The sequence below is a fragment of the Bos indicus genome, chromosome 15 (assembly GCF_029378745.1).
Source record: "Bos indicus isolate NIAB-ARS_2022 breed Sahiwal x Tharparkar chromosome 15, NIAB-ARS_B.indTharparkar_mat_pri_1.0, whole genome shotgun sequence".
NCBI lineage: Eukaryota > Metazoa > Chordata > Mammalia > Artiodactyla > Bovidae > Bos > Bos indicus.
In genome coordinates this window covers 65,503,215-65,575,303 of record NC_091774.1, presented here as the reverse complement: position 1 = coordinate 65,575,303, position 72,089 = coordinate 65,503,215, and the positions used below count along the sequence as shown (strand labels likewise).

Here is a 72,089-nt window from a genome sequence, read left to right as displayed (position 1 = left end):
TTCCACACTCAAGCCCGACAGACCTTGGTTCAAAGTCCAGCTTCAACACTTAACTCCGTGACATTGGGAATGTTGCTTAACTTCTCTGAGCTTCTGAATCCTCGCTTCCAAAATAGGTATGAAAATCCGTAAGACCTCCCTTGCAAATTATTCCTGGGAACTAAATAATGCACAAATGTACCCAAAGAGGGTTTGCACAGTGCCTAGCACATAGCTGGTGCCAGCAAAAATTGGTTCCTTTTCCCTTGTTCCCTGTAGAAAACTACAGCTTCTGGCTTAAATGGCATGGCTATGAATACAACCCCCAAAGTAATTTTTCTAAAAAAGCCTTCCCTATCTCCAGGTCATCTTTTCTCTCCTCTCATCTGAATTACTAAGCAACATCTGGTAAAACAGCTAACCCACTATTGGTGGCTTACCGTCTAGCTTCTTTGATAGCTGTGTGACATGGGACACGTTTTTTCATTTCTCTGGGCTTTGCTATCCTCATTATAAACTAGAGATAAAAATCTACAACAGCTAGTGTGCTGATTTAATTCTATTTGGGTTCAATTACATATCACGTATAAAAGGGCCTTAACTTTTGCACAGAGAGGTGAAGTCCAGCACTTGGCACATCTGTGCAGGTACCCCACATTTTACATCCGTTATGTCATTTCATCCTCAAAATAATCCTATATCCCTAGTATTTCAGCCTGAAACTAAGGCTCAGAGAGGTTATGCCACTAACCCAAAGTCACACAGCTAGCTACCTTTAAATGGTGGTCGTCTTCAGACTCGGGCTTTTAGTCAGCCACATAGAGGGAAGGGCTTGGCTGTCCCCTGTGGAGAGCAACTCCAGGAGACGCCAATGCAGGCTGGGAAGCTTGCTCACAGCTCTCTCCCTGCCATTGAGAGGGTGGTCCCTTGGTCTCAGGGAGCCCCACACAAGGAGGGGTCCCTGTTTCTCCAGCAGTCAGTGAACATGGCTCATGTTCAGAAGCCAGGTGCCTGCCAGTTTCACAAGGAGATTGCTGGCAGGCCCCACGGTCTCTGTTACTAGAGACTGAATTGCTGGTGAAAGAAGCCCATTGTGTGTCCTCTGAATGAAGAATACCCCATTTAGAGAAAGAATTCAACTGGTTTTTCACAGAGAAAGCAGACAGACAGGCCTGGTGAACAGAGAGAACAATGTCCATCATTCACCAGATTTTTGCTTCACATCAAAGCCGGGTGACCAACCAGGTGAAAGGCCACCCAGGGCCGCACAGCATGGAGCCCACTGAGGCCACTTTGGTGTATGAGGAGAAAGATCAGTGGTCGAGAAGAACGAACACAGAGGCCCAGGCCCGGCTCCCTCACCGTGCACCCTGGCCAGCTTAACTCCTGGCCCCTCCTAGATGATTCATGGGGAGAGTGCTGGCCCCGAGCTCTGCCACGTTGGTCCAGTGGTAAGATCGCAGTGCCCTGGATGGTCTATATGTCACTGGTTCTCAAATGCGACCGCGCGGTGAAATCACCTGGAGAGGTTTTAAAACTGCTGATACTTGGTCCTGCTGCCAAGAGATTCTGATTGTATTAGTATGGGGCATTGCCCAGGTACTGGGAATTTTTCAAAGCTCCCCAGGGTGGTTTTAAAGTACAGCCAAAATTGAGAACCAGTGAGCCCCAGGGGCAGAAACTGTTTTGTCCACAGTTGTATCCGGAGCTGAGCACAGGGCCTGCTGTACACTTGGTGCCCAATAAATATTTGTGGGATGAATGAGCGCGTGGACTGCTCCAAGACACTTGAAAGAAGCCATCCAGGCCCAGCTTCAGTGATGGTAGCTCTGTGTTTATCACTCTATCATCTACTGGGATTTGGCACAAGTTTTCTTTAACAAAGAAAGAAAAAGTTTGCTGAAAAAAAAAAAGCCCACTGGACCATAAAATCGCTGAGATTCTTTCCAACTCCAAAGCACACTGATTCCAAGACCATAAATCCCTTCTTGCCCTTTGAGAGCAGTCATGTTTTTCAGATAAATTATCGGGGCAAGCAAGTCCTGGGCAGGGTCCCTCTGAAGGCTGGTCTGCTGAAGCCAAAGACTTTTGTCTCCCATGCTGACCCCTTCCTCAGTGGGCCCCCCGGGGGTCCATGTGCCCCAGCATTCCATTCTCATTCTTCTCTCATTTTAAGTTCCTTCTCTGAGTGAGCTCAGCCACCCCCAAAGCTTTAACTCTCATTTGTAAATTGGTGACTCCAAATCAGTACCTGGAGCCCTGCCCTGTCATCCTGAGCTCCAGACTCGGCCATCCAAGTGGCTACTGAGTATCACCACCTCGATTCCCTTAGGCACTTCAATTTCAAGCTGTCCCAGAAGTGAACTCATTACCTTCCCCACCCAAACCTGCTCCTCCTCCTGCCTCCCCTATCTTGATGAACAGCATCACCTCCACCCGGTTACCCAAACCAGGAAACGAATCATCTTCGACCTCTCCCTCTCTTGCCAGGATCACGCCCCACTCCGGGAATTTTATCTCTAAAATAGCCATTAACTTTACCTTTCGTAAATTGGAAATCCTTCTAATTTCTTTATCTTCCACAGCACTTCCAGAGTATCCTTCTAAAATCCAGATCCAAAGATGTCACCAGAAATAAAGTTCTGGTTAGCAAGGAGGACAAGCTGGGAAGTCTACACCACGGAGACGGCCACATTCCAGTTTTTCCCCATCATCTCCCTCTCACCCATACATCCTGACCACGTTGGCTGACCTGAGACACTAATTAATAATAACACATTTGCTGGGACTTCCCTGGTGGTCCAGTGGTTAAGACTTCACGCTTCCAAAGCCAGCGATGCAAGCTCAGTCCCTGGTCAGGGGGCTAAGATCCCACCTGCTGCACAGCATAGTCAAAAAGAAAGAAAGAATAATAACACATTTGCCGCTTATGGTGCCTCTCCTTTAGGTTAGGTCCAGACCAGGGGCCTGAATGTATAGTATCTTTCCCTCCTTGCCTTACTCTCCCCACTGAAATGCCCTGGCCCTCTCAAACACCAACTCATTCTTCAAGGCTTAGCTAGAACTGGCTTTCAAAGCTTTGCCTCATCCCTCATAAGGCATGCCTGATCAAGCGGCTTCCTGTATAGAAGACAGAAAATACTTGGATAGATTTGCTATATGCTAAGCAGTTTTCTAAGCACCTTACATATTTCATTCTCACAATGGCCACTGACACACGACCACAATTATCCCCATTTTGCCAATGAGTAAACTGAGGTACAGAGAGATGAAGTCCAGGAGCTGGGACTTGAACTCCCTTGGATGAGGCTCTCAGTCACTGCCCCCTAAGAATCTATATCCGGATACCCATTTTACTTGCCATAAGAAAACCCTCACATTTTTCAGAGGGCTCTTTTCTTCAAACAAAATTCCACCCTGACAGCTAACCTGTTGCATAGAAAATAGGGGCTGAGGGTGGTCAGTGAAGATAATGTAGCTCTGACTTCCCCATCCTAGCATCAATATTTGAGAGAACACTGAAGAACCCTTGGAGCTCCAAAGAGAAGCGTCTGAAAAGCAGTATCCTAAGATATCTTTTATTTACCGTTCTGTGGTTTATTGGCAAGATGCCCTCCATATCCAGAAGTAGTTATGAGGTTGCGGGACTGTCTCCAGATGAGCAATGAAATTTCTGTGATAAAACATTTAAGGAGCAGCTTAATGAACAGTCCCAGACCATTTCCAGGTGGCTAAAGCTTATACCATTAAAAACCCAATCAATAGATTCCAACTTTGTATTTTGAGGCAGAATATGCAAAGTATAATATAACTTATTTATAAGTTATGTATAACTTGTAACTTTCAGTAACTTAGGGCATTCCCTTTGAATGTCGGACAGTGTACATATCCCTGTGACACATCCTGTGTCTAACTGCTTTCCCACATTCCGAACAAGTGCATCTATGAGCACCGTGTTGTGTGTTCTGCACTTCTTCTGTTTCTATCACAGTAAGAGGGTCAAGTGTCATTTCTCCTTTCACATATTTATCTCCAACAGCTTCTTCCTCACCCCTCCTAATGTGTTCTAACAGCTATGGATTTTCTAAAACTCAAACTTGTTATAATCATGCCCAAAGTAGGAACATACATCTGGAAAGAAATAAGAACAGAGAAGTTTTCCTTGTAATAAAATGATCTTTAGTACAGTAACTGCTACTTTTCTAGTGAGCTTTTGTGAGATCTTTTCTCATCCTCTTCGTTCATTTAACATGCACTAAGCCTGTGTTAGGTACCGAAAAACTGCGCTGGATGCTGAGGACAAAAATTGGATGAAGCACAGTCCCTGACATCAAGGACTTGCCCATTTAGAAAGAGAGACAAGTAAATAGGAATAATGATATTGGCATGGTATAAGCCCTGTGACAATGATGTCTACAAAACTCATAAAAGCACTTCAGTCTGCCTTGGGGAGTGGCAGCAGTCAGGGAAGTCTTTCCGGAGGAGGTGGCATGTGAACCAATTCCTGAAACATTTATTATTAAGAGGTCAACCAGCAGCAAAGACAAAGAAAATAGATTGAGGAGAGGGCATGGTAAACAAATACAAAGACAAGGAAGGATGAGAAAACCCAGCGAGTCTTGGAGCTCCAAAGAGTTCAGTCAGGCTGAAGCATGCACATGTTTGTAGGAAGCAATGAAAATAGCAGCTGAATAGGGGAAAAAAACTTGGCGAGTAAATTGCTCATATATTTTAAATGCTTGAAGGAAAGATAATGCGAATTTCTCAAGGCAGATTAATAATTGACTTTATCACACCCATATGTATTCAATGAGCCAAGTCAATTTGCTGCAGGCGAAAAAAAGAAATACTAACACCGGGCAACTCCCACTGGCCAGACTCTGCTGTAGTGTTTCACACATATAGTCTCATCGAATTATCCCAACAATCCTATGAGGTGGGAGCAAATATTACATATACACATGAAGAAACAAGTCAAGGAGAGGTTAAGTAACTTCCCAAGGACCCGGCATAAGAAAGCAGCAGTCTACTGTACCCATGGAAGCCTTAGCATTCTGGTTTCCTTGGAGTTGAAGCAGGTGAGCTGAGGGGGAAGCAAGGCTGAGAGTCTGAAGAAGGGAAGCAGATGGGAGGAGAGAGAGAAAGATTGAGGGAGTGAGAGTGGGGGAGGAGGATGGGGGTGGACCTGGAGGAGGAAGGGCCTTACGGCTGTAGTTCCATGTAGGAGACCCTCTGAGCTAAGGTCCGGGGCTGGTGGCCCACGGCAGAGGAGATGGATCCCAGGTTGCTGTGGGTGGGGTCCAGTTACACAGGCGAGGAAAGAGGTGACCAGCAGCCACAGCGGTGGGCTGGAACAAACCTTCCACCCATGCCTGGAGATGTCAGAGCAGATGGGACTCAAGGATTCTGGGCTGGGAGAAGAGCAGCCAAGGCAGAGCCCCCATTTGATAGTTGATGAAACAGAGGGAGGCTAAGTGATGTGTCCACAGATACCCAATGCTCATGTACGTGCCTTTTCTTTCTTTGCTTCCCATTTGGTAAGGAAAGAGACGGGACTCAAATCCGGGTCTCCTGATCTCCTGGAATCCAAACAGCCATTCACCATCCCTTCCTTCCCACCAGGTCACTTGCTCAGCCAACATCTGGAAACTAGAAATCAAGTGGGCTCACCTGAAGAAAAGGCTAGAGCTTCAATGGGAAGAGCAAAGGGGCTTAGAAGACATTGTTAGTGAGCGTAGTAAACCTTGGCCAGCTTCCTGAGAAACAGGCGTCTGTCTCAGTTACGCCCATGCCATGCGAGGTGAATCCCAGTGTTCTTTCTCATTCTTTTCTTGAACAATATCAACGTTCCCTGAGCAAAGGCAAGGGAGACTTCAGGGGGAAAAAAGTAAGTGGCGAAAGGCTGCAAGTCAGAGAAGAACCTTTTGTAAAGAAATTTCACAATATTTGGTCAATGAATAGCTACCAGGGAATCCTTAAAATGTTCTTTATACTGCACTCTACACAATAGCCACTCTGATGCTTTTCTAACATATACTCTAGTATTGCCTCGCTAGCTGTTAAAATTTGTTTGACAAAGAGACACTGTCCTCGACTGTTCCTGCTTCCCTGACTCATATTCCTGGCAGCCCCTGGACTGCCCCATCAACTAGCAACTAAAGGGTGCTGTCCTAGCAAGGGGGCCCCAGACTCTCCAGGGTAAGTTCTGACTGGTCAGAACTTGTGTGAGTACTCTTTGTTAAATAATTAAATATCCCCCTCGTTTATAAAAAGAAAAAAAAAAAAAAAACTCTGCACTTACAGTTTGACCAAGTTACGCAAAATGAATGCTATACTATGCAGTCTTTCCATCAGCTGGGTGCATATAACTCTTGAGAATCCAGTAAGGGTCAAACCCTGTCATAGGCACCAGAAAACAATAGAGACTAAAACCTACCATGGGTTTGTTTAGGTTTCATGGAGCTTTTAGCCTAGTAGGGAAAGTTCTATGCTCAACTTCACACCATCATCAAATAAGATGACCTACATGCTCTCTGATCCTATGGTTCACAACAGAAGATGGTGCAGCGCACCTAGGAGGTTTTGGAAACTGGGATAGGTATTTTCCATAGTTGCAATAACTGGAAGTTGTGACTGGCTTTTACTGGGAATGCAATGGACAACCCTGCAAAAAAGAATGGCTTTTCTACCCTCCCCTCAAAGCCCTGAGATTTGAAAGAGAAAAAATTACATGCAATCAACCTTGAACCAGTTTCAGACAGAATCGTCTGCATGTTGAACCCCAGCCTACTAGAGTTTTACACGATGCTTATCACTGGGGCCAAAAAGAATTTCAGGAGCAAAGTTCTAGTTACAGAATCCTGCTCTATGGTGGGGCAAAGTGTGGCATATAGCCAGCCAGTGACCCTTCACCCAGAGCCAGCCACCGAGCTCTGTATTCTGAACACAGTAACTGAAGGAGCACAAAAGCAGAAAAGTGTTTACTGAAAACTATGTTACCACTTGCCAAAGACTGTTTTAAATACTGAACTTCAGCCAGAACATAAAGAGTTAAGTCCCTTGCTTGTTCCTTTAAAAAAAGGTGGGGGGAAGAGGGCAGCGTAGCCCCCTAATCCTTGTGGTTTCATTCCTTACCAGCCAGAAAGCATTGTCTGAACCCACACACTTCTCTCTAAAGCTTTCTTTACAGCCCCTCTGTTGCAGAAACAGAGGTATTATTTTCACCCTTGGCATTCCTTTAAAGTAAAGCAAAGATCTCTTATCCTCCATCACAGGGCTGGGAGCTAACAGGAAAAAAAAAAAAAAAAAAGGTAGTGAAGAAATCAATAGTCTAGAAGGCTAGTCCATCGTTCAGTCAAAACTGCAAAGTATGTTCCTGACCTTACTCCTGATTCCCGCAACACAACTGTGGGGGCTGTACCTTAAAGAGAGTAGACACGTAAGAGATGGATGAGAAATATCTGCTGAGTGAATGAATAAAATGACCAAAATAAAGTACAATGGGTCACAGTAAGACCCTGACACTGCTTTAGGTCACCAAGAAGTCAATTCCATGTGAGGTTCAGAGGCTGGAATCTAAGTCTGGCCTGTCTCCTATTAGATATTCAACAGAACTTTATTGAATAATAATAGTAATAACAGCTAACATGTGGCAGGTACTGTACTAAACGCTGTACCTGGCTCATTTTATTTAATCTTCACATAAATGCTGACTAGTAAGACTAGTCGTTATTGCCCAAATAAGGAGAGTCAGGTCATAAGAAGTTCAGCTACATGCCCAAGATCACGCAGCTAGATAGGAAAAGAGCAGGTTACCAGTCTTGGTCTCTTGTCTCCTGAGTTTAGCCACACAGCTCTCCAGAGGGGAGGAAGATGAGTCACTAACTTCCCATTTGTTGGAGCCCATAGGATTTTTTTTAACATTTTTTTCTTTTTCTAATTAATTAATTTATTTTAATTGGAGGGTAATTACAATACTGTGATGGTTTCTGCAATACATATGAATCAGCCATAGGTATACATGTGCCCCTTCCATCCCGAACCTGCCTCCCTCTTTCCTCCCCAATAGATCCCTCCAGGGATCACAGAGCACCGGCTTTGAGTGCCCTGCTTCATACATCAGACTCACACTGGATTCTAACATGTCCCACCGAGCAGTCTTGAGAGGCTATCTTTGAGAAATAGGGGTTGAAGAAGCTGCTTCTGAAACCTGGAGCATCCCCACCAAATACTTAAGGACCCCAGTGCCAGGCACTGTGCTGAAAACTCATGAACTTAAATGTGTATGAAGAGTGTTCCGAAAGCTTTAAACCTGTAGAAATCACACCAGCCTGAGTGAGGAAGCAGGGTCAGAGATGGATTCACTGATGAGGTAGTGTTTGACAGCCTTGGGAGTAAATGGGGATTTGGACGATGACGAGAGGTGTGGAGGGAAGACCACAATATCACTTCCTACTAAAAGAAAGAAGAGTCATCTGTCTTGAAGTAAGAATTTTATCCTTCTGGCAACTCATTCCTGCTGTTCAGACCCGGGCGCCAGGTCTAAACATACTAAAAGTAATCAACACAGCCCAGGACAAGATTTTGGGAGGAATTCTTAAGAAGGCACTCCCAGGGTGATAGGAAAAAGCCTGGGGCTGGTCACCGTGATAAGAGGAGTTTCGCTCATGCCAAGAACCCAAGGGGCAAGAGTGAGGGTGCGCAGGTGCTCGGATCAAAAGAGGCTACTCCTCTGCCCTTGTGAATTTAGAGGATTATACAATAGAAGCGTATACATCTCTCCAGAGGGTCAGCTTTCACAGGATCCTTTAATCGTTCCAAATTGGCACTGAGTCCCATCTTAGTTATTCATGTGTGTTCTAGAGTTTCTCACATAACAACTCCCCTAAAGTTCCCAGGCAAACCTGGGGCTCTGTTCAAGATGAGTCACTCAGGAGCTCCAAGGGGTTTTCCTGAAGGGCAGGACTGAGTCAGTCCTGCCCTCAGCAAGGGATGCTGAGAACAACTAGCTGTAGGGTGTTTATCCTTGAGTCAGGATAGCCTGGGAAACTTTAGGGGTCATGAAGGGAAGGGGGCATAAATACCTGATGAAGGTGCCTAGATCATCAAAGCATTGGCATTTTGGACGTGCTCCATTAATACTAATGTATGGATAAGATCCGGAGAAGGCAATGGCAACCCACTCCAGTACTCTTGCCTGGAAAATCCCATGGACAGAGGAGCCTGGTAGGCTGCAGTCCATAGGGTCGCTAAGAGTCGGGCACGACTGAGCGACTTCACTTTCACTTTTCACCTTCATGCATTGGAGAAGGAAATGGCAACCCACTCCAGAATTCTTGCCTGGAGAATCCCAGGGACAGAGGAGCCTGGTGGGCTGCCATCTATGGGGTTGCACAGAGTCAGACATGACTGAAGCGACTTAGCAGCAGCAGCAGCATGGATAAGATCCGCGCCCCCCACCCCCACCTCCCGCCAAGGATATTCTTAGGGAAGTAGGATAACCAATATCCTTGGTTTTTGATAGTAACGATGAATTTTCAAAGACTAGGTCTGTAAACTCTGTGCTGTCATGCATATTGTCTAATATCAGTCTCTGATACAGACAACAGAAACCCAAAATGAACTAGCTTTTAAACCAAAGAAATTATTGGCTTGTCTAACTGAAATCTCTAAAGGGAGTTCAGGCATGGCTGGATCCAGAGGCTCAAACAGTCATCAGGATTTGATTTCTCACTGGGTCAGCTCTGCTTTCTTGTGTGAGGATTTCACTCTTGAGCAGTCTCCTATCACATGATGGACCCTTAGCAGCTCCAGGTTTATGCCTTTCTTGCTTCAAATCTAGGAGAAAGAAATTATTTTCAATGTCTTCAAGAAGGATCCTGATGTTAAGTCTCTTTTCAGCCTATTGGCCAAGTTCCAAAAGCAAATATTTTTTAAAAAATTGCTTCCACTATAGTAATGGTCCCACCTAGACTCAACAGGAGAGAAATAGAACTCACATCTCTATGGGAGAATGTCAGTGTTATATTATAAAAAGAGAATGTGCACTGAGATTTCATGTTGAGCCATCTGAAAAAAATACAGTCTGCAGGCAGGGAACTGGTATGCACATCAAAATTTGAGAAGCCCAGCACAACACCAATGTTAGGCTCACTACTTACTTGATACTTTGTTTTCCAAAGTTCCAAGTGTATACCTCAATAAAAGAAATAATACGTCATTCAGTTCAGTTCAGTCGCTCAGTCGTGTCCGACTCTTTGCGACCCCATGAATCACAGCACGCCAGGCCTCCCTGTCCATCACCAACTCCCAGAGTTCACTCAGACTCACATCCATCGAGTCAGTGATGCCATCCAGCCATCTCATCCTCTGTCGTCCCCTTCTCCTCCTGCCCCCAATCCCTCCCAGCATCAGAGTCTTTTCCAATGAGGCAACTCTTCGCATGAGGTGGCCAAAGTATTGGAGTTTCAGCTTTAGCATCATTCCCTCCAAAGAAATCCCAGGGCTGATCTCCTTCAGAATGGACTGGTTGGATCTCCTTGCAGTCCAAGGGACTCTCAAGAGTCTTCTCCAACACCACAGTTTAAAAGCATCAATTCTTCGGTGCTCAGCCTTCTTCACAGTCCAACTCTCACATCCATACATGACCACAGGAAAAACCATAGCCTTGACTAGACGGACCTTTGTTGGCAAAGTAATGTCTCTGCTTTTGAATATGCTATCTAGGTTAGTCATAACTTTCCTTCCAAGGAGTAAGCATCTTTTAATTTCATGGCTGCAATCACTATCTGCAGTGATTTTGGAGCCCCAAAAAATAAAGTCTGACACTGTTTCCACTGTTTCCCCATCTATTTCCCATGAAGTGGTGGGACCGGATGCCATGATCTTCGTTTTCTGAATGTTGAGCTTTAAGCCAACTTTTTCACTCTCCGCTTTCACTTTCATCAAGAGGCTTTTGAGTTCCTCTTCACTTTCTGCCATAAGGGTGGTGTCATCTGCATATGTGAGGTTATTGATATTTCTCCCGGCAATCTTGATTCCAGCTTGCGTTTCTTCCAGTCCAGCGTTTCTCATGATGTACTCTGCATATAAGTTAAATAAGCAGGGTGACAATATACAGCCTTGACGTACTCCTTTTCCTATTTGGAACCAGTCTGTTGTTCCATGTCCAGTTCTAACTGTTGCTTCCTGACCTGCATACAGATTTCTCAAGAGGCAGATCAGGTGGTCTGGTATTCCCATCTCTTTCAGAATTTTCCACAGTTTATTGTGATCGACACAGTCAAAGGTTTTGGCATAGTCAATAAAGCAGAAATAGATGTTTTTCTGGAACTCTCTTGCTTTTTCCATGATCCAGCGGATGTTGGCAATTTGATCTCTGGTTCCTCTGCCTTTTCTAAAACCAGCTAAATAATAAGAAATATAGAATATTTTCTAAGTAATATCTTATTTACAACAAACTATTATGGTTGTAATAGAGTCAAAGAGTCTCTGTTATGGTCAAGGCATGGTCACAGATGCTAGGAATAGAGTGGTAAACAGGATAAGATGGACCCCAGTTGTGTAAGGCATCCTCCACTCTTTAAGGGGTCAAGGATCCAGAACCTCTTCATGGGAGTTCCAAAGGGTCCTAGGGGTCTCCCAGATCAGCCCCCTGGAATTCTTCAATAAATTTGAGAAGGGTTCTGCCTTCCTAAAACTTTTGAAATTCTTTGCTGGGCTAGCCTTAGTCCCCAAAGAGGATTTTGGTCAAAAAAGGACCCAAATCAACACACAGTGTAGACATCTGAGAGAAAGTGGCCAGCAGAAGCCAATCCTGATGCAAGGTTACCCTGGAGTCTTTCCTGTCCTCTGAGAGGACAGAAGCTGTGACAGACACCACCTCCCCACAACCACTGCATCTCCACCCTCCTAAGTATTCTCTGCCCTTCGGCAAAGGCAGGCTCCTGAAAATAACGACTAGGTCAGGACTCATCTAGATGCATATAATCCACCCAAATGCAAAATCTGTAAGAAACAAAACGTATCAGTTTTCATAACTTAAAGTCCAAGGGCACCTGGATTATTCAGGAACACTAGATCCTGGAGTTCAAACACTGTCTCCCTACCTTCAGATCACTCTCTCTCTCTCTCTCTCCATCCATCCATCCAGCTCCATCACTTTCCAACTCTCAGGTTTATTCCTGTTCACACCTTAGCCTTCTTCCCCATCCCAAATGTGGCTTCTTCCATGTAGTCAGGAAAAGTGGCCCCAAGAAGGACGAAGTGTATTGTCTTTACTGTTCCTTATCCCAGAGGAACAGAGACCCTCCCTTTCTCAGGATCCATACCTATGCCTAATGAGAACTCTGATTGGCCCTGATTGGGGCATATGCCCGCTGCATCCCCCCCCCACTCCCCCAGCCTGGGGAAGGGCAGAGTCATGATTGGAGCAAGGGAGGGGTGACTTTACCAAAGGAAAACTGAGTAGCTGTTATCCAAGGAAGAGAAAAGAAAGGCTGGCCAGGCAAAAATAACAAGAATCCCCACATTACCCAACAACCACTTGCACCTGGGCCAAAGGCAGGACTGTAAGGGCTGAGTGTATGTCCTCCTGGGACCAAGATTTCATTGCAAATGGCAGTTTCATGGACCCCTCCTCCTATACCTCTTCCCAATGTGCACATCCTACCCAGCTTGCCTGCCTTAATCCAAATGCCACCACCTCTGTGAGGCCTCACGTCATTTCACCAGATCAAGAGAGATCACCCCACCCACAGTTATCAAGCAGTTCAGTTCAGTTCAGTTCAGTCGCTCAGTCATGTCTGACTCTTTGCAACCCCGTGGACTGCAGCACACCAAGCTTCCCTGTCCATCACCAGCTCCCAGAGCTTGCTCAAACTCATGTCCATCAAGTCGGTGATGCCATCCAATCATCTCATCCTCTGTCATTCCCTTTTCCTCCTGCCTTCAATCTTTTCCAACATCAGGATCTTTTCTAAGGAGTCAGTTCTTCGCATCAGGTGGCCAAAGTATTAGAGCTTCAGCTTCAACATCAATCCTTCCAATGAATATTCAGTACTAACTTCCTTTAGGATTAACTGGTTTGATCTCCTTGCAGTCCAAGGGACTCTCAAGAGTCTTATCCCACACCACAGTCTTCTCCCACACCACAGTCTTCTCCAGCACCACGCTACATACCAAGTACTATGCTAATCACTTTGCTTATTTTATCTCCCCTAATTCTCACATCTCCATGAGACAAACACTATTATTGCCCCTATATTAGTTTGCTGGGGCTGCCACAACAAAGTACCCCAAACTGTGTGGCTTAAACAACAGAAATGTATTATCTCACAGTTCTGGAGACTAGAGGTCTAAAATCAAGATGTTAAGTTGGTTTCTTCTGAGGGCTACGAGGAAGAATCTGACCCATGTCTCTCCCCTAGGCTGTGGTAGCCCCAGTATTCCTTGGCATGTAGGTAGCACTCTCTTGTGTCTCCGCATCGTCTTCCCCCTGACGTGTCTGTCTTTGTGCCCCAATTTCTCCTTTATATAAGAATATCAGTCATACTGGCTTAGGACTCACTATTATAACCTCATCTTAACTTGATCATCAGCAAAGGTTTGTTTTTTGTTTTTTGTTTTTTTTCAAATAAGGTCACATTCACAGGTACTGATGGCTAGGACTTCAACATCCTTGCGGACATAGTTCAACCCATAAAATAGCTCCCCTTTTTTTACATGAGGAAACTGAGTCTTAGAGGATTATGTGCTAGAGTTATATACCTGTGAAGGCAGTCCCTGTGCAAAGGTTTGGGATCTGAACAACTCCACTCTGTCTCTTTTCTCATCCTTCTCCAGAAATCTCTTCCCTCTTCAACACTGTTTACCCTGTAACCACTATTCCCTGGATTTGTGTGTAATTTTGCACCACCCTTCCAGACTCTAAGCTCCTTAACAATAGGAGTTTATCATATTTATTTCTGTTTGCCCAGCCAACCTACCAAGACTTAATCTTTATCACTCAGATAAATAGAGATGGACATCAAGGTGAGGATCTAATCTGAGCACTGTCCTTCATAGATCATATCATTAATGAACCAGATAAGTCTTGACAAGTTCATTTTTTAAAGCTTTTTCATTGGTCTGTCTGACTTCATTCTTTCAGCAAATTTTTAATAAGCCCCCTCCTATGAGTCAGGCACAGTGCTAGGCACTGAGGAAACAGATAAATCAGACTAAGTCCACACCCTCTGAGAGTTTAGAACCTGGTAGACAAGACAGATAAGTCAATAAATCATTGTAACACAATGTCTCAAAATACAAGCTGTCTTGATGTCAGAAGTTCTTAGAAAAGCAATGAAGTTAGGCAGGCTTGGACTTGTACAACTTCTAAGAAGTTGGAAAAGAGACCCTACAAGTCAGAGACCATCTTAAAACATTGAATTTTAGTATAAGAGAAAACCAACAAATAATCTCCGCCTTCCTGTTGCTGCAGACGGCCACACTGAATGAACAGTGTATAAGAAACTTGCCAGAAGCCAGCTGTAGTCTAAGCCAGTAAACCAGAGAAAAACCTCACATGGGTTCCAAATCTAGGCAGACCTGGGTTTAAATCCAGGCTCTGCTACATTTGTTGTTGTTCGGTCACTAAGTTGTGTCAGACTCTGCGACTCCATGGACTCGTGTCCATTGAGCCCGTGATGCTATCTCACCATCTCATTCTCTGCCACCCTCTTCTCCTTTTGCCTTCCATCTTTCCCAGCATCAGGGCCTGCTCTTTTAAATATACATAACATAAAATTTCCCATTTTGACCATTTTAGGTGTACAGCTCAGTGGCACTGAGCCTGTTCACATTGTCGTGCAACTATTATCACCATCCATCTCCAGAACTGTTTCATCTTCACAATCTGAAACTCAGCACCCATTAAATAAGAATTCCTCCTTCACACCTCTCTTTACCACCCCTGGCCACCACTGTTCTACTTTCTGTTTCTATTAATTTGACAAGGTTAGGTACCTCATATGAGTAGAATCCTACCGTATTTGTCCTTTTGTGACTAGTTGATTTCACTTAGCATGATATCCTCAAGGTTCATCTTCATGTTTCATGGTTGTAGTGTGTGTCTGAATTTCATTCCCTGGACTTTTTTTTTTTTTTTCAATTTCAAGTCCATCTCTTGTTGCTTCCTTCAATTTCTGTCACCCTCTCCTCAAAATAGAAACATGGAGACACAATAATGTACAAGACAGTGACTACATTAAAATACACACACACACAAAAGTTTTTCTCCTGATTACAAATGTATTCTTTCTTATGCCACATTTGGTGATGGCTCCAATTTCTGAAGTCTTCATCATCACCCATTGCCCTTTTGAGGAGGGGTGTGTTTCCCGCAGAAAATGGTTTTGTCTAGCTTTGCATCCCATTGGGTGGGGCAGGGCTGAAGCAATAGGCAGCCTCTAAACAATGTTTACTCCAATCGACACTATTGCATAGCCGTAAATCTACATTCACCCGGTCACATATCTTTCTCTGAATCCAAAGTTGAAAACACTCTCCTGCTCTTCTCAGCTGGGTCATAAATTTTTCCTTAATCCTAGTCATTCAGAAGAAAAGTGTTACGGGTTTTGAAGTCACTCCTTCGTGCTAATAAGTTTGGCCTGTTCTGCCCCACCACCGCCCTCCACCAAATCCCCAGCCCCAACCCCAAGCCCAACCAATGACCTCTCAGTCACCAGTTCCCAGGCTCAGCTCTGGGAGGCTCACTCAGGCAGTGGAGAGGTGCCCTATCCAAGTTGCTACCATCAAAAAGATCTGCAGTGGCATTTGTAGCAGTGGAAAACTAGAAATAACCAAAACATCGAACACGAGGATATTGGTTAAATAAATTATAGCACACATATTAGACAGACTAGGGTGGAAGTCATTAATATACTGCTAAAAGAAAAAAAAAAGATATGCAAAAGCTTTTAAGTTTAATTATATCCCATCTGTTTATTTCTGCTTTTGTTTCTTTGGCTTTAGGAGACAGATCTAAAAAAAAATCATTGCTACAATATATATCAAAGAGTGTTCTGCATATCTTCTCTTTTGGGAGTTTTATGGTTTCAGGTCTTATTTTGAGTTTATTTTTATATACAGTATGAGTAGATGTTCTGAGTTCATTCCTTTACACGTAGCTGTGCATTTTTCTAAGAACCACTTGTTGAAAGACTGTATTTTCTCCATTGCATATTTTTTCCTCCTTTGTCATAGACTGCTGCTGCTGCTGCTAAGTCGCGTCAGTCGTGTCCGACTCTGTGTGACCCCATAGACGGCAGCCCACCAGACTCCGCCGCCCCTGGGATTCTCCAGGCAAGAACACTGGAGTGGGTTGCCATTTCCTTCTCATAGACTAATTGACCATAAATGGGTGGATTTATTTCTGGACTCTCTGTTCCATTGACTCGTGTGTCTGTTTTTGTGCCAGAGCTATGCTGTTTTAATTACTGTACTTTCTGGTATAGTCTGAAGTCAGAAAGTATGATTCTTCCAGGTTTATTCTTTTATCTCAAGATTGCTTTGGCAATTCCAGATCTTTTGTGGTTCCATATACATTTGGGGACTGCTTGTTCTAATTCTGTGAAAACTGTCATGAGCATTTTGATAGGAATTACATTAAATCTGTAGATTGCTTTAGGTAGTATGGATATTTTAACAGTATTAGTTCTTCTAATCCATGAACACAAATATTTTTCCATTTCTTTGGATCATTGTCAATTTCCTTTACCAATCTTTTATACTTTTCAGAGTACAGGTCTTTCATTTCCTTGGTTAAGTTTATTCTTAGGTAGTTTATTCTTTCTAATGTGATTTTAAATAGAATTGTCTTCTTGCTTTCTCTTTCTGATAATTCATCATTAGTGCATAGAAAAGCAACAGATATTTATATAGTAATCTTATACACTGTTGGTGGCCATGTGAATTGGTACAGTCACTATGGAAAACAGTATGGAGATGTCTCAGCAAACAAAAACTAGAACTACCGTATGAGGCAGCAATCCCACTTCCAGAAGTATTTCTGAAGAAAGTGAAAACACTAATTCATAAAGGTATGTTCACTCTAATATTCATAGCAGCATCATTTATAATAGCCAAGATATGGAAGCAACTTAAATTTTCATCAACAGATGGATGGATAATAAGATGTGCTGTGTACACACAATGGAATATTAGTCATTTAAAAATGAAATTCTGCCATTTGCAACAATGTGGATGGACTTGGTATTATGTCAGACTGAGAAAGATGAATACTCTGCTATCATTTATATGTAGAATCTAAACAATAAAATGATTGTATGTAACAAGACAGACTCACATAGAGAACAAACTAGTGGTTATTCGTGGGAGAGGGACGGCAGAGGGGCAAGTTAGGGATATGGGAGTAAGAGACACAAACTACTATGTATAAAATAAAGAATCAATAAGGGTACATTGAACAGTACAGAGAAATAGCTTATTAATGGGTTGGCCCAAAAGTTCATTTGGATTTTTCCATCATCTTACAGAAAACCCAAACGAACATTTTGACCTACCCAATATTTTGCAATAACTTTAAATGGAGTATAGTCTGTAAAACTATTGAATCACTATGTTGTACCCCTGAAACTGACATAATATTATAAATGATACTTCAACTTAAAAAGAACAATAAAACATGGAAAGAGGTTCAGAATAATCCTCATGTGTGTGTGTCCCTTAACTACAGAATAACTTAACTGTGGAATTACCGTAACATTTCCTTTTTATGGATTTGCCTGCAGTTTCTGCAAAGCATACATATTACTTTATTTAGTCCCTAGACCTGTCATGACAAATGACCACAAGCTTCCTGGCTTACCACAACAGAAATCTATTTTCTCACAGTTCCAGGAGTCAGAAGTCTGAAATCAGCTGTCGGCAGAACCACGTTCCTTCCAAAGGCTCCCTGGAAAGTAGTCTTCTTCCAGCTTCAAGTGGCTGTTGATGTTTCTCATCTTGAGTCCACATCTACCCACTCTATGCCTCCACCTCCTCGCCTTCACCTCTTCTGTGTGTCTGGCCCTAAAAGCCTTCTCTGTTGTAAGGATACACGTGATCATACATAGACAATCCAGGATAAACGCTTACTGTCAAGATCCTGAACGGAATCATGTTTTATTCGCTCTTAACCGTATAACGTAATAGTCACAGCTTCTGGGAATTACAATGTGGACATATTTGGGAGGAGCTACCTTCCAGTCCACTACACTTTATAATCAACAAAAAGAAATCTTATGTTTTCCTTTTAGATACGTGGTGTTGGAGAAGACTCTTGAGAGTCCCTTGGACTGCAAGGAGATCAAAACCAGTCAATTTTTTTAATGCAATTTAAAAAATTAAAAAAAAACTCAAACTAAACACAACAGGGTACAAACAAAGTTCACGGTATGAGGCAGCATGAAGCAGTGACCAAATGCTTCTCCACACATGTCCAGGAAATTACTGCCACAGCACTGAGAAATTAGTGATGTCAGATGTGACTTTAAAAAGAAATTGGTGATCTGGATTTGCCTATAAATTTCCTGATTTTCAAATAAGGCAACTAATTCACAGGAAAAAACAAAACACCACCTCATACACAAGCCATAAAAATGTGTGTTTGTTTGCAAACCAAACAAAAACATACCTGTAGGCCCCACTGGTCCATGCACTCCATCTTGTGAGAACTCTGTCTTCAGAAGGAAAGGTGGTGGGGTAGATCACTCCCCTATATCTCTTACATCTTTGGGGCTCTCTAGGAATCTCATCTCCTAAATAGTAGGAAATATTAATAGAAGGGACATCAAAGTTCCATATAGTGAAACCTATGGTTTTTCTAGTAAACATGTACGGATATGAGAGATGAACCATTAAACCATAAAGGCTGAGTGCCCAAGAATTGATGCTTTCAAACACTGGTGCTGAAGAAAAGGCTCTTGAGAGTCCCTCAGACAGCAAAGAGATCAAACCAGTCAATCCAAAAGGAAATCAATTCTGAATATTCATTGGAAGGACTGATGCTGAAGCTGAAGCTCTTAATACTCTGGCCACCTAATGCAAACAGCCCACTCATTAGAAAAGACCCTGATGCTGGGAAAAATTGAAGGCAGGAGGAGAAAGGGACAACAGAGGATGAGATGTTTGGATGGCACCACCGACTCAATTGACCTGAGTTTCAGCAAGCTCCAGGAGCTGGTGATAGACAGGAAAATCTGGCACGCTGCAGTCCATGGGGGCAGAAAGAGAGTCAGACACAACTCAGCGACTAAACTGAACTGAACGCACTCACTACTTTCTGCATTGCTCTAGCCCAGAACCTGGTGCTGATTCATGATGGACACAAAGTAAATATTGTTGAAGGGATGAATAAACAGCCCAGAGTAGGAACTACATTCAGGATGAGAAATCATAGATGATTTCTTTCCTTTTATTTGTTCCTTTGCTATTTTTTCTTATTATAATTTTCAGATGCCATTAAAAGCTATTTCCTTCTCTCTCTTTTTTTTTTTTTTCAGTCGCTCAGTCATGTCCGACTCTTTGTGACCCCACGAATCACAACACACCAGGCCTCCCTGTCCATCACCAACTCCCAGAGTTTACCCAAACTCATGTCCATCGAGTCAGTGATGCCATCCAGTCATCTCATCCTCTGTCGTCCCCTTCTCCTCCTGCCCCCAATCCCTCCCAGCATAAGTCTTTTCCAATAAGTCAACTCTTCGTATGAGGTGGTCAAAGTATTGGAGTTTCAGCTTCAGCATCAGTCCTTCCAATGAACACCCAGGACTGATTTCCTTTAGAATGGACTGGTTTTATCTCCTTGCAGTCCAAAGGACTCTCAAGAGTCTTCTCCAACACCACAGTTCAAAAGCATCAATTCTTTGGCGCTCAGCTTTCTTCACAGTCCAACTCTCACATCCATGCATGACCACTGGAAAAACCATAGCCTTGAATAGTCGGACCTTTGTTGGCAAAGTAATGTCTCTGCTTTTCAATATGCTATCTAGGTTAGTCATAACTTTCCTTCCAGGGAGTAAGCATCTTTTAATTTCATGGCTGCAATTACCATCTGCAGTGATTTTGGAGCCCCAAAAATTACCCATATTCAAATAGTTGTACCTCTAAATCTAGGATGCTAAGACCTTCTTAAAGCCCCATATTATAGTACAGAAGGAGAGAGTCAAGTTTTCTTGGCTTGAGCTCCATCTTAAGAGGCTGAACAAGTAAAGAGCTTGCACCCTTTCCATCCCCTCTTACAACAGTTTCTTTTCTGCAGCCACCAAAAGCAACATGGAGCCAGAGACTGACGTGTTCAGAAAGGCTCTCTCCTATCATTTTGTCCTTCTCCCTCCTGGTACAAGGAACCCTGATGAGATCCACATCTAGACACTGGGCACCTGAGAGTGGATATATTACCTAGACTTCTACCTGAGAACTCCTGTAGTCCTATGCACCACTTAATCCCATTTGAGCTAATAACATTCAACCTCTGCAGAGTCTAGCTCAAGAATAGTAAATAGTTGTGCCTATGCTCTGCCCCACCACCCCAAGCACCCTCCCACCGACCCCCCGACACATACACATACACAGAAAACATTGCTGATAGGTTGTGGCACTCTTTACATACTGCATCAGGATCCTTCTAAACACAACTTCCCAGGCAGTCATAACCATCAGTCCAATTTGGCATGCAAGATAAAAGCCATTTTTCATCCGTCATCTAGTCCATGCTGGAGAATATATCTTTATCATCAACAAATGTTTACTGACTTCCTAATGTGCACAAAGGCTTACAATCTAGATATGAATTCAGGAAAGCCTCAAAGAAAAAGAGATACAAGACAATGCCGGGTAGCCCATGCTAAAGGCCAAACACGTGATGGATTGACTTGCTGGAGGAACTTAGATGTTGCTGGAGATGCATGAGAGCTTCAAGAAGTTTACTGTAGAAAATTAGACTGTAAGGAATCATCGAAGGAAAAACGGAATTTAGGTAAGTGAAAAAACATGGAGAGAAAAATTCCAGCTTCAAGAAGAAAGTGATCAAGAGCTCAGGGACTGACAAGTATACAAGGGGTAATTTTGGAAATGGAGAACAAACCCACTTAGCTAATACCACGTCGTTCAGGTGACATTCAACTCAAATGCCACTCCCTGGGTGAGGTCTTTCCAGATCAGACTGGCAAAAACAGGGATTTGTTTTTCTTCATGGACCTCCAGACCATGAGTTCTATAGGGATCTTGCTTATTCACCTCAGTGTTCCCAGTCACTAGAAGAGAGCCAGGCACACAGTAGGTACTCAGAAAATATTTACTGGATAAATGAATAAACCACAGGTTCCTGTAGGGGAAGTTATAGGTGCTCCATATGGAGAAATATGTGGGTTTGATTGTTACTGCATTTGGATATCAAACTAAGGACTTGGGCCTATGGAAAAGTATTCCAAAGTGTTTCTCATCTAATCCCATCAAATGTATTAGGTCAAAACAGGATTTTATTTTAATATTTTTTTGACCTGGACCATTTTTAAAGTTTTTGTTGAATTTATTACAGTATTTCTTCTGTTTTATGCTTTGGCTTTTTGGCCGCAACACATGTGGGATCTTAGCTCCCTGACCAGGGATCGAACCTGCATGCCCTGCATTGAAAGGTGAAGTCTTAACCACTGGACCACCAGAGAAGTCCCCAAAATGAGAATTCTAGATTGAATGCATTTTTGGATCACTGGATAACTTCTTGAAGTTAAACGAAGTTGACCATGGTTATTTTCTGCAATTCTTTCTTTCACGTCTACCGTATCTTTCCAGGTGGCGCTAGTGGTAAAGAGCCAGCCTGCCAATACAAGTAGATAAGATGTGGATTCAATCCCTGGGTCAGGAAGATCCCCTCCTAGAGGAGGATACGGCAACCCACTCCAGTATTCTTGGTTGGAAAATCCCATGGACAGAGGAGCCTGGCAAGCTACAGTCCATAGGATTGCATAGAGTCAGACAAGACTGAAGTGACTTGGCACGCACACACTGTGTCTTTGTGGATATTCAAATATTCTCCAAGTATTATCCCATAGCACTCTTATTTTCTCTTCTTTATTTTTTTCATTAAATGCAGCGTACTGAATTTAGTGTTTACGTTAACATGAAGACAATTTGGAAAATGGAGCTGTGGAATCTTTAGAGATGCTGGAACGGGAGTTTCTGCATATGCAATGGTATTTTAGGAGGATCAGTGTGGTAGAATGGATTAGGAGAGGAGAGAGGCTTAAAACAGGGAGCCTCACTTGGGGATGATAGCAGGAATCATCCTCTCAAACATGCCACTAGTAGAATGTGCCAGACACGAGACAGCAAGCATAAAGCAATAAACAAAACAAAGTCTACCCACCTGGACAGCGTGCCCATATGTTCTGGTTTGTCCAGGACAGTCCCAACTTTTGTCTGTTGTCCCCATACAATTAGTAAATAGTACCATGTTTATTCAGGGCTTCCCTGGTGGCTTCCCTGCAGGTAATGAATCTGCCTGCAATGTAGGAGACCGGAGTTTGATCCCTGGGTAAGGAAGACCCTCTGCAGAAGGAAAGGGACAACCCACTTCAGTATTATTGATATGTTTATTCTTAAAATTGCCATGGTTTGGATAATAAACTAATGGTCACTCAGTTCGTGGAGCTCACGTTATGGAAGAGACCAAGAGGTGAGCCCACGTGGCACCTTTGTATAAATCAGAATCCCTTTCTGGGTGGACACAACTTGAATAAAGGCAGTTTTGTGGGAAGATGCAGGCTCTCACAGGACACTCAGAAGGTAGAGCTCAGGCTGGGTGTTTATCTCCTCTCGCTTATTGCATGCAGCGTGTTTTGTAAGCTAGGTGTGGATTCAAGAATGATTAAAAAAAAAAAAAAGCACAAGATAATGCCTAGCCCTGCCTTCTTGGGCAGTGAGCCACCTGCACAACCATCAGTTGGCATCCTGGAGATAATCAGTAAACAAATAAATATACAAGTAAACGCAGCGTCAAGTATTGGACAGTCCTGTGAAGAAAACTAGCGTGAAGCAAGGGGATCAAGAGTGAAGGGCAGCCCTGGTGCATACTCCAGCAGGCACCACTGGTGTCGTAGCCTGTGGAGAGGGCGCCCCCTGGGGTTGAGCAACCTAGCCACCCAGACATGAGGTGCTTTGTTAGAAAGGAGGGTCAGGAAGTCCTCTCTGTGGAGGCAGTGGGTCATTTGTCACTGACTGTAAAGGAAGAGGGATAGACAGGAGAGAAATGTCACAGTGGTGTGGAGTCAGTGTGACATGGTGGCCAGCCTTGGGAAGGACTTTGAGGAATGAGTGTTAAAGATGACTTCAGGCTTCCCCGCCTGAGGAACTAGGAAAATGCTGCTGCTGCTGCTGCTAAGTCGCTTCAGTCGTGTCCGACTCTGTGTGACCCCATAGACGGCAGCCCACCAGGCTCCTCTGTCCCTGGGATTCTCCAGGCAAGAATCCTGGAGTGGGTTGCCATTGCCTTCTCCGTGGAAAACGCTCCCACCGCTCAAATCTGCCTAGTTTCCTGAGCCTGCCACAAGCGGGCGGTGCAGAGAACACCCCAGGGAAAGAGGCGCAGTCCCTTCTCTTGGGGAGTTGACTGTCTCCTTCAGAATTTCCCAACCTGTCTGGAGGAACACTAGCTGGGTATGCTAATAGGTGTTACTAGAAAAAGTTGCTCAAGTTTGAGAAAGACTAGATTAAGCAAAATCAAAGAGGTTTCTTTACTAGACGGATTCTCAGAGATTTTAATATACCCTCGTGAGCTTCGCAAATCCGAAGCAGGGAATATAAACAGTAATCCGTCCTGAATTAGCTGCCTGGAGACATTTTCTTCGCAAGGTGTTTCAGGATACCAGACCCCACATCTGTTGGGGCCACGCTTGCCATGGTGCATTGGCAACCTCTGACTCAGCCTCACTCAGGGCCAAGATTAGCCTCTGACTGACTGGCTAAAAGCAGTTGTGTAACCTCCTTGGGCCTCCACTTACCGTTCTATAAAATGGGGATAAAGATATCGCCCTCCCTCTCCTGGGTGGCACGAGGCACTGGTAATTACTATTTGGCCAGGTGCTGAGGTGCTGATGAGCTTTGTCTGACACATTTCTTCGTGCCTCCTCCAGACGCCGTGCCTCGCCTCCCCAGACACAGCCCTGCTGCTCACTCAGACCTCAGCCACGTCGGGCAAGGCGGCAGGTGTCTCTCTTCTTCGTAGCTCCCATCAAAACAGGAGACTCGCCTGACCTCCGGCTCCCACCTGGGCATTGTGGAGGTGGGAGGGCCACCTGCTGGCTGCCATTCTGGGGCCCTGCTGCACGTGGGAAGCTGTTCGGGGCTGGGGCACCCCAAGGGGCTGTCGCCGGCCTGGAAGCAGCCATGCGGTATCCTTGTCGCTGAGGAGCCCAGCCAACTAGGGCCTTCTCAGGGCCAAGCAATGACCACGTCGGAGGACCAGAGCCCGGCCCAGCCTGGCAGGACAAGCGAGCAGAGGTGGGTGCTGTGTGTCTGAGGGTGCAGGGAGAGGAAGGGGCACCAGATGGGAGAGGAGACAGCCCGCGGGCAGGGCTAGCCTTGCTCCAATCCTTCCACCAAGAGTGAGAAAAGGGGGTGCTGAGAAAACTCAGAGGTTCCTATACTTCCACTGAGCCTGCAAACCAGACTATCACCATGCCTCGGGGTAGGACAAGCATCCTCATGAAGCATGGTGGCCTTTTGTAGTTACTTTCGCTCTTTAGTCTAAGCTGTGAGATTCATTTCTACCCAATTTCATCCAGATAGGAAATGCTGGGGAGTCAGAAAAGCAGCATGTGGCACCCCTAATTCGAGGCTGTAGGCACTTGGAACAGGTCTCCAGGTGACTGAAATAATGTCTGGCCCTGAGTAGAAGGACGGAAAAGGAGTGGTTGTTGGATCTCCCTGGGTAATTTTGAAATGCCAGTGTGCATCTGCAGAATGGGATCATAATATTAAGTCCCTTCAGTTGGCTGGTATCAGGACTCATTCCTATGTGCTGGGCATTCTCCTGTGATCCAGTGGTTTGTTTTGATGCACATGTTGCTTATTCGTCCTGACATGCCTTCTGCTCAGCAGAAAAGCATGCCATCGGATAGTAAGTTCTTACTTCCATCCTCAGCTAAATTCAGCTGCTCTAAAATGTGTAAGACAGAGCTGAGACCCAAGCGGATGGCAGTCCCCATCTCCAGGCCCATGGCATCGAATGCCAGTTGAAAATCAAGATCTCTTAATTCTTGGAAATGGGGTGGGGGGTACATGGGGTCTAGTTCCAGGGGAGGGACTAAATTAAGGAGTGACATCAGGGGCCTGTCTAGCTCAATTTCTAGCCCCCACCTTCTTTAAAAGCCATCAGTGTCTTTAGCCCTAGCGTGTTACCAAATGACTTGTCAATGTCAGAGGAGCCATGCAAAGAATATTCAGCACGTCATTAACCTCATTCCAACATGTAATTAGCCTAAAAGGCCTCTTCGCTGCCTCCATTCAGCGTTACATCATAAAGAATCAGATATTTTCAGGACACCGTGAAGACTTTAAAGAGTTAATTATGGCTCAGTAGAGCCCATCCCCGACAGCCTAAGATCCAGGAATTAAACAGTTTATTTTCAAGTGTCAGTCCTCCAGACAGCATTCACAGTCACTTCTTCCAAGGAACCTGAGACTGACGTTGGTTTGGAAGTAGAGCCACCAGAGTATGCTGTGGTGAGTTGGAGGAGGTAATTGAATTCAGGCCTTCCTCCTACTTTGGGCCATGTGTTCTCAGAGATATCATCTGTACAGTCTCAGAGAGAAAAAGGAATCAAGGCAAGCTGGAATTCTACTTACCCTCCTAGTTCCATGGGGCGAATCCAGCTAAAGCCATTTGTAATCTCTGAGCTGGAGAGACCAACAGTGTGTCCAGAGTTCAAAGGGAGTTCAGTCCTAATCTGGATGTTACCATCTGAGCCAATCTAACCATTCAGGCTCTGAGGACATTATTATCAGTCAAGTGTAATTATAGATAAAATAGTTTTATTAATCAGCTTCCTAAGGAGACTGTGTTTATCTGATGGCTGTGCATGGCGTGGGAGGATCTGTGCTGTGCAGGGTGGGTCGCTGGGGAGGACAGGGTGTTAGGGGAGAGCATGGAAGATATAAGAGGGGGTGTGGCTGGGAGTTGTGTCTAAGACTGTACATGACCAGATGGGAGTACAAGCGACGGAATTTTGCCTGTTCTCCCCTCTATGTTGAATCTGTCATAACTCTTTTCCCCCAAAAAAATAGACCTTTCTCTATTTCTATTTAGCTAAGACCTCTGGAGCTCCTGATAGCTATCCAATAGCTATCAGGTTTCCCTGATAGCTCAGTTTGTAAAGAATCTGCCTGTAATGCAGGAGACTCCAGTTCGATTCCTGGATCAGGAAAATCCTTTGGAGAAGGGATAGGCTACCCACTCCAATATTCTTGGGCTTCCCTTGTGGCTCAGTTGGTAAGAATCCACCTGCAATGCAGGGGACCTGGGTTTGATCCCTGGGCTGGGAAGATCCCCTGGAGAAGGGAAGGGCTACCCACTCCTGTATTCTGACCTGGAGAATTCCATGGACTGTATAGTCCATGGGGTTGCAAAGAGTCGGACACGACTGAGCGACTCTCACTTTCATGGAACTCCTGATTGCCAATTCTACCTGCAAGTGCCCTCTTTAGCCACTGTCTGCCACATTTTCAAATCTTACGTCCAGACCTATCTTGGCTTGTCTTCAACGTCTATCACCTTAAACTAGTTTGTAAGTTGCAAGGGCTCCTGAAAGAGTACTGCTCCTTCTAAATATTGTATGGCCTGACTGGACTCTACTCACCTCTGGGCCGGATAAATGAACTTCTCAAGGCCCAACACTAAAGGTCCTCCAGAAAGTCTCCAATTCTGATTTAAACTTGGTTAAACATCAGTGGCTTCCTAAAGGAAATCAACCCTGAATGTTCTTTGAAGGACCGTTGCTAAAACTGAAGGTGCAATACTTTGGCCACCTGATGGAAGAGCCAATTCACTGGAAAAGACACTGATGCTGGGAAAGATTGAAGGCAAAAGGAGAAGGGGGCAGTAGAGGATGAGATGGTAAGATAGCACCATTGACTCAATGGACTTGAATTTGAGCAAATTCTGGGAGACAGTGAAGGACAGAGGAGCCTGGCATGCTGCAGTCTACGGGGTTGCAAAGAGGCGGATATGACTTAGCAACTAAGCAACAAAAACAAACATCCGTGGTCAGATTGGTGTAAGGTAACACTTCAAGCCTAGGTTCCCCGCTACAGCAAGGGCTGAGCACCTATCCCCATGTGGGCCAGATCCAGAGCCAGCCTGGTCATTTCCACCCTTCCCCCCCACCCCCAAGTCTACTCACAGCCTTAAATACTTGGACGGCCTCTCTTAGCACAGCCATGGTCTGCTGGTCAATCGTGCAACTTACCGCTTGCTTTGGCTGGAACACTTGACCCCAGTTGGTTATTTCCTCCCTCAGATAGCCTTGTGCAAAATCTGCCATTTGCCTTAATGCCACCTGAACTTTACTCAAAGTGACAGCTGCAGCCTGGGGTGAAGACAAACCCCAAATCAAAGAGACGCTGCACCTGTTTCCCTCCTATAAAGGCAGGTGGCATCCATTCTCCCCTAGGTACAGCAGAAGGTGAACTTGCCAAAGCCCACCCACAGGGCTTGTGCAGAAAGATGGAGAGTGGGCCATGGCCAGGTGGCAGAACTGTTGGCCACTCTGTAAAGTGAGTTGTTGGGATTCTTGAAGCTTCTTTGTTCCCAGAAGGGCACATGGGAAGTCAGGACAAAAAAGTTTGGGTCAAGGAATGAATATCTTATAAAAGTATAAGATGTATAAAAAAGTATAAGTATAAAAGTATATATTATGACATCTTATAAAAGTATTACTCTATTTAAGATAATTAATAACTGTTGGCCAGATATGCTGGCCTTCTCCTAACTTCCCAGGTTAGTACACTTTTGATAGACACCAGGTAAGAGACTGAAAAATGAACAAATGGATGGATGAATACCAACTAAGTGCCAGGGCACACACCTGTATTATTTCAATTAATCTAGTGAAGAGCTAACATTATTCTCATTTTGCTGATTAGGAAATTGAGAGGTGGATAAGTTTAATAACAACAGCAGCAGCAGCAAAAATAATAATATAGTAAGAAGTATAACCATCATTTATTGAGTATTTAATAAATGCCAGGCATTGAGCTAAGTACTTCTTGTTTTATATTATTTCATTTAATCCTTACCAAAACTCTATGAAGTAACAATTTATTTCTCCAGGTTTTTAGATGCGGAAACTGTGTCTTAGGGAGGTGTCACTGGCTACCGAGTGACAGCACCAAGCTTTGAACCTACATCTATCAGATTAAAAACCTACTGCCCTTTCTTGTTCTTGTTTTTCCTTTGCTACCTTCTTATCTGGCTTTTGCTTTTAGCAACACCATGGTTGTCTGTTTAGCTACTGTATCATTTAAAACTGTTCAGCCAATTTGCACAGCAAAGGAAACCATAAACAAAATGAAAAGGCAACCCACAGATTGGGAGAAAATATTTGCAAATGATGCAGCCAACAAGGGATTAATTTCCAAAATATACAAACAGCTCATGCAGCTCAATATTTAAAAAAAAAAAACAAGCAACCCTATCAAATAATGGGAAGAAGACCTAAATAGACATTTCTCCAAAAAAGACACACAGATGACCAAGAGGCACATGAAAAGATTGTCAACATCACTAATTATTAGAGAAAAGTAAATCAAAACTGCAATGAGATATCACCTCACACCAGTCAGAATGTGTGTTCCTAGTCACTCAGTCATTTCCAACTCTTTGTGACCACATGGACTATAGCCTGCCTGTCTCCTCTGTCCATGGGGATTCTCCAGGCAAAAATAATGGAGTGGATTGCCATGCCCTCCTCCAGGGGATCTTCCTAACCCAGGGACTGAATCCAGGTTTCCCTTGTTGCAGGTGAATTCTTTACCATCTGAGCCACCAGGGAAGCCCATGAATACTTGAGTGGGTAGCCTATCCCTTCTCCAGAGGATCTTCCCAACCCAGGAATCGAACTGGGGTCTCAAGCATTGCAGGCGGATTCTTTATCAGCTGAGCTACCAGGGAAGTTCTCACTCAGAATAGCCATCATCAAAAAGTCCACAAACAAGAAATGCTGGAGAGGGTGTGGAGAAAAGAGAACACTCCTACACTCTTGGTGGGAATGTAAATGGTACAGTCACTATGGAGAACAGTATGGAGGTTCCTTTAAAAGTCAAAAATAGAGCTATGATATGATCCAGCAATTCCACACCTGGACATATATCTAGAGAAAAACATAATTTGAAAAGATACATGCACCTCAATGTTTATTGCAGGACTATTTACAATAGCCAAGACATGGAAGCAATCTAAATGTCCATCAACCGAGGAATGGATAAAGAAGATGTGGTACATGTATACAATGAAATATTGTTCTTGTTTAGTCACTAAGTCTTGTCTGACTCTGAGATGTGTGTCTGACTGTAGCCCACCAGGCTCCTCTGTCCATGGGATTTACCAGGCAAGATACTAGAGTGGGTTGCCATTTTCTTCTCCAAAGGATCTTCCCAACTCAGGATCAAACCCATGTCTCCTGCATTGGCAGGCAGATTCTTTACTGCCACCAGGGAAGCCACCAGAGAAGCCCAGTGGAATATTACTCAGCCATAAAAAGAATGAAATAATAGCATTTGCAGCAACATGAATAGACCTAGAGATTACCATACTATGTGAAGTAAGTCAGACAGAGAATGACAGATATCAGATGATATTGCTTATATGGGGAATCTAAAAAGAATGATACAAATGAACTTATTTGCAAAGCAGAAACAGACTTAGAAAACAAACTTATGGTTAACAAAGGGAAGGGAGGAGATAAATTAGGAGTTTAGGATTAACCTATACACACTACTATATATAGAACAGATAACCAACAAGGACTCTAGTATAGCAAAGGGAACTCTACTCAATATTCTGCAATAACCTGAAGGGGGAAAGAATTGAAAAGGAATAGATATATCTGTATATATAACTGAATCACTTTTCTGTTCACCTGAAACTAACATAGCACTGTAAATCAACTATACTCCAGTACAAAATAAAAATTGAAAAAGGAAAAGAAATAAAATGTTCAGCCAAGTCCCATATTTCGTATTGGTTCTTTGGAACCAAAGGATAACCATTGACTCGGAATGAAACTGAATCCTACCTACCTGCTTTGTACTTCGAGAGGAATTAAAACATCATTTCATGAAAAGAGATGGGGGCAAGTGATGTCCACGACCAAAGACAACACTTGTCTTCTCTTTAACTCCAACAGCTCAGTGATAACTTCCCCAAATGTGGACCCTAGACAAACACCTTGGAGAGTAACAAATGCTTCATTGGAACCTCCCTGAGTTTGCAAGTTCAAGGCACAAACCAGTCAACATTGATGTGAAACTCTCAGTGAGGCCAAGCAGCTTCCCAAATTTGAAGGCTCATGTCTCAGATTTATAAGTACTCTTAAGTACCAGAATTGTTGGATTTCAATTAGCATATGATGACACACTCCAGAAGAAGGTGATAAATCAGAAAAGTTCATAACAATGAAAGACTGAAATTTTGTAAAAGCACACTGCCTGAGTTCTTACACCATCCTGTGTTTACAACAGAGACTGTTTCTCTAAGTGAGTCTCCAACAAAACCAAACTCAGGAAATTTCAGTGTGTAGTCCAGACTTTTGTACTTTTTAAGGCAAATAAAATTGTGGGAGATAGTAGAAGATTGCAAGGAAACAACCTAAGAAAGCAATATTAGTTAAAAATGAGTGGAAGAAGAAAACCCAGTAGTTAGTTAAAAATGAGTGGAAGAAGAAAACCCAGTAGTAACCTCCATAAGAAATACAGTGTAATCCTGGAAAAACTCATGGACAGAGTTAGAGAAAAATCAAAGTTGTTCACCAAGCATCATTGCTGACCCACAAAAATCTGACCCTGAAGAGCAGACAAGATCTGAGACCTCCTCAAACTCAAAACCCCTCATCAACTAGCCACAGATCCCTGCTAGTTCACAGCGGTTGATGTCCCAGGACTGCCATGAGGTGGCATGTGTTAGACTTGAGCTCCTGGGCCATCCCATGCTCATTGTCTCTGCACACCTGCAACTTTCCTCTTGTTTGAAAGGACCTGTCCTTCTGGCAGTCTCAGACACCACAGAGCATGGTGGCCCATGGCCCGAGCTCTGACTCAGGCAGTGGGACCCTGGCTCTGCTGCTTGTTAGCTGAATGACCTTGGGCAAATTCCTGAAGTTCTTTGAGCCTCAGTTTCCCCTTCTGTAAAATGGGGATAATAACAGGCCCAATTCCTATAGTTGTTGTACTTGGCACGTAATGAGCAACCATTTTTAGCAAGTCATTCCAATTTTTCAGAACCCAACTCACATGCCATATCCCACAAGAAGCAATTTCTGACTGTTTCAGTCCTTATTGACCTCCTGCTCCCTGAAGTCCTACAGTCCCTAACTCAAAATTAGACTTGGACTTCTATACTCACTTTAAATGTCTCTTTTTGAATTCTCTGCTAAAGTGTTTGTTACTTGAAGGATGCAACTAGATCTTGCTTTTTTTTTTTAATATTCCTGAAAATATTGGCCTATTATATATTTTTTAATTACTATATTTACTAAGTTCACATTTTAACATTTCTGAAATTAGGATAAGCTTTACCATCTACCTATACATTTAATGTAATGTTTTCTGCCCACAAAGTTTACCTAAATCAGTGTTGTCTATTATAATCAACAGCATCTTAGAAGTAAGACTTGCTTGATCAATAAGAGTAGATCTACATGGATCCACAACAGATTTCCCCTAGCATCCCTCCTCACACCAGCCTCCATCCTCATAGCCACCATCGCCCCTGGTCCCTTGACCATAGACATGCTTTAGAGTTCGGTGCAGAGACATGGATATCAGTGTGAAGACACGCAATATCAAACTACATGTGTGGTCATTCCCACCGACGGATGAGGAAACTGAAGTTCAGATAAATTTAGCCAGCAAGTGTCAAGTCACCTGTAGGAAGATTAAGTCTTCAATGATTGACTGACGGATCATCTAATGATAGCCTGTCATTAATGTGGTTCCTGAATTAACGAAGTGAATGAGCCATAGCTGAAGGGACTGGTCCATTCAATACTAGTCAATGGCAGCACCGTCAGCACCACACCATCCTCGAACCAATATCATGAACTGGCACAGAAGTCAATGGCATCCATTCTTCTTCGAATTGTTGCCCCCAGCAATTCTCTCAGGAAGCAAGCTCATGCCCTCCAGGGTACTGAAGTTTGGTAGGAAAACAGCTAAAGAAAATATTCTTTAAGAATTCCTTTGAGAAAGCTTCCCTTAGCTGGGCCTCTCAGATCCATTCAATGTATAGCCATTGTGACTTCAGATTCAACTGCTGCTGCTGCTGCTGCTGCTAAGTCACTTCAGTCGTGTCTGACTCTGTGCGACCCCATAAATGGCAACCCACCAGGCTCCCCCATCCCTGGGATTCTCCAGGCAAGAACACTGGAGTGGGTTGCCATTTCCTTCTCCAATGCGTGAAAGTGAAAAGTGAAAGTGAAGTCACTCAGTCGTGTCTGACTTGGACGGCAGCCTACCAGGCTCCTCTGCCCATGGGATTTTCCAGGCAAGAGTACTGGAGTGGGGTGCCATTGCCTTCTCCGAAGCGACTCAGCATGCTCCAGTATCTCTACAGAAAGAGAGGACACCAAAACTACAGTCATGCAATTGTGTCTGCTGTTTCATAAACGTTACCATAATTCAACCTTAAAATGACAAAATCAGTATACCTAACCTCATTTTCATTATGCTTCAGCCAGCCATTGTCTTTGCTATTGTTTAACCTCCACAATGCCTTCTGTGATGGAAATCACACAAAGATCCATTTCTTCCATGAAGCTCATAGCCATGGAAGGATTATCAAGGGAGCTACCTCACTGCTGTTCTCTGCTGAGTTGGGGTTCTTGGCCAGGAGAATGGACAGCGTGAATAGCTAAGGGATGAGCTGGATATAGGAGACTGGGGAAAGACACCCAAAGAGGAAATAAAGCAAATACACAACCAGCAACAAGAGTTGCCTCAGCACTTATTTGTGCTTAAGCCCATCCTGGGTGTTTCTGTGGATAATAGGTTTATAATCCTTATCCTTGATTTTGATCCCAGCAACCTGAGATGCCTAAGAAATTGATATCAGGACTTCCCTGGTAGTCCAGTGGTTAAGAATCCTCCTTCCAATGCAGAAGATGCAGGTTCAATCACTGGTCGGGGAACTGAGATCCCACATGCTGCAGGGCAACCTAGCCTGCGTACTGCAACAAGAGAAACCACAACAAAGACCCAGCCAAAAAAAAAAATGTGTCTCCACAACTTAGATTCTGCCTCCTCCAGAGGTCCCAAATGATAGCCTAAAGGGGGAGCTTGTGACTCTAGTGCCCTGTGTGCGCATGCTAAGTCACTCAGTTGTGACCGACTCTTTGTGACCCCATGGACTGTAGCCCACCAGACTACCCTTGGGATTCTCCCACATACCTAGACTCAAACCCTGCTTCATGTTCTACCAGCTGCGTGATATTTGGCAAGTCCCTTGAACTTTCTATGCCTGTTTCCTCATTAGTAAATTTTAGATAATAGTAATGATACCTTCCTCACAGGAGCGATGCAAAGATTAAATGATTTAATACATGGAGCATGCCTAGGCAATGTCTGGCAACTAGTAAGTGCCAGATAAATGGTAGCGAATGTGATTATTCATTGCAGAAGGGCAACATTATCCTACTTGGTGTGGTAATTTTCAAAGGTGGGTGATCTCAATCAACATCTACATTTCTCTCCATAGACCATTGGAGTCACCATTCAGTGAGACCTTAATGTGTACCAGGAATCAGAGTAGGTATGTCCAGATGAGGAAACTGAAGCCTTGCAGTCTGATCTCATCTAATGGCTCCCAGGTGGCAGGTGCCAGGAGCTTGTTATCATACATATCCACAGACAGAAAACTTTCCATTCTTAAATATTTAAGCCAATAGAGCATAGAAAATGTAATTTCTCCAACAGACTCTTTTCTTTTAAAAAAATGGTTTTAAGATAATGGAGACAGAGATCCTAATCCATAGCTCATATATTTTATCTTCACCCTGAAAGTCTGTTCCTGCTAATGGCCTCATCTCTGAATTTACCTAAATGTATTTTTTAACTCACTTTTGTGTTCAGCCTGTGCTGCCCCTTGGGTGGTGAGGGTGATAGATTGAGGGAGAGAAAAATGACTAAAGAAATGCTGGCTCAGGTTAACCACAGTCAGGGTCTAGGAGAAGAAGGGAACCCATTACATCTAGTGAAAGGAACTGGGTAGGAACCTCCAGCCTTATGTTAGGAGGTTTGCCTGTTCATTCACTCCTATGATACATGCATGTAATGAGCGTCTTCTTTGTCCCAAGAACAATACTAGACACCAGAGAATCAAGGAGGTAACAGAATTTCTATTCTACTCTGAAAGACAGACTGTGCATGCAACAGTCATGCAACTCAGGGATCTTAAACCAACCAAGAGGGAAGGACCCTCTCTGAGACCAGACCCCCCCTCTGAGACCAGCTTGAACTCTCGTGTCTACACTGTGGTTTTAACAGTGGGCAGCCTTGAGTTCAACCCAGGCTTGGCCACTGCCCAGCTGGGTGACACCCAACAAGCCTGGCAACTCTGATTCTTCATCCTTTAAAAGAAGGTAGTCATAGCTAGTTCCAGGATTACAGTGAAAAATTACCACGGGACAACAGGTGAGTGGTTCTAGAACAGTTCTTGGCATGTGGTACAATCCCTCCTCCTGTCCCCCCTCAACCACCCCAGGAGCACCCAGGGACCAGTTAGCATGGTGGTTAAAAGGATGGGCTCTGGAGGCAGAAAATACTGCTCTGCTACTTACTAGCTGTGTGACCAGGGGCAAGTTACTTCACTTCTCTATGCCTCAGTTCCTTTATCTGTAAAATGGGGATACTAAGTAGCATCCTCATCAGAGAGTTATGAGAATTTAAAGTAGTGAACGTATTAAAAGATAAGGCACATGAAAGTTATCAAGTGTCTATTTGAGCAAACATCAATTCCAATCCGGCATCACCAAACTGCAAGTGATTAGGAGTTTAGGAGCACTCCACCAACAAGAGCCAGGGGAGTGACTTTTTTGTCCTTCTACTTTCTGGTCACACTGTGTGGCATGAGGGATCTTAGTTCCCCGACCAGGAATCCAACCTGTGCCCCTTGCAGTGGAAGCACCCTGTCTTAACCATTGGACCGCCAGGGAAGTCCCGGGAATGGCTTTTAAAGTGCAGATGTGGAAGAAAGCAAGGAAATTATTTGATTGGCTTTCGCTTAACCAGATGCTTTATCTGGGAAATCCTAGTTGGCTGTCTGGGATCGGTGGTTTTGAATTTCTTGTTTTCGGACCTGAGTGGATTTACAATCAACTTTGGCTGAGGCGTCAGTTTGCTTGTGTTGGCTAGCCGAGCATTAAAGGCACCACAGTCAAACAGCCTTCTTGTTTAATTACTTTAACAAATGTAACAGGCCAGCACGTAGATAGGGTCTTCTGTGGTGGCTCAGAGGTCAAGAGTGCCAGCAATGCAGGAGACACAGGAGACATGAGCTCTATCCATGGGTCGTGAAGATCCCCTGGAGGAGAGCATGGCAACCCACTCCAGTATTCCTGCCTGGAGAATCCCTTGGACAGAGAGGGGCCTGGTGGGCTACAGTCGTGGCAAAGAGTCAGACACGACTGAACACACGCACACACAGCACGTAGATAACAGAGTTCATTCTAGGGCTCTCACCTCTTCTCAGCTTTTAATTCATTTAATTCACCCAACACCCTACACGGGAGGCATTCTTTTCCCCCTACTTTACACATGAGGGAACTAGGATGTAAGGAATTTAAGGAAGTTTCCCAGACTCACTCAGCCAGAAAATGGCAAAGTCAGGACTCAAACCTATAAAGTCTCTCTGCAGAATCCAGGCTTAGAAATTTCATTGGCAGTCCAGTGGTTAAGACTTCATCTTCCAATGCAGGGGGTATGGGTCCATCCTTGGCTGGGGAACTAAGATCCCACATGCCTCATGGCCAAAAATCCAAAACATAAAACAGAAGCAATATTGTAACAATTTCAATTAAAAAAAAAAACTTTAAAAATGATCCACATCAAAAAATCTTTTAAAAAAATAGAATGCAGGCTGAGTTACTTGTGGCTCTTGTAAGCCTAATTCATTCTACCTGTATTGCTATGTGGTTGAGACAGCAGAGGGAGGGTGGGCTAGAAAGTCTAAAATGCCTCATTCCTTTGGTCCACCTCTGACATTCAAATACAGGTTTTATGAGCTTAGTGTTTGATATCATTTACGATCTCCACACCAATCAAATTTAGGTTCAATGTGATAGTTAGATTTAATTAGAGTCAAATTCCTCTTTTATTTTGGTTTTATCTTAATCACTCCTTTTATTCGCTAGCCCAGAAGCCTGTAATTTCCCACACGGGCACCCAGATATGCTGTATTACACACTCAGGACCAGGAGACAAACAGTTTGCTGTCATACACGTTTACTGCCAGAAACTCTGAAATAGCTGAGTCAAGACAGCACAGAAACAAATGTAATTTCTCCAAAGACTCTTTTCTAAAAACAATATCAGAATACGATATTTTCCATGAAACTCTCTCTGCTAAGAAGAACATATGTGTGTAGATATAAACATAAGAAGACTTTCCAAGACAAGTGACAAGATGGGAAAGAACCCAACAGTGGGAACCAGTCTGCATGACCAACCAGATCCCCTAGACACAGAGGAGAAAGAGGCAAATCGCAGAATTTTAAAGCTTAAAGGAATCTCAATGACCACCCAATCCCATTCTCTGCAAACTCTTTTCAAGTGCAGATTCTTTTGTTCAAGAGAAATCTTATCCTGAAGATTGATATAAAAGCCGAGATGCTCTTACTGAATCAGGGAGGAGCCGCCTGGAGCCTAACCCACTCTGATCCCATTCTCTCACACACCCACCCCCAGCAGCTCCTATGAGGGCTTCAGGGATCCCCAGGGTTCCTTAGAGCACAGTTTGAAAGTTGCTATTCTAACCCAGCCTCCTCCTTTCACCATCAGGGGATATGAAGCCCAGAGAAGCTACCTGACTTGTCTGAGGTTACACAGCAAGTCAGAATCCTCAGCAATCCTCTTATCTTCCTTCAACAATTTTTCCATGATGACACTTGAGTCCTCTAATGAACTGCCTTTTGTTTCCCCAGACTGTATGTGTGTTTGTATTTGTACCCATGCCTGGTGCTCCCAAGAAAACCTAACAAACCAGTCCCTGCTTTCACTCTAAAGCTTAGAGTCTGCAGTTTGGACACAGGTCTCGGCTGCCCAGGAGAGCTGGAAGCACAGGGCAAAAAGGCAGGGGGCCATCAGTGCTGTCCTGCAGGTGACCGGGGACTTCTGTTCTCAGCCTAAGTCGGGTCCTGTTTCTGATCTTATAGGGATGAAGGTAGTTCTCACAAAGACACCTGAGAGCTGGCATCCAGGTCAGACCCCAGCCTCGTAGCTGTGGTCACCTGACTGAGCCCCTAAACCTCTTCTTTTCCCCATCTGTAAAGGGGAAGGTAAGAGAGAAAACAACCCCATGGCACATTATGTCCCAAGAGGATAGAAGTTGAGTAAGTTACTGTGTCCGATGGCTGGTTATGCTTTGGGTGAAAAGTAGAAACAAGGCCCCAACATTGGTTCTACAAACTGGCTGTTCCCTTCAATCTGCTGGGAAGGCATGAGTTTAGAGGAAGTGGTGGAGAAGGGCTTTCTGATTAATGTGCTCTGTCAAAGAAAATGCTACAATCAGAACAAACAAAGAGCTCACACAGTGTTTCACTCGCAGGACCTCGTATGAGGGTAGGTCCTGTTATTTGCATTAGAGAGACTTAAGTTATTAGCTAACTAGTTAAGTGGTTCAAGGTGACATGACTAGAAAATGATGCACCTAGATTTGAATTCAGTCATCTAACTGCAAAAAAAAAAAACCCAAAAAACCGTCTAGCTGCAGAGTCTGTTCTTAACCACTGCCCTATCCTACCCTTCCACCTTACTGCTGGGGGCGGGGGAGGGAAGGAGGGCTGCAGAGATGGGCACCATGGCTAGATTCCTGTTTCCCCTCCAGCTTGCCCAAAAGAGAGTTCCCAGCAAACGCAGGATCCAGCAAAGCTCCCAGAGGCAAGAATTCTCAGCTTGTTTACTGACTCCCCGGGTGGGGAGCAGGGGAGCCGGGGTGGGGGGTGAGCTGGGCACAAAAGCAGGATAAAGGTAAACTTTCTGTGTGTGAGAACTGTTCCCCCTCCAAGGAGCCGTGTCACACTGTATGTCACCGTCATCAAAGGGGTTGTGCATAAACCTGAAAAACCAAACGGACCTGTCTGTAGGTGTTACTTATATCACAAGGCTACAGGTGCCTTTATTTCCACCGTACGCCGGTGCTGGGAGTGCCTGCCTTCTCTTGTCTTGAAAACCTCCTCTTTGGACCCAGCACCGCCGTCCTCACGTAAGCACCTTTTCTTTGCTCTTTTGGATAAATCGTAAGGGGCGTCAGGGCTTAGTGGCTCTGGTGGGGGGCCTGGGTCTGTGGGTCCGTCCCCAGCTCCAGATGGCCAGGCCTCCTGCCACGTCCATCAGTCACAGTACCTCCCCGGAGCTGTTTGACTGGGATTTAACTGCTGGCCTGAGAGAGACGTTTTTGCTTCCTCAGGCTGTGTAGCCACCCAACCCCTTCGTGGCAACCCCTGCCCCCTCTGGGTCACTTGATTAAACCAAGGGGAACTCACTGATAGAGAATGCATACGGGCACGCCATTCTCTACCCTTCTTCAAGCTAACCTGAGGAAGGGAAGCTGGATTTTACACCAAAAAATATTCAGCTTCAAGAAAAGCCCACCTCCTCCTGCCTAAGCGCCTCCTTTTCCCATTGGCCTGCTCATGGAGCACCCCCTTGAAACAGAAAAAAAAATAGTTGCCTTATTACAGTTTGGGGAATTTTTCAGGAGATTGTCTGAACATAACAGCTTAAAGGAAACCCATTCTGCACTCTCACACCTCCTCAGTATAGAATGCTTCCAGAAAAGCAATGGTTAGGGTTTTTCCACTGTATTCTCAGACCTTTTCTAAGACTCTGCACTATGTGAGGTTCTTGAGCGTTCGCCCCCTGCTGGCAGACTGGTGTAGCACATGCTCCCTTCTCCCGCGGGAGCTGAGGACCCACATTCATTCTGATATGCTTCATTCTGCTGTGCTGAGAATTTTACAAACTGGAAAGGCTGTCAGAGATCATTAGGGACAATGATCCCTAATTGTCTTTACAGAGGAGGAAACTGAAGCCTAGCAAGGTAAAGTGATTCAGGGAGACAGCTTCATGTTTTAGTCTAAAGACCCAGGGGAAGAGATTGTTTGCCCTTCTGAGCGAAAGCTTAATTCTTTTGTCCTTATGTTCTCTGTGAGAGGGTTTTCTGGTGATTCAAAGCGTTCTTGGTAAGAGTTTTCACAGATTGGTTGTCTGCTTTTCTCAGAAGTCACCTAAGTAGCAACCTTTTAGAATACTGATGACAGTTGATTCCCCCATCCCCTGCTGGGACAGTAATGGACATACACGTTATGTCTGCTCATCTACATATATTACCTAATTTTGTTAAATCTTTGGGTTATCCTGAGTATTGCATGTTAAAATCTCCATTTGAGAGATGAGCTCAAAGAGGGTTGTGGATTTTGACACAACACACCTTATATGAAACAAAAAAAAAGAATAAAATTTCAGCAGGCTGAGTAGTAAGAAATGTGTCCCACATCCCTTTCCTTGTGGGTGGCAGAGGTAGGATTTAAATCCCAATGGATTTAATATAGCTTCCCAGGTAGCTCAGTGGGTAAAGAATCCACTTGCAATGCAGGAGCTGCAGGAGATGCAGGTTCCATCCCCGAGTTGGGAAGATCCCCTGGAGAAGGGCATGGAAACCCACTCCAGTATTCTTGCCTGGAGAATCTCATGGACAGAGAAGCTTGGCAGGCTCCAGTCCCCAGCATTGCAGAGTTTGGACACGACTGAAGCAACTGAGCACACACACATGGGTTTAACCCAAACCCAGTGAGCCTTGTATGGGAGCCCATGGTAAACTATTCGGCACAACTCCTATGAGTCTTTGCGGCACCTTTAGAAAAACAACTAAAAAACGAACAAACTAGCAAACTTCTGATACAAGCCAAAGGAAGATGAGGAATCACTTGGCAAGACATCAGCAAAGCAGTCTCATAGCTGCTCTGGTTTTTCCCAGAAGAGCAAACACTCAAGCACCCAACCCACAAGCCTTTAGCAAAAAGCATTGAAATAGTTCAACCAATGGGTTTTCCTCCATGTGTCTCTTCTGAGGGAGGTCCAAAAGGTAGGAAGTAGACCCTGCCTTGCCCGTAGGGCTCGGAACCTGGTGGGCATTGGGGTATCACTGGGACTTGAGAGGAGGAAAAGCATTATTCTTCCCAGCAAGATGGCCCCGATGGTGAGATCAAGGAAGGCCCTCCCGAGCCCCCTTTTCCGTGGTTTACACCTTCACAGCCCGTTCTGTGCAGTGATGCTTTGGTGCATAAACAGCCAATGTGTAGGTGCTTAATTGGGTGAATTTTTGGTCACATGCCCAGAGTGAAGTTGATGATCTCTGCCAGGGTCAGGAAGGAATTTTCCTTGTCTGGCAGACTGGCCAAGGCTGGGTGGTTTGCGCCTTCCGCTCTCTCTGGAAGGCTGAACAGAGGTGCCATGGACACAACACCTGTGACTGCCGCCTCTGACTCGTGTGAGGGCAAGAAGCCCACAGGCCTGTATCTCTGACTGTGTGGACCCTTCCGGTGCACGCTTGGTGAGTGAACCAAACTCTCAGAAGGATAGGAAGCCCCTGGAGGCACCAAGGACCTGAGTGTCCATGCCATTCCCAAAGGTCCAGCCAGCCTTTCTCATGCCTGGAAGAGAACCCACTTGATTCTCCCCTCTTGTGCTGAAAGTGCTTGATTCTTTCCTACCTACTAGGCAGCTAAAGTGTTGATTACACTTTGGGGAGACTGGGTCTGTAGACGGGCAGTGAGCAAGGGTTCAGAATACTTAAGGGGTCTGGCTAACCCAGGCAAAGAATGTCCAGAGGTCACAGCTGAAAGTGGGTATGGGAGGAAAAGGAGAAGAGAAAATCATGGGAATTTTTTTATAGCTAAAACTTTCATCTCTGTATGATTGAATTGTACTCCAATTTGGTGAGCGTACTTGACCGCAATATCCAACTATAGCCGTCATATATGCCTATGTGTGTGCGTGCACGTGTATGGCTGTGTCAGCCAAATCGGGTGGGATCCTGAAGAAAATCACGCAGCTAGGGTATGTGTTAGAGTCCATTTCATTGTTGTGTTCACGCAGCCAATGAAGTATTGAGGCTCCAAGAAAAGTGAGAGGCAGAATCACGACAATGCTCCTTCTATGAGGACAAGTCAGCCAGTCTCTCAAAAACCAAAAATGCGGGGTTACAACAGCAGGCCTAGGACCCTCCCTAGGCTTCCCCTACTTGTCCTGCTGCTGACTCTAAGTCTAACCCAATGCTTTGCTCCCTTTTTTTCCTACTATCACCCCCTTTTTTGTTCTTTTTTTTTTTAAGAATTTTTTAAGGTGGACAATTTTTAAAAGTCTTTATTGAATTGGTTGCAAGATTGCTTCTGTTTAATGTTTTGGTTTTTCGGCCGCATGTGGGGTCTTAGCTCCCCAGCCACGGATTGAACCCGCTCTCCTCTGCATTGGAAGGTGAAGTCTTAACCACTGAACCACCAGGGAAGTCCCCTAGATCATTGTTTCTTAATCTTACCCCCTCCATGAAATGTTAATATCACAGATTCACCATTCATCACTTATGTACTGTGGGCTTTGAAGAGTTGTAAAGGATAATGATGGCTAAGATTTTTTTGACCCTTAAGACCAATTTTTTTTACCAATTTTTTCCCTCTTTGGTCACTGTCCCCTCGTCGGAATACACATTCTAACTTCAGGCCTAAAACTATATATCACTGGGCCTCAATGTCCTCCCTGAGAAGAGGGAACCCAAAAGCTGTTGTTGCCCACCACCCTCTTCCGCCTACATTAAAGAAATCTGAAGAGCTAAAATGTTCGGTTGTTGCAAGGACTGTAAAGGCCTAAGAAACTGGACTGCTGAATACAAAGGAGCCATTATTCCTGAACTTTCACACCTAGGGCCTGCTGGTTAAGTGGCCAAGGTCTTTTGTGGAGAGTCCAAGATTTAACAATATCCCCTCCTCCCACTGCAATAGAAAAAAGAAAAGCTGCTGCCTTTTATAAAACATACTTTTCCACAAAGCAAAAAATAATTACAGAAGAAAAACAGCATGTTGTATACCGGAAACAGCCCTTTAAGAAAACTTAATGGATATAATTTGCCATAGAAGGAACCCCCAAAGGGAATCAGATACAGACATCACCCGGTACAGCCCTGAAGAAATCACAGTGCCAGCCAGTAGGGTGGTGCAAAGAGAAAAAAAAGAAATCCTTCTAAGAGGTAAATATTGTACTGGTAACAGAGATTCCTAATTTTTCTGCGATCAAATTCAATTTACCGAATGACTTTTGAGAGCTTTGTCAGGCAGAGATGAAGAAGCACGTTCCTACTGTTGCATCCTATATCTGGAGGATTTCTAATTAACACCAGAGACCTGGGAACTGTTCTCCACATGGAAGCCACCTCTCCTTTCTCCAAGCCCACTCATGAAGGTCATGTCAGAGGTCTGCCACCCTCTTCTCCCATTTTCTGAGCCTCCGATCCAGAGGGGTAGGGGGTATTTTTACCTTGAACTGTCACTTAGGAGAACTTTTCTAGGGTCAAGTCCAGAAAGTAGAAAAGGCTTTGGGCTCCCACCAAGCCTCTTTCTTCCTCATAACCTCCCACCCCCATCCCTCCTCATCCAGCCACCTGCTCAGGGATATAAAACCAGTCAATCTGTGGGAAAATCAGAGTCCAGACCCAGGCAGCCTTGACCTCTGTTTGATATGGCTCCCAAGGGGAGATCCAGGAACATGATAATCTGCTGGGCACGTTAACCCTCTCCGGGCATCAGGAAGGAGACTTCCTAGGGAAGTCTGGCAACTTTCCAGTGATGCCCAGAGAGGGTGCCTACACATGAGAATCTGAATTCGGTTATTTCTCTGTCTGTAGCAGAGTTCTCATGCATATCTGATAGTGATGATCGTGACAGATTTGCAAACATCCCCAAATAATTGATCTCTGGTTCTGGAATCACACAGTCCCTGACCCTCTAGGGATCAAGATCCGGATTGTCCTGGTAGTGAGCCCGGGATGTTTCTGTGAGCAGATGAGGCTGTGAGTGTTTGTAGAAAGGAAAGCAGATGGGTTGAAAATTGGAAAAAACTTAATTCCCTACACTGTAGGGTGTATGACTTTGACAAAGTTACACAGATTTCTTGGGCCTTAATTTTCACAACTGTAAAATGTCTGGATGCGGGAAAAGATTGGACTGACAGTAATTTCCAGCATGCCAGACCACTCATGATACGTGATATAAATCCAGTCAGGGGTAGCAGACATTTTCTTAAAGCACCAGATAGTAAATATTTTAGGATTTGCAGGCCTAAAGGCAAAATCAAGTGCATTGTGCACGTATTATATAACCATTTAAAAATGTAAAATCATTTTTATCTGTGAGCCATTCAAAAACAGGTGGTGGACTAGACTGTGCCTGTAAGTTGTGCCTAGACCCTCTGATCTAGGCATGAATGACTAATTTTTATTTCAAAGCTTATATCTTTATTCTTATGTATATTAAATAAATCCTGGCTTTCCATTTATAGTAGTGATATAAAGTTTTCCTTTTAAGTAAATGCAGTTATGTTAAACAATAACGGGGGTGATTTTTTTAAATAAATTAAATACGTTATCATGGGGCAGGCGAATAACTAAAGTTTGGAAAATCCTGGACTAGATGACTTATAAGTTCTTGACCATCTTAAAATTCCATGCACTTAATAATCCAAGCATGGAATCTAGTCTTTGCTTTGCCACTTCCCAGCTGTGTGATCTTGAGCTGCTGTGTCCTCTTTGCTGAAGGGGTAGAACCAAGTATCTCGTCAATATTATTGCAAGTTTTTCTAATTCACCAAGAATGAATTTTTTTTTCTCTGAATTGTGGGAATATGGAAAATGGCAAAGGGAAATTTGAAGGAGGAGACTAGTGTGGGCAAGAACGCTTGCCCCTTCTTTTCTATCCCCTCTCCAACCTCAATCAGACATCTTTTCCCAAAGCTTCCCACTCGCTGGTGTGCACAGCAACTGGGATCATGATTTCTTAAATAGACCAACCTGAGTTGTCACTCAAACTCCCTCACCTGCCACCTGGGTGTGTCATCTGGAATCTCAGAGCTCCCATCCCTTATCTATAAGACAGAACGCCTACCAGACCCTGACTCAGAGTGGTTGTTCTGGGGACACCACGAATAATAAACTGCTCAGCCCAGGGCACTCAGTGAAGCAAGTGTGTTACCGTGGCGACAAGTCCCCACTCTCTCATCCAAAACCCTGGGGTGGGACGTGCTGCAGAACTCAGAATTCTTCAAGTATCAGGAAGCCACCCAGGGTATATACTGCAGAGCACAGATTACTCCTCTCAAGATATTGCCTGCTTGGACTGCTTAAATGCATCAATATTTTCTGCAGTGTATCATATGAATATTCATCAAGTAGAACAAATGAAACTATAGCTATAGATATAAAACTGTATGGCATACTATAGTTACATATGTTTAATAAATGTATGGTTTAGTTTACATACATATATAGAAGTATAGATATAATTATATATAAAAGTTTTACAACAGTCAACTCAGGACTGTTTTTGCTGGGAAATATGTTGGCACCAAACACACCCAAATATACTTTCAGTTTCAGAGCTTTCAGATTTCAGAATTGTGGATTAGTGTTTGTGGGCACATTCACTTATAATAATTCTTTCCCTGTTTTCAGAAGTATATTTTTAGACATTATAATCCAGAGTTCAGGGGCCAGGTGAGAGAGACCAGGAAAAGTAAAGGATAATTAAAACCTTCATCCTCAAATCCCAGCTTTGCCACTTACTGGCCTTGTTACCAATTGTCTCAACCTCTCTGCCTCAGTTTTTCTCATCTATAAAATGGGGATGTACACACAAACCTCACAGGATGCGGCAAGAATTAAATAATGTCACCGTGGAAGGCACTCAGAGGAGTGCCTGGCTCCTGGGAGGCTGCATGTTTGTGTTTGCTGACATAATTAAAAGCCAAGTGTAGGGACTTCCCTGGCAGTCCAGTGGTTAAGACTCTATGCTTCTACTACATGGGGCATGGGTTCAGTCCCCAGGTGGGGAACTAAGATCCCTTATGCCAGTGATACAGTCAAAAAAACAAAAAACAAGTGTTGCCCTGCTGGGGTCTCCTGTGGTGTGGCTTACCACCTCCTCACAGCCTCTTCTGCTATTACAGGGTGATGTTGGACTCAGTGACACACAGCACCTTCCTGCCCAACACGTCCTTCTGCGACCCCCTGATGTCGTGGACTGACCTGTTCAGCAATGAAGAGTATTACCCTGCCTTTGAGCATCAGACAGGTGTGTATGACTGGAGAAGCCCATCTGAGCTGGGACAGGTGGGGCAGGAGGTGGTGCTGGCCTCAGGTGGGCAGCAAGGCCATGACGGCCTGAAAAGGCCAGCTCTCACCTGCGTTCAGGACAGAGGGTTGCCAGAGTCCGGGGCAGGAAGAAGAGCCACTTCTGCACGGAAGAAAGCCCTAGAATCCTCACTGCAACCTCTTCCCGGCTCTGTGGCCTTGGGAAACTCCACTAACCTCTCCGAGCCTTATTTTGCTAATGGGTAAAAAGGAGATAACACCAATGTCCTGGAGCAATTAATTTAAACAAAATAGTAGAAACCCTTAGGCTGAAGCCTAGTAAGTACACTGTGATTGCTTGAGCATCCTGGCTTTAGCCAATATTTGCTAAATACTTACTAGCCGTGCCCCAGACCCTATGCCAAACACCCATTTCATCCTTACAGAAACCCTAAGAGAAATTAGTAATTATTCCCACTTTATAGATGAAGAAACTGAGGCACAGAGAGGTTTCGTGACCCACCCAAGGTCTAACAGTTAACTAAGTCTCATGCACATTGACTTGAGCTCTGTGCCCTTAACTATCCTACATGGTCATCTTACATATTGTATAGTGCTGTGGTTATCGGTATTAATATTATAGCTATTCTCAGAACTTTTATTTCCTTATCGCTAGAGCAGGGATGATGAATTTTATAAGGACCAAGAGAGCCAAACTGTGAAATATATAACCTGGCAACCAAGGAAGTGCTCAGTAAACAGGGGTCCCCTCGTTGTCCCCCCAGGCCGCCCTCCCCACGCTTCCTCCTGTCCTAGTCCAGTTCTCTCCACCTAAGAAGAAAGCACGGGGCCTTGTGCAGGCCATAAGCCAAAGCGAGGCCAGCTGAGCTTTGCCCCAGAAACCCTCTGAGGGCCTCTGTCCCCAGGTGCCGGGTGACTGCACATCACGGCAAGCCTGGCTGACTGCTAGCACAGCAGGTACACACCCCGCGGTGGGGGTGATGCAAGCGCCGATCCAGCCCTCAGGCCTCACCACCCAGCCTTGACCCTGTGTATTCCGGCCCAGCGGGGCTCACACTCGGAGTCAGAAAGCAGGTGGCTTCCAGGAGAGGGTGAGTCTCCAAGGTCACTGTGAAATGCCCCCCTCAAGGAGTGCCTGCCTCCAGGCCAGAAACCAGCACTGCACAGACAGACCAGAGGCGCGTGCTTACACAGACCAATCCCACACCCTCCCCTAACCCTGCACGTGACACATAGGTATCTGTGACATGGTTCACTCTCCTAGGGTCCAGATCATTGCATGGGCACCTGGCTCATCCTGCTGCACAGGACAGTTCTTCAAGCCTAAAGAGCGCCTCATTCCCAAAAAGACAATGAGAAATGTACTCAATTTCTCCCTACCCTCCCACCCTGTGTTTGGTCAAGAGGCTAAATCTGAAGGAGGAAAACAGAGGTTTCCAAGTCCTTGTCTCTTCCCTGCGTGTCCCGTGATGGTGGAGCCCAGCCCCACCCACACATAACCCAGACCTGCCATCCTGGGAGCCGCCTCTTCCTGCCTCTTCTACCAGGTGGTGTCAGAGTGGGATGGGAGAGGGTAGCCTCAGGTGCCTGCCCCATGCAGTGTTCCAGGAGCTTCTGTAGTTGTCAGGAGCTCAGACTTTGGAACCAGGCATGGCCAAGAGTGGGCCAGCTCCCTGCCATTACCAAGGGAGGGGCCAGGTTTGGGGCTTTCCCTCTTGCACTCTGGATTTCAGAAGGAGCCGAGTGTTTCTGAGCTTATAAAGGTCAAGTTTGGGTGTGAAACAGTCCCAAGTGAGGACCAGGCTCCCACTGGTGGGAGGAATGCCCTGCAGGGCCTTCTGTCTTTTTGTCTCCCAGGAGGTGACACATGGGTCTGAGTATGTGCAAAAACCTTCTGAGAGGGATGTATCAGGAGATAGCCAAGTTCTCCTCCAGACACTGCTCTGCCAACTTGCCACCTTAGTGGCCATCTCTTCTGAAGTCCTTGCCCACCTCCTAGGAAATTCCAGCTTGAAGTCAGGGTTGTCCAAATGGCAGCTTCCTGTTTGGGTCCAAGGTGACGGGGCTGGTGCTGGCACTGACTGGCCCCGTGACCTTGGCCAGGTTTTCCCTAACATCTCTGAGATATGTTTTCCTCAGCTAAAATAGCATCTGCCTCCCGGTGTTGGGAGGATTGACTGAGATTCCACATATAATGTGTTTAGCAAAGTGCTGGGCACTTGGTAGGTGCCCAGCAACCAAGACACCACATGGAAAAACAGCTTTCTCTCTCCTCGCCTCACTTTTCATATTGAACAAAAGCGACACGGGTCTCTATCTCAACCTATCCAATTCAGAATTGTTGGCAGCTTAGACACTTTGAAGGACTTCCCTGATGGCTCAGGCAGTAAAGCATCTGTCTACAATGAGGGAGACCTGGGTTCGATCCCTGGGTTGGGAAGATTCCCCTGGAGAAGGAAATGGCAATCCACTCCAGTACTATTGCCTGGAAAATCCCATGGACAGAGGAGCCTGGTAGGCTACAGTCCATGGGGTTGCAAAGAGTCGGACACAACTGAGCGACTTCACTTTAGACACTTTGAGACAAAAAGGAGAGAAAGGGAGAGAGAAATGGTATGCCTGCTGGATAAATGATGTCTACAAATAAAAAGGGCAGGGAGGAATAAGCAACATGGTCAGGAGAACCAGCTATTTACTGCCTCTTAAATAGCTCTAGCAGAGGCAGCCAAACCTGAACCCTCCGTGTGTTAAGAGCTCAGGACCTGGCCTCTCTTAAAACCAGCACTTAGAGGTTGCCCTGCAGGCTGGCGAGTGGACGGTCGCAGATTGCAAAATGCTCTAGAATGTCATGAGTTCACCCTGAACTTCCCTTCAGCTCTTTTAAAATAAAGAATTATAGATACTGGAAAATTTTATCCAGCGTGGATAGTGGAGAGCTGTGTACATTTCACTAGCAGGTGATGTTTTTAAAAGATGATTTCTCCAATCGAGTTCCAGTAGCCAAGCATCTGACAAGTCATGGAATATCCTGACTCACCCCTACTTCCTGGAACTCTATCTTGACCCTCCATAAACCCACACCTCCCTCCCCTGATGGCCAAGATGGCCAGGCCAATGTGCAGTGTACCTTGGCTTTGGGATCTTGCTTATACTTTGCAACAGAGCTTTCTAGGTTGGGGCAGCTCTAGGGGTTCTTAGGAGGTCCCTTGGGGACCTGGAGTGACAGTTGAGACAGACAAACTTTAGGCTCCCCTCTCTACCCCCACCCTCACTTTGATTCCAAAGACAGTGCAGTATAGTGGTTACCAAGGCTTGGCTGCAGGAGCTGGGTTACACCTAAATGACCTCCTCCTTGGGCTTCCCTTGTGGCTCATCTGGTAAAGAATCCACTTGCAATGTGGAAGACCTGGGTTCAATCTCTGGGATGGGAAGATACCCTGGAGAAGGGAAGGGCTACCCACTCCAGTATTCTGGCCTGGGGAATTCCATGGACTGTATAGTCCATGGGGTCGCAAAGAGCCAGACACAGCTGAGTGACTTTCACTTTCACTTTTCACCTTGCTTAGCCACTTACTCGTTGTGTGACCTCAAGAAGGGCTTTCACCATTCTCTGCCTTTCTTTCTTCATTTACTTTGTAAAATAGGCTACATGATCCAGGACCTCGAGTTGAGGATGGGATAAGAAAACTCAAGAGTGTAGCAGAGTAACTGGCATGTACTAAATGCTCAACAAATACGTTAGCTATAGGAGATTTTATGGCTTCCCTGGTGACTCAGCAGTGAAGAATCCACCTGCAGTGCAGGAGGTACAGCAGACTTGTGTTCAGTCCCTGTGTTGGGAAGATCCCCTGGACGAGGGCATGGAAACCCACTCCAGTACTCTTGCCCTGGGAAATCCCATAGACAGAGAAGCCTGGCGGGCTACAGTCCATGGGGCTGCAAGCAGTCAGATACGACTTAAGCCACTGAGCACAAGCACAAGGAGATTTTATTTGACGGAAAAAAAAATTTTTTTAAGGTACAAAATGCTGATCTTGGGTATTAACATCCAGATACTCAGAGAGAGAGGTATCTGGGTTCCAGGGGGGCTTTTCTTAAGTAAGATTCCTATTCCAGGTATAGGAATCTTTGAGATAGGATCTTTGAGATCAAAGAGAGTCTCAGAATTTCTAAATCAAAATCAAATAATGAAATATAAAATCATCAGAAAGCCTAAGGTGAGCCCCGTGGCGGTGGTCATACCCCAGCACACTCCCAAGGACAGACCTCACTGCCAGCCACCTCCAGCCTCTCCCGCACACGTCTGAGCCTTTGGGCAGCTGTGGCCTGGGACGGCTTAGGGCCTGGTGCTCTCTGTCCTTTCTAACCACATGCTCGTGGCCTCAGCTTTTGGATGATACCCAGCCAGCCTTCTCATCTCTTCCCCATCCAGTTTCTCACACTGCTCCAGTCTCTTTTATCTTTTTTTCCATCTCATGGTCTAAATCACTCCACAGGCTTAGAAGGAAAGTCAAGAAAGACTATTGGATGGGGCTAGACCAACTCTGGAGGGAAACCTAGAAGCCATATATCATTTCAGGTCCCTCCTCGTAAAGTCCTTCCTTTCAGTGACAAACCACAATTGACGGTGCCCTGTGCTACCTAGTCCATTCACTGGCCCTCTTCAGTACTGCTGCAGGCAAAAGACTTTCCCAGGTTCCGATGCTAATAAATCATGCTAATTACAGTCCAGGCTGGCTAACTCAGGTCTCCTCCGACCCAGACTGTCTGCCTCCATCTCGCTGGGTCCTTGGGTTCCTTTGTTCTGCATGTCCCTCAGTTAGACTGAGGCCCTGGTGGAGACAGCGTCATTTCCCCAAGAACAAATGTTGTCCCCAAATAATAACTAATTACAAGTGACACAGGGAATTGTTGATCTGAATTGTCATCCAGATCACTGGGCTAAGTTTCTCTCAGCCCATGCATCATTTCTCTTCCATTTCACAGCAAGCTTCCTAAAAGATAGACACTATTATTATTCCTGTTTTACAGATGAATGAAGCTGAAGTCCAGAGAGGTTAGGAAACTTTACTAGGATTGCACAGCTAACAAGTGGAGGAAATGCAATTAACATAGTGGTATGGAGTGACCCCAATATTAACAAGTACATGTTAATATTTAACATTAATGGTATTGAATGAGCACTTACTCTCTGCCTGTCCTGTTCCAAGCACTTTCCATGCATTGATTCACTTAATCTTTGTAACAGCCTGGAGAGGCAGATCCTATTATTCCCATTTTGCTAACAAGTTCTGGGAGGCAGGCCCCCTAAGTGTGAGATCACACACACTTCCAGCTTTAAGGGAGAATTCAAATAACAAGCTCCAGAAAAGTAATTTTTCAAGGAGCCTTGTGGTGTTAAGGAGGAGAAGCCATCTAGTACCTTCCCCTTAACTCCCAGCAGAGCAGCACTGCTTTTTTCCAGATAAACTTCAATTTGAAGAAAATACTATTCAGCTAAAAATAAAAAATAAAAATTCTGCCTCTACCAACCCCAAATTCCCAGTCCATCCCTCTCCCTCCCCAGACTATTACATTTAGATTGGATAAACAACAAGATGGTACTGTATGCACAAGAAACTATGTCCAATCTCCTGGGATAAACCAAGATGGAAAAGGATATTTTTAAAAGAATGCGTATATATGCAAAACTGAGTCACTTTGGGCTTCCCTGGTGGCTGATGGTAAAGAATCTGCCTGCAATGAGGGAGACCTGGGTTCGATCCCTGGGTCAGGAAGATCCCCTGGAGAAGGGAATGGCAACCCACTCCAGTATTCTTGCCTGGAGAATCCCATGGACAGAGGTTATAGACCACAATGAGCAACTAACACTCTCACTTTAATAGATTAGCATAGCATTGTAAATCAACTATACTTCAATAAATATAAATAAACTCTTAGCATGCCCACTCTAAACAATAGTCTGGAAGGAGACAACTGTCCAGAAGCTTGTCAAGTTCTCCCTCAAAAGTGACCACCAGGAGGGAGCCAGCCTGTGGAAAGAGTTTTAACTGCCCCTCGGAGTGATTTTTAAAAACTAAATAAGTCAGCACTTAAAAATTGTGAGATTTCACATAACAATCTGGGCCTGGCAACACAAGGCCTACCTTCCTGCCTGGCAACAGCCGACTGGCAGAGCTGGGCCACAACTGTCCACTTGGCATGAACTTGCCCATTCTCACGGTCCCCATCAGCAGCCACTTTCGGACATGGGCATCACCTGCTGACCCTGTGGGCATCTGAGTGCACTAGCCCAGCTCTAAAAGCTTAAGCCCTCCCTCTGAATTTGAATGCATCCCAGGGTATAGCATCGTCTCTGAGAACATCACCCCAGAATTGCTGAAAACTCCCTTTAACCCCATAAGTCTTCTTCCCAGTGCAGCTAACCCTTTAAACAAGTGTCCTGACCTAGTTCCAACTTCAAAGGAGCTGGCCAAGCCCGCTGTGTAATCATGGCCTGGGGACCTTTGGATTAAGCCTACCACACATGGGATGTCGTCTGTCCCCAACTGGTAAACACAGGCAGAAGTGGCTCATGGCACAGTTTCTCTGTAAAGTCTAGATTATTTTGTGAATGGTAGACATGTTGAGGAAAACACTTTACATTTCCAGACAGTACAACCTGTTGAAGATAATATATTCTCTGGGTGAATTACCCTGTCTTTTATTTTCTCTGAGTTCATTTCTTCCAAGTAGTAGGATGGTCTTCATGTCATTCAAACAGTGTTATCACCAATCTCTCTATCCTTACTCTGATTTTTCAAACCTAGGTTATATATGTACATTATATATATAAATATATATGTGAAACATAAAATATGTAAATATACATACATACACTGTACTATATAAGTATTTATATAAACTATGTACATATATTTTAATTTAATTATATTTTTATATATGTGCATGCATGCTCAGTCACTCAGTTGTGTCTGACTCTTTGAGACTCCATGGACTGTAGCCCACCAGGCTCCTCTGTCCATGGAATTTTCTAGGCAAGAATATTGGAGGGAGTTGCCATTTCCTAAGAATACTGGAGGGAGTTGTCATTTCCTACTGCAGGGGATCTTCCCCACCCAGGGATCGAACCCACATCTCTTGCTTCTCCTGCATTGACGGGCAGATTCTTGACCACAGCACCACCTGGGAAGCCCCTTCTATGTATATACTGGTCATCCAAATTGTTTAGGCTGTGTGTCCAGTTTGGTCCCTGTCAACCAAGAAGAGGGAGGCAAATATGATGCAAACTTCCCACCTGCAAAGATGGAAGAGTTAGTGGGGCCTAACTCCCTTACTGACCAGCCATGCGGCCTTAGCAGAGTCACGTAACCTCCTGGGCCTTCAGTTTCCTCCCTGTGAAGTTATGATAGCAGCCATCGGGCCCCAGGCTGGTCATTTCACTCCCCAAGCACCCACAGGGGGCTAGGCCAGCTCCCAGCCCACTCAGGTTGAACTAAGCGGAGCTGCACCCGCCCACCTGGGGGAATGGGGAGGGAGGTGACAGGAGGACCCCTGAATCGGGGTGAGGAGGGCTGGCCTCCCTGAGAGGGGCAGTGAGCTGTGCTCTTGAGGATGAGCAGGAAGTAGAAGACAGGCTGATGCCATCCTAAGTGACCAGAAGTGCCTGGGGCTGGAGGCAATGCTGGGGGTGGGGTGGGGACGGACCGAGTGAGGAGGAGGAAGCAGGCCTTCCTCACCGCTGTGAGGACAGGATGGCGCAAACACCCCACAACCAAAAGTCTGCCCAGCATGTTGGCTCTTCGCCCTCCACAGGGCCGAGAACAGCCACTTCTCTCTCCACTCTGGGGGCCGCGGGAGGCACTCAGCCGGTGAGGAGAGCCGCCATGTTGGCCCCGGCCCTGGCCTCCCTCCAGGGGCGGGAGCGGCGCACAAAGCCCGCTCTGTGGGGAGCTTCGGAGCCCAGGGGAAGCAGGCAGAGCCAGCGGTGCCTTCCCAGTGTCCATGACACTTCTCTGAATCCTTCAGGCCTCGCTGGCCTCCAGAAACAACACGGCCATGGCCGTCTCCCAGAGCCAAAGAAAATAACACAGGGGTTGAGGTGAGGAGCGGGGAGGGGCCTGGAGACTTGGCGAACACTCTCCATGGAAAGAAAGAAAGTGTGTCCTCCAAGGGCAGCGCCCAGATAGATACCCCCCCGCGGGGTTCAGCTCAGGACTGGGGCGGAAGAATTGCAAGGTTCATAAAAGTCTCATGGGAATACCAGGGAGGGGGAGGCCCCGGGTTTACTCCAGCCAGAACTCAGCACATGGAAACACAGCCCAGATGGGAAAAGGGCCCCAGATTTTCCAAGGAGATCCTGGAGCCCCACCCCACGACTGATAGGGGTCCCTCCTCATCCAGCAACGTCAACCTCTGCCATCCTGGCCAGATATCAACTCTGATTAAAAACTTAAATTTAAATAAACCTAAAATCTGGGATGCTTTGCTGTAGTGCTTACACCCAGACAAACATCTCGAACATAAAATACAAAAACATAAAATACAAAAAAAGAAAAAAAAAACTATTAAGGGACTAAAAATAACTGCAGGCATGCATACTTGGGGCAAATGGCTGAAAGTGAAAGTTGTTCAATCCTGTCTGACTCTTTGTGACCCCATGGACTGCAGCCCAAGCCCACCAGGCTCCTCTGTCCATGGAATTTTTCAGGCAAGAAAGAGTGTGTAGCCATTCCCTTCTCCAGGGGATCTTCCCGGCCCAGGGATCAAAGCTGTGTCTCCTGCATTGTAGGCAGATGCTTTACTGCCTGAGCCACCAGGGAAGCCCTAAATGATGAACAATAAAATACAAAAAGCCCTAAAATACAAAAAGGCCCAAACCCAACCACCACTTCTGAGGCACCGGAGCAGAAGCAGGGAACCGCGCGTGATTCCTGGGCTCAGCGCCTCCAAGGGGATGGGCAGACCACCTAAACCACCCCTCCAGCCTGACCCACCAATTCACGCCCTCCCTCACCCTACTTGAGAAACCAGGTTAACCCTCCCCCAGCATCTAGCAGGGACACCTGTTTCTTGTTCTCATTCCCTCGTGCTGCAGCACAAGTCATAAGCCTTGCCTGAATTCCTGGTCTGGTCTCTTATCAATTTCTATTGATTAAAGAGTCCAAGGACCCGAATCTATAACAAACCTAGTGTTCAAGTTTGATCTCAGTCCACTTCAAGGTAGGAAAAGAGATTTCTGGAAGGGCTCTGAGTTAGAGGGAGCCTCAGTTTCTTCCTATTACCCATGTGGGAGGATTTGAGGACGCAAAGGTGGTGTAGGTCAGGGCACATAGCAGCCTGACCAACACAAATGGATGCTTAGGGGCAGAGAGGCCATCTCCTGCTAGATATTAGAATTGCCACAGTTCATTTGGTGATAGTGGCAGCAAATTCAGCATTTAAAGAGAGAATCATAACAGCCTCGCTGCCATTTACTGTGGGGTCTAACTGATGAGAGATACTCTGTCATCCACACAGCCTGAGCCAGTCACCTCTTCCTGGCTCTGCCTGCTGCTTTCTCCTCAGCCCTCTCCTTCTCTCTGGCTCTCCGCTGGCGTCCAATTCTCCTTCCATATTTCATCTCTTCTCTGTACTGACCTCTGAACACCAGCATGATAGAATGGGAAGAGCACTGGCTTTCGAGTTCAGACTGGAGTTCATATCCCAACTCTGCCCACCACTGGCTGTGGGACCTTCAGCAGGTCCTCTGTGAACCTCGGATTCCTCCTGGGGGACAGAAACCAAACCTCCTATTCATGATGAATCCTTAGCTCACAACTTGTTGTTTCACACATAGTAGGTGTTCAGGGATAATCTTTGTTGTTGTTAAGTTGCTAAGTCATGTCCATTTCTTGGCAACCCCATGGACTGCAGCACACCAGGCTTCCCTGTCCTTCACTGTCTCCTGGAGTTAACTCAAGCTCTTATCCATTGAGTCAATGATGCCATCCTACCAGCTCATTCTCTGTCAACTGCCTTCTGCTCCTGCCCTCTTTCCCAGCATCAGGGTCTTTTCCAATGAGTCGGCTATTCACATCAGGTAACCAAAGTATTGGAGTTTCAGCTTCAGCATCAGTCCTTCCAATGAATATTCAGGGTTGATTTCCTTTAGGATTGACCAGTTTGATCTCCTTGCTGTTCAAGTGACTCTCAAGAGTCTTCTCCAGCACCACAGTTCAAAAATATCAATTCTTTGGTACTCAGTCTTCTTTATGGTCCAACTCTCACATCTGTACATGACTACTGGATAACCACCATTGCTTTGACTATATGGACCTTTGTCATCAAAGGTGCTTAATGATAATAATAGCACTAAAAATCTTCTAGACTGTTTTCTAAGTACTTTTATATATATTAACTCATTTAATCCACAGAACAACCCTATGATGTAGGGGCTGTCATTATGCCCATTTTACTGATGAGAAAACTGAAGCTTTTTGAATGAATGAACAAGTACCATGGTAATTGCAAGATTTGTCAAAGTGCCTGATCAAGGACCTGGTCCCTCAGCTCTTCCACACCTGATCCATCAACCTTTTAGTTTCTCCTGGCATTGGGACAGTCTGTTGAGCACCCATCTCTGCCCCTGGGTCAGCACAACCACCTCTCAGTCTCTTGGACAGGATGGTGCCCACCTCTGTCTGGGGGCATAGGGAGCTTCAGTGAAGGAGTGAAGGGGATCTGACCTTGGGATAGAAATTCCTCAAAACACCGCCAAAACACAAGAACGGCAATACAACCAACACTTCCACCTCCCCCATCCCCTAGAGAAGCCTGCTCCGGTGATCCATGGTCTGCCAAACACTTGGGCAACATCTCAGCAACCCAAGATGGCCAGAGACAATATACAAACCAGTAGCTAGTGTGGGGCAGCTGTCCATAAAAGCAGAGGGAATCAAATCCGCTTCAAATGGTGCCTGGAACACCACAGGTATTGAATAAATATTGATCAATAATTTTCTCTGTGCCATGTAGTCTATATACATTAACCACAAACTCCAGAACAGCCCTGTGAGTGGAGCATATTATCCCCATTTTGCATATAAGGAAACTGAGGTTTAAATATCTGTGGACCTTGCCCAAGTAGAAAGCCATGGAACCAGGATTAAAACCCAGGCTTATCAGGCTCTAAAGTCTATACTCTTGATGTCATGTTGTTTGAAACCAAATACCTGAAGGGACTTTTTCTTTCCTTCTCCTATAGTGACCCCCCTTCAAGGTACTCCCAAGCCATAATCAGGTTTCTTATTCCTCTCATTCCCTCATTCCCAATAAGTCTACACACAGGATGCCTCTGGTTTTCACTGCAGGATAGAAAGTTACTAGGGTCCCAGAAAAACACCCCAGGACTGGAGGCCCTGTTGACTCACTGGACAGAGGATGAGGATGTTAACAAAATCAGAGCCTCCTCCGGGGGGCTTCTAATCCTCTCCCAGCTGTCATCTCTCACTTGTCTCTTCTTGGTGCAGCTTGCGACTCCTACTGGACATCCGTCCACCCCGAATACTGGACGAAGCGCCACGTCTGGGAATGGCTCCAGTTCTGCTGTGACCAGTACAAGCTGGACGCCAACTGCATCTCTTTCTGCCATTTCAACATCAGTGGCCTGCAGCTGTGCGGCATGACACAGGAGGAGTTCATGGAGGCGGCCGGCGTCTGTGGGGAGTATCTGTACTTTATCCTCCAGAGCATCCGCTCACAAGGTCAGTGTCCAGAGCGTGGGGCCTCAAGGACAGGGGCGAGGGATTGGGACCAAATGACCTCTGAGGTCCTGCCCCACCATAGGACTCACGTGGCGATATTTTATTAACTACAACTGTTAACCCAGATCCTCTACTAACCAGACCTTTCCATACCTAGAAGTTCTAGCACGCTAGAATCAGAGATTGGAGGAAAAGCAGAGTGAGTACCAAGGAAGTAAGTTGAGTCCATTTTTAAAAAAATGAGAAAGAAAGAAAAAGAAAACTAAAACATCTTCAGGGATTGCCCAGGAACCAGGCCGATACAAAATATTATGTTCATAAAGATTGGTAGCCATGAAAAGTGGACAGAAAGAGACTTGGCTTGACCTTTCATTAAGCAGCAGAAGAAAATTAACTAGACTCTTTACCTTCCCTATTTCCAGGCAGGCTCAACTAATTGCAATTTCATCACATTCCTAATGGTCAAGGATCAATTGGCCGCAAGGTGGCGATAGTATCTTTATTTAACACATGCTAAGTCACTTCAGTGGTGTCCGACTCTGTGCGACCCCATAGATGGCAGCCCACCAGGCTCCCCCGTCCCTGGGATTCTCCAGGCAAGAACACTGGAGTGGGTTGCCATTTCCTTCTCCAGTGCATGAAAGTGAAAAGTGAAAGTGAAGTCGTTCAGTCGTATCCGACTCTTAGCGACCCCATGGACTGCAGCCTACCTGGCTCCTCCATCCATGGGATTTTCCAGGCAAGAGTACTGGAGTGGGGTGCCATTGCCATAACATGCCCTGAAAGGGGGTCTTCCCTACTAGCTCAGTTGATAAAGAATCTGCCTGCAATGAGGGAGACCCCAGCTCGATTCTTGGGTAGGGAAGATCCCCTGGAGAAAGGATAGATTACCCACTCCAGTATTCTTGGGCTTCCCTTGTGGCTCAGCTGGTAAAGAATCCACCTGCAGTGTGGGAGACCCCGGTTCGATTCCTGGGTCGGGAAGATCCCCTGGAGAAGGGAAAGGCTACCCACTACAGTATCCTGGCCTGGAGAATTCCATGGACAGTATAGTCCATGGGATCACAATGAGTCGGACATGACTGAGCAACTTTCATTTCATGCCCTGAAAGGGGCTTCCCAGGTGATGCTAGTGGTAAAGAAGACTCTTGCCTATACAGGAGACGTAAGAGAGGGGAGTTCAGTCCTTGGGTTGGGAAGATCCCCTGGAGGAGGTCATGGCAATCCACTCCAGTACTCTTGCCTGGAGAATCCCATGGAGAGAGGAGCCTGGTGGGCTATCCATGGGGCTGCACAGAGTCAAACATGACTGAAGAGACTTAGCATGCACACACATGCCCTGAAAGAGTAGAATGTATATGGACAGATTTTTTAAATCCGGAAAGGTTTTTTGAGAACATATAATTCTATTTTCCCATATCACAGATAAAGGGACTGAGGACCCAAGTGGTTAAGTAACTTCTCCAAGGTCACACAGAAAACAAGGCTGATTCGTGGAAAGTCAGTACAAAGCAAGGGCTTCGAGATCAAAAAGACCTTTGTTCCTACCCTGGCTCTAATACGTCAGAGCCACAGGACCTCTGGCACAGGGTTAAACCTCTGTGAATCTCCATTGTCTCACCTCTAGGGTGGGGTAATGATACACACATCCTCAGCCTTCTTGACAGGATTCAGTGAAACATTACCTGGCATAAGCAGATAAGGAAGCAAATACAGTGAATGACACCTGCTTTTGTCATAATGAATATAACCAAGAAGAAAACATAATTTAATAAATAAAGGAAACATATTTCAGCTCCATTTAAGGAGACATTTCTAAAAGCACCTTCTTTGGTTTCATGTATGGCCAGGTCCCTTCACTGTTCACTGAAACTGTAACAGCATTGTTAATTGGTTATACTCCAATACAAAATGTTCTTGGCGTTAAAAAAAAATCAAATTAAAAAAAAATAAAAAGGCTGTTTCAAAGTTATCATAGGTAGGAGGCTCCCCATCACTGGAGGTAATCAAACAACCTAATGGTCCCTTGCTTGATGGAGGTGCTGTGACAGGGATTCCTATTTGGGGAGAAACCCAAAGAGGACCTTCCAGCTCTGAGATTCTTTGCCCCCACCTTGATCTCCCCCATCAGGAGTGCCTAAGGGCACAAAAGCCCAGGACGGGGGCCCTCAGGCACTGCTTGGCTTCTGCCCTAGGAACCATGGCCTCTTGAGGGCAAGGAAGGGCCAAACAGGCCTGCCGTCCCTTGATTTCCAGTCCGTACGTGACTATTGCCAGTGCCAGTGACCTACCAGGGTCAGTGGTCCGCACAGAATGGGCTTCCAGGAAACAAGGCAAGTCTGAGCAAATCACAGAGGCTCAGGGAGGAGGTAGGCTCCATTCGGAACCCTTCCAAGGGAACAGCCTTGCACAAGATTGCCAGGACCACAGAGAAGAGTAGCCCATCTAGGAGAAGATGCAGCTTGGCACTGCCAGCCTCAGTCAAAGGTCAAGTCAATCACGTTTGTCTTCAGGCCCCTGCAGGTCCTGTGCTGGGATCTCCCCTCTGGGGCCTTTCTGTTCCAGGCAATTGTTACATCAAAACATATCTGTCCCTGGTCCCATCACCTCAAGGTCTGTGCAAAATGGATAAGTGAAAAACCAGCTGGTTTTTAAACAGGCCACAGGTTGCCTCTTTTATTCTAAAGGATCCTAGGAGCCACAAAGCCACCCCCCATGATGGTCTTTCAGGCAGTCTGCAGGCCAGGACGGTTATCGTGTTGAGCAGTGAGATTACCCCATCAGCCTGCTCAGTTCTTAGATCTCTATTCACTGTTGCTTGGGTGGGAGTGTGTAAAGTGTATTGAAATGCAGGTACTGTGACCAAAGTTTCCAGTGTCCCAATCTGCCCAGGACATAGTGTCTTCACCTGTTATCCTGTTTTTTATCCTCAAAAAAGTCCTTGTTTGGTCTATAAGTTATATGTTAAACTGGTTATTACCTAGGTTAGGCCTTGCATGTGTATATGCGTGCTAAGTCACTTCAGTCGTGTCTGACTCTGTGCAACCCTGTAGACTGTAGCCTGCCAGGTTCCTCTGTCCATGGGATTCTCCAGGCAAGAATACAGGAGTGGGTTGCATGCTCTCCACCAGAGCATCTTCCCGACCCAGGTTTCGAACTCACATCTCATGTCTCCTGCATTGGCAGGCAGGTTCCTTACCTCTAGCACCACCCGAGAAGGCTGGTTTAGGCCTTATATGACCCCACAGATTGGGGCTCTGACAGAAAAGGGCACAGACCAAGTTTTAGCAGGGAGAGGAGTCAAAGGGGGTCTCTCTGCCCAGTGTGTGGTCTGGCTCCACAGGTACTGTAGTGGGATTTAAGGGCCCAGAATCAGAGGGACCCTGGCCCTGAGCGCGGGGTCGGTGGGAAGGGAGGAGGAAGGAGGCAGCTCCCCAGCACAGGACAGGAAGATCCCCCGGCAACCCCGCCTGTTCTTGGGAAGAAGGAACAGTGTATGGCTGACCAGAACCAGTCATTCTGAGAACCAGCGGCTCTAGGAGTCAGCAGTCACAGCTATGCCCTGTTCCTGTCTTCTCAGTAAACGGAAACTGGCCCTCACGTTGGACGCCACGTTAGAAAATGGATGTCCTCTGGCCTATGGTGCTGCGTGAAAATGTGATCTGAAAGTCCTGATCCAGTCCCAACCTCACCCCCCTCCTTCAGAGGAGAACAGCAGTCTCCAGACCCCTCTTTGAATCCTCATGTCGGGTTTCTTAAGGCCTCCTGTGTCCATTCTCATGTCCATTGTAGACCAGCATGTCACACGTGTTCAAATCCCCGAGGGATCAGAGGTCACATCCCAGATCATAGACGGCGCCAACAGGGTGGTCAGGGTGGTTTTGTCACGTGTTGCCGGGAAGGAACACAAGCCTGGAGGCTGGGTGACTGGCAAGTCTGCACAAGGGTCGATGACTCAGACCAGTGCAGAGCTCAGGCCTCCCGACCCCAAGCCAGGACTCGCTCCCAATAGCCACTCAAAACATTCTAGAAGCTGCTGGGAGGCCTGGCCCAGGACTCTCCCGGGGTGACCTTTAAAAACAAAGAGGTTGCGGGATTCCCTGGTGGTCCAGTAGTTAGGACTCAGCGCTTTCACTGCTGGGGCCCTGATTTGATCCCTGGTTGGTGAACTAAGACTGCATAAGCTGTGCAGTGGCCAAAAAAGTACCAGGAGGTTGTATCTCTCAGGAGTGGCTTTGGGGTGGCCCTGTAAGGGCCAGGTGGTCTCCAAGTTTCCTTGTGAAATAAAACTACCCCGCAGAGGATAAAATCACTCCCCTTCTCCCCAGCACCTCCCCTTCTGGCCTGGCCACAGAAACCAGGGTTGTATACCATGGTTAATGGATTTCTTTTTCTTTCCCAGGTTACTCCTTTTTTAATGATCCTGATGAGACCAAGGCCACCCTCAAAGACTGTAAGTAACCAAGTTCACGCTGCTGTGCCATGGCTGTTGTAGCGCACAGGGGCTCGATGGTTCTTGTAGGACTTCACTCAAAGGCTGATAACCTGAAACGGTGGGAGACGAAGAGAAGATGGCAGGAGCAACATGGTGGAGCATGGGGCTTGGGTCTGTGGCTTCTTTATCCTCCCCCAGACTCAATTTCTTTGTCTATAAAATGGTCAGACCCTCGCTGGGTCATGATGAGTTCAAGTAACAGTGCATATAAAGTGCCTAACCTATGCCAGCAGCCTAGTTGCTCCAAATACTGGTACCCATTAGCAGTAAAAAATCATAATTACAAATTACCAACCATTAGAGGCCTTGTGGTTGATAATGTCTAAAAATCAGAGCTCATTAAGCAGATCACATTTATAATTATAAGGCAATGGAGGATCTCAGATGGCCTTGTTGACTGAAAATTAACCCTCGTGGTTTTACTTCTGCAGATGGAGAAGGTTTAGGAAAGGGAACTTTGGAGCCTTCATTTTTTAAAGCTGATGATGATTGCTCTTGGTTACTGAGACCCTCTCAAAGGTCCTGGCCTGGGGACCTTTGAGAGGGGGGGCCTGACCAACCAGGACAAAGTGGCATCCATCTGGGGGTTCAAGCAATGTTCCCATCCATCTTCAATAACTGTAAGATTAAATTCATAGCTACGGTGGCCGTTTGTGAAACCCTTACTACGTGCCCAGCATGCTGCCAGGCCAAATATTCTATGTACATTGTTAGTTCAGTTCAGTTCAGTCTCAGTTGTGTCTGACTCTGCAACGCCATGGACTGCAGCACACCAGGCTTCCCTGTCCATCGCCAACTCCCGGGGCTTGCTCAGATTCATGTCCATCGAGTTGGTGATGCCATCCAATCATCTCATCTTCTCGTCCCCTTCTCCTCCCGCCTTCAGTCTTTCCCAGCATCAGGGTCTTTTCCAGTGAGTCAGTTCTTCCCATCAGGTGGCCAAAGTACTGGAGCTTCAGCTTCAGCACCAGTCCTTCCAATGAATATTCAGGACTGACTTCCTTTAGGATTGACTGGTTTGATCTCTTTGCAGTCCAAGAGACTCTCAAGAGTCTTCTCCAACACCACAATCCTCATATATAACTTCACTGTGTATTTTTATTTTTTAATTTTTATTGGAGTATAGTAGCTTTACAGTGCTCTGTTAGTTTCTGCTGTACCACAAAGTGAATCCTCTATATAATCCTCTATATAAAAAAATCCCCTCTTTTATTTTGGATTTCCTTCCCATTTAGGTCACCACAGAGCACTGAGTAGGGTTCCCTGAGCTATACAATGCCTTCTCATTAGTTATTTATTTTATACTCTATCAATAGTGTGTGTATGTCAATCCCCAAATCCCAATTCATCCCATCCCCCGCTCTCCTCCTTTGGTGTCCATATGTTTGAGCTCTACATCTGTGTCTCTACTTCTGTTTTGCAAAAAAGATCATCTATACTAGTTTTCTAGATTCTACACGTATGTGTTAATATATGATATTTGTTTTCCTCTTTCTGACTTATTTCACTCTGTGTGATGATCTCTTGGTCCATCCACATCTCTACCAGTGAGTAACTTCAGTAGATAGTAGCATTATCCCCATTTGCTACTATGGAAACTGGCGGTGCTGGAACTCACAAGTCACAAGTCATTGCGGAACTGAGCTTCCGACTCATCTCCTCAAGGTCTATGCTCTTAAACGCTGCGCTCCGCACCACATGCCCACAGGTGCACACACATGCACGCACGCGTGCCCCCAGACCCTTGTGCTCACTCTGCTGTCCACTCAGTTGAGACCTCGGACTCAGAATTCCTCTGAGTCTGGGCCCAGCGCCACAATGATTCAGAGAACAAGGGATTTTTGACTTACACCCAACAAGCTAGGAAACCGTCAGAAGGGGCCTAAGGGACGCACCCCAGCCCTTCTCCACTTGTTCTCTCCTCTCCCCGGCCCTGCCCCACCTCTGCCTCAGAAGAGCCAGTGAACCAAGCCTGCAGGGCTAGCCTCGCTGCCGGGCACCTCCTGCGTTGGCCCGAGATGCAGCTCTGTGACTGGACTGCTGGCCTTCGGGGACGTGTGCGTGACAAGCTCAGTGTAGACACTACCCCTCCAGTCTCTATCCCAGCTTCTGGAGGACAGTGAGCGTGATTTCAGTCAACGACGGGGAACATATCCTCTGGCCACACTTTACCAGTCTCCAGTTTCAAGGCAAACAAACCTCTCCAAATCCCACAGACAGCAGAGAGCCTGGGCCCTGTTCCCATTGGCCCGTGTCAGGCACAGCCCCGCCACGGAGACACATTCAAGATGAAGGTCAGTGTGAGGCAGGGAGAGCAACCCTCAGACTCTGCGGACCTCTGCAGAGAAGCTTGGGGTGGGGCGGGGTTCACTGTGATGCTACCACCACTGCCGCCTTGGGGAGCTTTGGACGTGGGAACTTCCCTCAACGTGGCCACACAGTGATGGCTTCAGCCCCTCTATCCCCACCCCCAGCCCCACCCCCGAGCCAAGCGGGGCCTCCAGCCTAGTTTACCCTTGACTACCATCAAATCCACTGCTGAGAAGTAGGAATGGATAGAGCAGGACTGTTTATCTCTGGCAAGACCCACAGGTGGAAACGCCCACCATCCCACCCACCTCGCCTCTTGCTGATCAATCCTGTGTCCATCCCATCCAGCCACATGGCTTCTGTCCAAAGCACGTGGAAGAAATCTTAAGAATTAAAAAGGTGACTCTCTTCCACCTGTTCTTGCCATTTGGGCATTTCAGTGAAAGCTGTTGTCCAATCCCCAGTTTATAGTTCACCTTTGTTTATCTTGACCGCTCCATTTGTTTTCTCTCTTCCTGAAAGATTAAATTAAAACAAAGGCCATGCCTGCTCTGTAGGCGACGCCACAGAGCATGGCACCGGATCTGAGAGGAGGGCGAAACCCTTTCTCCATCTTGATCAACTGACCATCAACGCTGCTCACCTCCGTTGACCTCTCTCCACCTGGCAGCATCTCCACTGTCAGCTGATCTCTCCTGAGCGTTGGTTGAGGTTTGGCCTGTGTGCTCAGGCCTGTTTTCCCACAATGATATGATCCTAGGCTATAACGTAGGAAATAGCAGAGGGGAGGCCAAAGGAACCCTGAACACTGAAGTCACGTGTTCATGTCATTGTTCGTTTCAGTGAACCATGCACAGCAGTTACTTGAGCTGAGGGCTCCAATGCCAGAAAATTAGATGTGATCTCAGCTCCGCCGTTAGACAGGCTCCCCAAACGTCTCCAGGGCTCGCTTCTTCCTGTTCAGCTGTCTTCTTGTCCAAGAGCTTTCTTTGTTGGCTCCTGTTATGATCGCAGTGTCGCTCAGCCCCTTCACCACTGCCTCGATCCTTTCACACTACTACAGCATCTTTCTCCACCGCGTTTATCACCAATATGGGTTTGTTCACTGGCTGTTCCCTCCCACTTGGGTCTAAGTCTCTTGAGAGGAGAGACTGGGACCTGTTTCGTGTGGTCCCTCAGGAGCCTGTGAGTGAGGGACCTCCAGTGAGACACCTCTGTCTTCTTATATGTAAAGTGGGGAGAGTAAGAAACATGCATCATAAGGGTGGATGAGATTGGGTGACCACCTAGCCACAGCAGACGTTCAACACATTTCAATGACTATTCATTAAGTATCTGTTGAACAGATACTTGCCATGAGAGACACACTGAAGCAGTAGTTGTGAACAGCCGCTTTGGAACAGAACTGCTTTAGGTCCAAGTCCTCACTCCACCTTCCTTGGTGAAACCCTTAAACTCTCTGGGCTTCAGTTGCTCCTCAGTAAAGGGAAAAAGCAATAATACCTCAAGGGATCTTGGCAAAAATGAAATGAGATGCTGTCTGTGAAGCCCTCACCAAGCACTTGGCATTTAGTAAGCACTCATCTGCTTGCAATGCAGGCACCCAGGTTCGATCCCTGGGTCAGGAAGATCCCCTAGAGAAGGGAATTGCAACCCACTCCAGTATTCTTGCCTGGCAAACCTCGTGGACAGAGGAGCCTAGCGGGCTACAGTTCATGGGGTCACAAAGAGTCGGACACGACTGAGCGACTAACACTTTCCACTTTGAATGAATATCAGCTGTCAGTTCAGGTGACCAACAGCCGACGTGGACCTTTGCAGTAGAGGGATAGTGGGTCCGGTGCTGGACACTGAGGAATGCACAGGTGTTGTGGGACAGAGAAGGGTGGGCTCCAAGAAGCCTTCCTGAAGAGTTTTGTGAGAACAGAGTCGGTTGGGTGGAAGTGGGAGGCAGGGAGCCTGTGCAAAGGCCCTGAGGCGGGAGAGAGTCGAGCCCTGTTGGGACCATCTGACCCAAGAGGAGGGAAGGAGTTGAGGAGCAGCAAGAGATAAACCTGGAGAACCAGGTGGAGGTCTGGGTGTGAAAGGCCTGGCTGACATGGCAGCCTCTGCCCGGGAGACCACAGGGCACCATTGCAGGCTGTCACCCCGCGGAATGACAAGACCCATGGGCATTGAGGCCAGCCACCCTGGGCAGTGGTGCGGTGCACGGGGCACCATTCCCTCCTAGGACAGCATACTTTGTCATTCAGGACTTGTAGCATCGCCTCCTTACAGCAGGGATGGTGAGAACAGTGCAGTACAGTACATGGCTGTGCCACAGCATTTATTGAGCACCTACTGTATGCCCCACACTGTGCTAGGTTCTGGGGATACACATGGGAACACAAATCCCTGCCCTCTAGTAGGGAGAGTCAGCCAGTGAAGAAAATAAATACATAATATGTTCCATGGCGACATATACGGTGGCAAAAAATAGAACTAGGACATGGAGTGTTGAGTAGGGTGAGTGTGTACACTTCCGGCTCAGCCGTCAGAGAGGGCCTCCCCGAAACGGTGACTTTGAGCAAAGATGGAGGTGAGAGCCTAAGCCCCTGGACGCCCCAGGGAAGAGCACTCAGGGCCAAGGGAGCAAGTGCCCCAAGGCAGGAGGTGCCTGTGAGTTTCAGAAGGAGCTGGGAGGCCACTGTGGCTGGAGTGGAGGGAGCAGGTGATGTAGGAATTGGGAGGGGTGGTCTGCTGCCACCTTTTAGATTTGAATCATATACACTTTGTGGGTTTTTTAAAATTTTTTATTTTATTTTTGTGGCTCAAACAATTTATTATTTACACACAAACAGGCAGTTTGGGCAGAGCTCTGCATGGGAGGCTTGCACATCATGCAAGGCGTCCAAGTCCTGCGTTTGAGGAGGGGGAGGGGAGGCCCCGGAGAAGGGAGGTAGGGATGGGAGGGGGAAGGGAGGTGAGAGGGGAGGGGCGGAGGATCCTCTTCCAAGACTCCACTTGCAGGGCTGGCCACTGGACCCAGCTGTGACCTGGTCTGTGACGTCTTCCTGCCAGCCTTGGGAGTCTCAGGGCGTGAATTCTGGGCTCCGTTCGTGGCCCATATTGGAGGTGTGGGGACCGCAGACTCTACCTGTTGACAGGAGAAGGACCACCCCCTGCTAGAAGCCTCTGTGGACATTTAGCTGTGGCTTCTAAATGGAAGGCCAGATTTTTTTATTTTATATTGGAGTATAGTTGATAAACAATGTTGTGTTCAGCAAAGTGACTCAGTTATACCTATGCATGTATCTCTTCTTTTTCAAATTCTTTTCCCATTTGGCTGTTACATAATTATGAAACTATACCCCTGTCTCAGACTGCTGCAGCCTGAGTTCTAATCTAACCCTGCATTGATTTCATGCTTTGCTTTCTGCTCTTCATAAGCTGTAGTCCCTTTGCTTTTCCCTGTGTCCTTTCTGGTCTGTTCTCCACACTAGCCGGAGGGATCTTCTTAACGTGTGGATCTTGTCAAAGTCTTCCGTCTTCACTTGTTGAATAAAATCCCTCGCCATTCTCAGGTGCCCACGTGACTTGTCAGCAGCTAGCTGCCCCCGAGGCAACACCTCCCACCCTCCCTAGCACCCGGAGGTCCCCTGGGCTTTGCACTGCTGCTCCTTCCCTCTGAAACCCTCTCCCACCTCCTGACGTTAGCATGAATGTGTTCCTCTAGGAGACCCGCTCTGCCCACCCCATCTAGATGCAGCAGGAGCTTTCGCCTGCCTCCATTCTCTAATGCCTCCTTCCTTCGTAACACTTACAACAGGGGCGATTCGTGTTTCACTTGTATTTTCCTCGCCCTGTAGTCCTCAGCCTCTACCTGAGCGAGGACCAAGTCTGCCTTGTCTCCAGCTTTCTGTTTCCAGCTCAGAACCTGGAATCTGACACACAGTTGGGCCCCAGTGTTGAATACAAATTCTCCTGAAACCTACTAATTATCCCCAGAACAGCCGGCACCAGTTGTCTCCTGCCACGAAGGTGTCCAATTAATAGCTGCTCATTTGGTGTGACTTGAGGTCTGAATGTGGCCTCTAGATTTCTTCCTGCAGCTGTCAATCACTCTGTTGCAGATGCTGATTCCAGTTGCTTGAAAACAAGTGGCATCAAAAGTCAAGACTGTCACAGTCATAGTCGAACAAGTAAGTATGCTGATGTCGTTTGTCGTTGCTAATTTCTTGAAACCATTCATGAGACAACACCATCTACTTCAATAAGCTTTGAGACCCAGTGTTTGAACAGGACTAGTTATTTCCTGAACAACACAGCAGAGAAACTGATGATTACTTTTGTAAGTGTTATCAAATTTTTCTTTTCCCTTGGAAATGGTAATAGGAGAATTTAAGTAAATGTTTTAGCCAGATTGAATTTGGGTTTTTTTCTCCTGGTCTACTGTGGATTCTTCTCTCAAAGGTACTCAGGATAATAGCAATTCTGTTAGCTTTCCCAGCACTGAGACAGATCTACAGGGTCAATCCTGCTGGGCTTGGGTCTAACCGTTTAACACGTATTAAATCATGATCCTCTAACCTGTGCTATGAGAGAGGTACTCTTACTAACCCATTTGAGAGAGACAATGACTAGAGAGATTTGGTTACAGAGCAAGAAGAGGTAAATCAGGACCCAAACCCAGGCTCCAGAGTCAGTTTTAACGATGATACAATGGAACAACAGAAATACCAGTTTCTCATGAAAAACACACTTGTAGGATTAGTCCAGCCAGATGGTTGTAGCTATGGGGCCTCAGAAGAACCATACTGCTTGTCAGAAAGAAGAATCAAAGCATCATTCGACTGTCACATCGTTAATTCCATAAGAACTGGTCAGGAGTTCCATAGAGCGGGGAAGCTTCATGAACCAGTGTCGCTGGTTGCCGTAAATTTGGTGTCTCTGTGGGTGTTTTGTAACTGTTTTAGCAGAAGAGAACATTTCACAGCTCTGTAAGGCTCCAAGTAGAGTGTTCGGTCATAATTTTGAGACTAACTCCATGCAGGAGCAGTTCTCATGGTTTCATAAGAAGTTGTATGACTTGAAACTTTTTAATTTTTCACTTTTCTTTGCTTCCCTAAAGGCCTCCAGAGTTCTCATCTATGGGAATTTGTGCGAGATCTGCTTCTATCTCCTGAGGAAAACTGCGGCATTCTGGAATGGGAAGATAGGGAACAAGGTATTTTTCGGGTGGTTAAATCAGAAGCCCTGGCGAAGATGTGGGGACAAAGGAAGAAAAATGACAGAATGACGTACGAAAAGCTGAGCAGAGCTCTGAGGTAGGTGAACAGCATGAAATGCCGTGAGTCTGCCAGCACAGTTATATTAAATGGTCAGCCATAGAAAACTGGGCTTCCCAGGGGCACTAGTGTTAAAGAACCTGCTTGCCGACGTAGGTGACGTAAGAGATGCAGGTTCGATCCTGGGGTCGGGAAGATCCCCTGGAGGAGGGCATGGCAACCCATCCCAGTATTCTTGCCTGGAGAATCCCATGGACAGAGGAGGCTACAGCCCAGCGGGTTGCAGAAGAGTCAGACACGACTGAAGCAACAGCACACACATAGAAAATTACAGGGCTCTTTTTACTTGATAACCAAAAGGTCATGAGACTACACTTTGGGACTTAGTTTCAGGTGAGATTAGGGTTTGTAAACTGACACGTCATCCTTGCCCTTCTTGGCAGTGTTCCCAGGGGATCACTCTGAGGCCATCACACACACACACACACACACACACATTTTGAACTGCATGTGGTGAGGTTCAGTCTTCAAGATGTCTGGGAAAGGTTTAAGTGTAAGTTGATAAGAGGGTGTGAAAATACCAGGGCAACCACAGGCTGGCCCCGTCAGCTGAGAGGAACGAGGGGAGAGCTCGTGTTCTGTCGCTTTCCCGGGGTGTGAACCCTCCCTGTGCTTCTCTTCTGCTGTCTTTGCAGGTACTACTATAAAACCGGAATTTTGGAACGGGTTGACCGAAGATTAGTGTACAAATTTGGAAAAAATGCACATGGGTGGCAGGAAGACAAGCTATGATCTGCTCCATCATCCAGCTCATGTAATGGATTTCTGTCTTTTCAAACAATAGATTGCAATAGACATTGGAAAGTCCTTTAAAAAAAAAAAAACACCTGCCAACGTGCTGATAAAATTTCTCCACATCTCCGCTTACGTTTGGACTCAGAGTTGTTGTTGTCTGTTTGGGGGTAATGGCCGCAACCCTTAAGCTATTTTTTTTTTAACCCAAGGGGAGGAGGGAATGACCTTTTGTGGTACCCTGATCGAACATCACTTCCCTAGTGAAGAGTTGCAGAACCACAATGCCCAGTGTCATCGGTGCTGCTCAGAGAAAAAGGATCCAATTCTGCTATTTAGAGGCTCATCTGGTGGTCCCACTCCAAAGGCTCCGAAGTTTTCACATCGGTAACTGTGGCAGCTCACAAAGCAAAAAAAAAAAAAAAAAAAGTGATTAGTTTGTAGTTCACATAGTAGGAGGGGGTCAGATGTGATAAGATAAACAGACAGATTTTAAATCGTTAAAGTCAAATTCCATAGTAAAGTTTCTTAACTGGTAAAGGAGCTAAGCCATCAAGCTGATACATAATTGGATTTAGCATAGTAAACTTTCTTAACCAGAATATCTTTTTAGCCGCTCAGCAAAACCCCCATGGCCATCTATCTGGGCTAACACACTTAAAATTAGGCACATTCTTAATTCTTGCTGAATTTGTTCCCCCTCTTCTCCAGGGTAGGGAGCATCAGATGTGCAAAGGGTTAATCCACAGACGTTTGCATCAGTTTCCAAACCACTACTGTTTCCATGGCTCAAGCTGTCAACACAATAAAATCATAATTCACCGATTCTGTCTGTGAGCAAGACATTAAACCTTTACAGAGCCAGGAATTTCCTGACGGCTCTGTAATAGGCAATTAAACTATGAGTCTCTCCCTTTGTTTTCCTACCTGATGGGTACGCAAGCTCTAAAACGCATATTTCCTTGACAAAAATAGTGACGATGGATTTACACCAGTGAATATTCGTTCACGGGTTAAAGTCTGCACTGATGTTTTCTCATCAGTCACTGGTAGGTGAACCATTAGTGACTCCAGCTAGGTGGACTGTCCCCAGGACCCCTTCCCCAGAGCAGGAAGCTTCATGTGATGAGGCACTGAACCGCAAGATAGACTGAGGGCCTCCATCTTAGAGTTTCACGTCAAAAGTCACTTGTTTTTAAAAAATGTGAATGACTGTAAAATAATCTATTTTTTGGATTCATGTGTTTCCCAGGTGGATACAGTTTATAAACAATGTGAATAAAATATTTAACATGTTACACTGTCTCTGGATTGTTCAGTTTAGCAAGGCTGACTCAGGAAACATTGCTCAGACGCTAAGTTGTGTTCAACTCTTTGTGACCCCATGAACTGCAGCACGCCCTGCTTCCCTGTCCTTCACCATCTCCCGGAATTTGCTCAAACTCATGTCCATTGAGTTGGTGATACCATCCAACCATTTCATCCTCTGTCACCCCCTTCTCCTCTTGCCCTCAATCCTTCCCAGCATCAGGGTCTTTTCTAATGAGTTGACTATTTGCATCAGTTGGCCAAAGTATTGAAGTTTCAGCTTCAGCATCAGTCCATCCAATGAATATCCAGGGTTG

At 45.8% G+C, this 72,089-nt stretch overlaps 1 protein-coding gene across 2 annotated transcripts; it reads left to right on the top strand.

Moving 5' to 3' along the window:
- The first annotated feature begins 38,584 nt into the window (after positions 1–38,584).
- ELF5 (E74 like ETS transcription factor 5) lies at positions 38,585–71,762 on the top strand. 2 transcript variants are annotated; one of them, XM_019975846.2, is made up of 7 exons: positions 38,585–38,704; positions 45,712–45,836; positions 57,367–57,600; positions 62,003–62,053; positions 68,518–68,586; positions 69,516–69,711; positions 70,368–71,762. In XM_019975846.2, exons 2-7 carry the CDS (start codon positions 45,716–45,718, stop codon positions 70,462–70,464), a joined length of 768 nt encoding a protein of 255 aa, XP_019831405.1. In that variant the 5' UTR covers positions 38,585–38,704; positions 45,712–45,715; the 3' UTR covers positions 70,465–71,762. The 2 variants fall into 2 exon arrangements, with proteins under 2 accessions (XP_019831405.1, XP_019831406.1); XM_019975847.2 differs by lacking the exon at positions 38,585–38,704 and adding an exon at positions 40,886–41,053.
- The last annotated feature ends 327 nt before the right edge of the window (positions 71,763–72,089 follow it).

Coding starts and splice junctions, on each gene's coding strand:
- ELF5 (XM_019975846.2), top strand. CDS start 45,716: ATGTTGGACTCAGTGACACACAGCACCTTCCTGCCCAACACGTCCTTC. Junction 45,837..57,366: donor TGCCTTTGAGCATCAGACAG/GTGTGTATGACT, acceptor TTCTTGGTGCAG/CTTGCGACTCCTACTGGACA. Junction 68,587..69,515: donor TCACAGTCATAGTCGAACAA/GTAAGTATGCTG, acceptor GCTTCCCTAAAG/GCCTCCAGAGTTCTCATCTA.